The 72089-nt window shown below is 33.3% G+C and overlaps 1 protein-coding gene across 1 annotated transcript; it reads left to right on the forward strand.

The window, feature by feature from the left end:
* The first annotated feature begins 9374 nt into the window (after positions 1-9374).
* LOC139895488 (uncharacterized) lies at positions 9375-53842 on the forward strand. Its single transcript, XM_071878141.1, has 3 exons — positions 9375-9573; positions 53105-53368; positions 53466-53842. The coding sequence occupies exons 1-3, from the start codon at positions 9375-9377 to the stop codon at positions 53840-53842; spliced, it is 840 nt and encodes a 279-aa protein (XP_071734242.1).
* Positions 53843-72089: the final 18247 nt, after the last annotated feature.

Genomic DNA, 72089 nt, shown 5'->3' on the forward strand with positions numbered 1-72089 from the left:
TCTTTTTTTTTCTCGACCCACATTGTATTATATATATAATCAATTAGTATATAATCAAAAGAAAAAAAAACAGAAACCTATCTTCATTTAGTATACAATTCTAAGAGTTACTGGGTTTGTTGAAATATATTATTATCTTTTTTAGTTATGTTATGCTACCTAATAACATGTAATTACTTACAACGAAAACCTACCCTCTCCCAGCGAAGCGGAAGGCCTCCCGCTTGTTATGTTAAATTCAAAATAAACATTGATTGATTTAAATAGTGAATTCCGAATATTTGAAATTAAAGACTAAAAAGTTTTTTAGTTTTAAACTTTAAACTTTAACCTAATTCTTATTACTATATCTTAACATTAAGGACATATAATACATCTCAAGAATGCCTCTTAATCATAAATTTTAATGAGGAACAATTAATTAAACGTAGACATGAGGTGACACAACCCGATGAGACGAAGAGCCGGAGAGGGAGTATGAGGATAGAAAAAACTACTTTCACAACCAATTCATAGAGGAGAATTTGAGAGAAATCACACAAATGAAGGCTAGTTTAGGAATAGAGATTCGTATATTGGTAACTATAGGACTAATTTCTTGTAGTTAGGTGGAAATCGTTTGAACTATAGGACTAATTTCTTGCGGTTATGTGGAAATCGTTTGATCTCTTTCATCTTCTTCATGTTATCGGAAAGCTGGAATGTAACAGATATGTGGAGGTTATTAAAGCAACATGGGATGGTTCGAGACAATTACATGGTAAGAAAAAGACTAAGGTGTTATTTGTTTTTTAAGATGTTTTTGTTTGAAGATCCACGGACCACGTCTGTAAAGAAGATGTGGCCTGAAGTCTGTATGTTGAATATTAAAGAATGTTTGTTTTTATGTCTGTAAAATAACTTAATCGTGTCTGCAGTGATTAGAATCACATTTCTAAGTCTGCGAGGCTGCGAATAAGACATCATTTTATCTTATGTCTTCAGAAAAATAAATAGCCTGTAATAAAAAAGTTTGCGGGCGAGCAGACATAGAACATAATAAGATCTTCAGACCGAAAAATATACGACACCTAAGAAATGGGAATCACTTTGCATTTGTGTGATTTGGAGAGGTAAAAGACGTTGAAAAGTTATACTAATATCTTCTTATGATTAATGTTAAGGTATGTGATCCTCGCACACCACTTTTTGATCTATCAACACTTTTGTTTCATAAATTCACAGTTATATCTGTGATGACCCGGAAATTTCCGACCAAATTTAAACTTAATTTTTATATGATTTCGACACGATAAGCAAAGTCTGTTAAGTTGAAATTCAAAAATTTGGAACTGTGTTCATGTAACCTTCGACTTTTCCGGACAATTCACGAACCACTATTTGTAAATAAGATATGTATAGAAATATATGTATATATTTGAGATTGATATTTACATATATATAAATGTTTCCAACATGTTAAGAAATCAAACTTGTTAAGACTTGATTAATTGAAACGGATTTTATGTAAACGTTAGACCACCCAGTTTGTCTGAAGATTCACGAACGTTAAAACTTGTAAAAACGACATGATGATATATATATGAACATATGTATATATTTAACATGATACAATGATAAATAAGTATCTCATTAAGTATATTAACAATGGGTTATATACATAAAATGAGACTACTAAATTAAGGAATTCGAAACAAGATATATATGTAACGGTTATCGACGTAATAACGTCTTAATTAACATAAATACATATGTATTGTATTAAGATATATTAATACATTACGTTTAACATGATAAAATGATAATTAAGTATATCATTAAGTGTATTAACAATGAACTATATACATAAAACGAGACTACTAACTTAAGGGTTTCGAAACAATATATATATGTAACGATTAACGACTAAATAACGACTTAATTAAAATGTATATATATGTAATGTATTAAGAAGTATTAATACACATTTGAAAGACTTAAAGACATATATCAAAATACTTATACTTAACAAAGATAGTTATAATCGTATTCCCATTCGTTTTCATCAAGAATTCTACTCGTATTCATACGGTATTTTCACCCGTATAATACCCAGCTTCTAGATGTATATACTATTGGTATATACACTCAAAGGATCAGCTCTTAGCAGCCCTCAATTAGTCAACAAACATATGAAACCAACCATTAGACAACTAGTATGACTTATGAGCAAGAAAACAAAACAAGAACTCCTTTAACCCCACTCACCACTCACCACTCACCATTCACTTCATTTTCATTGCTAATTTTCTTTCTAATTCTCTCTCAAAACACACACACACCCTCAAGAATGAAATTTCCAGTAAACTAATCATCATTTTCATCAAAAACTACTTTAAGAATCAAGCTATAATTATCATAGGAAGAACACTTCAAAAACACTTCGAAAATCCTTTCAAGTTTGCAAGATTACTTTCAATCTTTCTAGTCCATTCCAAGTAATCATCTAAGATCAAGAAACCCTTGTTATTTACATTAGGTTATCATTCTAAATCAAGGTAATATTCATATTCAAGCTTTGATCCAATTTCTATAAATATAACTATCTTTAATCAAGTAGTAATCTTACTTGAACTTGTTTTCATTCCATGATTCTACTTCAAGAACTTCCAAGCCATCAAAGATCCTTTGAAGCTCAAGATTAATTCTTGTCATTTACAGTAGGTTTATCTACTAAACCTGAGATAGTAACGATGTTCATAGCCTTGTTCGATTCTTACATATATAACTATCTTATTCGAAGAATAAAACTTGTAATCACTAGAACATAGTTTAGTTAATTCTAAACTTGTTCGCAAACAAACTTAATCCTTCTAACTTGACTTTTAAAAACAACTAAATACATGTGTTATATCTATATGATATGCTAACTTAAGGATTTAAAACTAGAAAATACGAAGAACACCGTAAAACTGAACATACGCCGTCGTAGTGAAACTGGGGGCTGTTTCGGGTTGGATAATTAAAAACTATCTTAAAATTTGAATTTAAAGTTGGTTTTCTGAGAAAATGTTATTTCATATAAACATAATAATATATCTAAAAATGGTGGTTAAACTCAAAGTAGAAACATGTTTTTTTTTCAAAATGGTCATCAAGGTATCGTTCTTTCGACAGATATGACTACTCTTTATAAATAGACTTGTTGTAATGACCCATATTTTTCCATGATTATATATATTTGAGAATGATATTTATATATATAAATGTTTCCAACATGTTAAGCAATCAAACTTGTTAAGACTTGATTAATTGAAACGGATTTGATGTAAACGTTTGACCACCCAGTTGTCCGACGATTCACGAACGTTAAAACTTATAAAAACCGACATGATATATATATATATATATATATATATATATATATATATATATATATATATATATATATATATGGACATATATATATATATAATTAACATGATATTATGATAAGTAAGTATCTCATTAAGTATATTAACAATGGGTTATATACATAAAATGAGACTACTAAATTAAGGAATTTGAAACAAGATATATATGTAACGATCATCGATGTAATAACGTCTTAATATATATATATATATATATATATATATATATATATATATATATATATATATATATATATATATATATATATATATATATATATATATATTTAATTAAGATATATTAATACACTATGTTATCATAATAGAATGATAATTTAGTATCTCATTAAGTATATTAACAAAGGATTAATTACATTAAACGAGATCGTTAACTTAAAGGCTTCAAAACAACACATACATGTAACGACTAACGATGATTTAACGACTTAATTAAAATGTATATATATGTATTGTTTTAAAATATATTAATACACTTTTGAAAGACTTCAAGACATATATCAAAATACTTATACTTAACAAAGATGGTTGTATTTGTATTCTCATTCATTTTCATCAAGAATTCTACTCGTATTCATTCGGAATTTGTACCCGTATAATACTCAGCTTCTAGATGTATTTACTATTGGTAAATACCAATAAAAATCTGCTCCTTAGCAGCCCTAAATGATTAAGAAACATGTGGGAGCCAACCATTTAACATCTAGTATGACTAATGAGCTAGAAACAAACTTAAGAATCTTTTTTTTTCTTTATAACAAGTAATCCCGTTTTTATGATTACACCCCATTTCTACATTCCATTTTCTCATACTTACACTCCAAATTCTCTCTCAAAATACTCCTAACATCATACTTGATCATCTCCAAGCATTTTTCCCATCTTTTAGCTTAAATTACAAGCTTTAATCATCATAAAAACAACCATTCAAGAACACTTCAAGAAATCTTTCAAACTTGCAAGATTACTTCCAAGCTTTCAAATCCATTCCAAGTAATCATCCAAGATCAAGAAACTTTTGTTAATCTCAGTAGGTTTTCATTCTAAATCAAAGGTAAGAATCATATTCAAGCTTTGGTTCAATTTCTATAAACATAACTATCTTAATTCAAGTAGTAATCTTACTTGAACTTGTTTTCGTGTCATGATTCTACTTCAAGAACTTTCAAGCTATCCAAGATCCTTCGAAGCTCAAGTTTATTTCTCATCATTTCTAGTAGGTTTACCTACTATACTTGAGGTAGTAATGATGTTCATAACATCGTTCGATTCATACTTATATAATCATCTTATTTGAAGAAAATAACTTGTAATCACTTGAACATAGTTTAGTTAATTCTAAACTTGTTCGCAAACAAAGTTAATCCTTCTAACTTGACTTTTAAAAATAACTTAACACATGTTTTATATCTATATGATATGCTAATTTAATGAGTTAAAACTTGGAACCACGAAGAACACCGTAAAACTGGATATACGCCGTCATAGTAAAACCGGGGGATGTTTCGGGTTGGATAATTAAAAAAAAAAACTATCTTAGACTTTGATTTAAAGATTTGTATTTTGGGAAAATAATATTTCATATAAACATGATAAAATATCCAAAAAATTGTGGTTAAGCTCAAAGTAGAAGTATGTTTTTCAAAATGGTCATCAAGATGTCGTTCTTTCGATGGAAATGACTACCTCTTTCAAATATGGACTTGTAACCTGTAACTCCGACTATAAATCACTACTTTTTCAGCTTAGTTCTAAATACTACAGTTCGTTACGAAACCATAGCAATTTAAATCACTCAAAACCGATTTATAACGAAGAAGATATGGGCAAAACAAGATTTGTTAGAAATCACCAAAATAGCTACGGGATTATTTTGCAAAAATCTATACTAACCATGTCCTAGCTAACTTTTCTTGTATTATACATGTATTTATACATATTTCCTTGTACTATACTAGTCTTGGTTAATCGTAAGACACATGTACACAATACGTCGAGATAACTTCAAAGACAACAGTTTGTACAGTGGGTCGTGATTAAACCTTAGACAATATATATACAATACGTCAGATAAATCGAAAGACACATGTACACAACACGTCGAGATAACTTCAAAGACAATAGTTGTACAATGGGTTGTGATTGAGTCTTAGACAATATATTTACAATACGTCTTGATTATTCCAGGGTGATGTATTGAACTATATATATGGACTACTAACGTTGGACTGCTAACATTGGACTACTAACGTTGGACTGCTAACTTGACAACTTAAATCATCAACACGTAAATAAAAATATGATTTGAATATATTTATCATACTTTGATATATATCTATATATTTGTTATAGGTTCGTGAATCGATCAGTGGCCAAGTCTGATTTTCAACGAATTGAAAATCTGTGCAAGTGAGTTATAGTCCCATTTTTACTATCTAATATTTTTGGGATGAGAATACATGCAGCTTTGTAAATGTTTTACAAAATAGACATAAGTACTTGAAACTATATTCTATGGTTGGATTACGAATACCGAATATCGCCCCTTGTTAGCTTGGTAGCCTAAGAATTAGGGAAATGGCCCCTAATTGACGCGAATCCTAAAGATAGATCTATGGACCTTGACACGTCCCATTCGGGTTACGAATGCTTTAGTACTTCGATTGATATATACTGATTGCGACGGCCGGTATATAGCATGCAGATTGTGAAATTCCTGTATGCGGGGGATATTCTATATGCATCTTGTTAGTTCGGTTACCAGGTGTTCACCATATGAATGATTTTTATGCAGATTGCGAAATGCCTGTATAATGTTTATGAAAATGAAATCTTGTGGTCTATTATTACGATTTACGATATAGGTTAAACCTATAACTCACCAACATTTTTGTTGACATTTTAAGCATGTTTATTCTCAGGTGATTATTGAAAGGCTTCCGCTGTTGCATGCTATTTAAAGAAGAGATTTGGAGTCAGCATGCTTGTATGATAATGTTTAAAAATTGCATTCGAATGTCTAAGATTGTAATATATTGTAATGGTTGTGTAAAAACTTGGTATTTTTAGATTATCGATGATTGATAATCTATGTTATGACTTTCAAACCTTTATCAATAAAATAAAGGTTATGGTTTTTTTTAAAAAGAATGCAGGCTTTGAAAAACGTCTCATATAGAGGTCAAAACCTCGCAATGAAACCAATTAATATGAAACGTTTATAATCGATATGAACGGGGCATTTCACTTGTAACCTGTAACTCCGACTATAAACCACCACTTTTTCAGTTTAGTTCTATAAATTAGAGTTCATTACAAAACCATAGCAATTTGATTCACTCAAAACCGATTTGTAACGAAGAAGTTATGGGCAAAACAATATTAGTTAAAAATGGCTAAAATGACTACGGGATTGTTTTTATAAAATCTATACTAACCATATCCTAGCTAACTTTTTCTGTATTATACATGTATTTATACATGTCTTGACTATTTTCCTTGTACTATACTAGTCTTGGTTAATCCCGAGACAATATACAATACGTCGGATAAATCGTAAGACACATGTACACAATACGTCGAGATTACTTTAAAGATAATAGTTGTACAATGGGTCGTGATTGAGTCTTAGATAATACATATACAATACGTCAGATAAATCATAAGACATATGTTGGAAACTATATATGCTTAACATGTAAATATTATGTGATATATTAATTTTTTAACATACTTGCTATTGTGTGTTAGATGACTTCATCCGATCACGCTAGGCTATCAAATGACTTCGATTACAGTAGTCATTCAAGTGACTCAGATATTGAGTCAAAATCTTCAACCAATGTACCAAAGTTAAAAATGGTCGATGGTGTCTCAGCTGAGGAAGAAAAATACTGGGAAGACTCCCAATTCCCTGAGGAACCGGAAGAGAATCCCGATGAGGATTCCGACGAAGTGATAGAAATTACATCGGCTCAGTTTGATAAAAAGAAAAAGGGGAAATCTCCATCTATCAAGATAGAGAAACCGGATCCCAAGTCCGATGGACCATTAGTTATCAGAAATAACCCTGACCGTTCTTATCGTAAACACCCGTATCACTTAAACTTTGATTTTCGACCTGGAACATCTCAGAGACTAGGTCCTTCCGAAAAGGGTGTGAAAATGACTGCTCGTATTAGGGGCGGAATGGGTATTGGTAAGAAATTAGCTGAACGAACTAAGTCAGAAGAGGAAGAAACAAGTGAGTCTGATTGAAGAGTTCGTAGTAATGAGTTTTACCATGCCTTGTAATATATGTATGATAACGTGCTTGTGCTTTTATGCTATATGTAAAAATTTATTGTAATGTTATGTTATTTCCATTATCAGACTTAAGTATAATTTTTGTCTCTTTTACAGTTTATAACGAAATACAAAATGGACGTTAGGGATAGACAACCGAATATTTTAGAAGACCTACCACAGGAAATCGTTGTTGAAATCTTGTCTAGAGTGGGTCAAGATTCATCTACTCAATTGTTTATGACGAAGTTAGTTTGCTGGGCATTTGAAAGGCATTCCGAGCATGCCTTGGTTTATAGAAGGCTTTCCTTCAATAGGTGGTGTATCTCACACTGGGGACACCCTAAATTGGCCCATATTTTCTTTATGGCTATGTATTCTGGAAACCCTAATGCAATTTTTCACTACGGGTTGAGGGCATATTTTGACTCTAATTATCCCAATATAGGACTTTGTTCATTAGAGAAGGCTTCAAACATGGAACTTAAAGAAGCATGCTACGCTTATGGGTTAATTATGTTTGCCTCTCGTGAAACTGAGAAAAAGAACATCGGGTTACAACTTCTTAATAGAACATTCCCACTGGTAACGGATGTAGTAGTTGAGGTGAGAAATAAGGTTTTTGACTTGTTACGGCGCTGTTGGATATTACGTAACCCCCGTCCTTTTGACGATGTTACAACATGCTGCTCTACCAAAGACCACAACGGTTATTTTCCACTTGACCAGGGATGGGAAATAGTATTGGTTAAACCAGAGTGCATGACTTGTTTTTGATCCTATGAATTACGTGTTTTTATTGAACGATTTGAGTTTAACTAGAATTGTCTTAACAGCTGCCTTGTATTATAATTATCGTGTGCTATATTTCATGTTGTATGTAAAATAGCAGTATTGTACGATTGTAAATTATTGTACCAAAGATTTCAATATGAAGTATTATTGTAATTAGTTTTTCATGATAGAATTGTAGTAGTTGAATCGTATATTAGCTATTAAGTATGAACTTTAACGGGTAGGTATTACCCGAATTATAATTATAAAACGCTAATATGAAGAAAAGGCTTTTATAAATAAGTTCATAGTATGCTACGAAATACTATTAACTACTTCTGATATTCTATATGATTAACTTAACTCTTTTGGCTATCTTTGAAGGAAATGGCACCGACTACCAGACAAACCGTGAATATGAACGAGGAAGAATTCCGTACCCTTCTTGCGACGAGCATAGCCGCAGTACATGCTACATTACACAACAATCCCTCAGGGTCCAGTGGTGGGATTAACTCTACAGGGAACCTTGTAGGATGCTCCTACAAGGCTTTTATTACTTGTAACCCTCTTGAGTTCGATGGAACCGAAGGACCAGTCGGACTAAAACGGTGGACCGAGAAGGTCGAGTCTATATTTGCTATAAGCAAATGTACTGAAGAGGATAAGGTGAAATACGCCACGCATACTTTCACAGCTATTGCGCTAACATGGCGCAACACCTATCTCGAGCAGGTGGGACAAGATACTGCTTATGCACTACCATCAGCAGCGTTCAAACACATGATGAATGAGCAGTACCGTCCCAGGAATGAGGTCAACAAGCTCAAGACAGAGCTTAGAGAACTTCGAGCACAAGGAAACGATATCACCACATATGAGCGACGATTCACAGAATTGTCTCTAATGTGTCCTGGTATGTTTGAGGACGAGGACGAACAGATCGACGCGTTTGTGAAAGGGCTACCAGTTAGAATTCAGGAAAATGTAAGTGCATCCGCACCTACATCAATGCAGAAAGCGAGTCAAATGGCTCACAAACTCATGGGCCAAATTGAGGGAAGAAATAAAGAGTTGGCAACCGGGGAGGCCAAAATAAAAGAAGGCAAGAGGAAGTGGGAAGAAACCAGTGACAAGGGTCACCAGTACAACAACAATAATAATCACAACCTCAATCGCACCATATATCGCAATAATAATCGCAACAATAATCGTAACCCCAACAACAACAACAACTACAACAACCATCTCAACAACAATAACTACAACAACAGTCTCAACAACAACAACAACTACAATAACCGTCCCAACAACAATAACAATCGCAACAACAACAATAACAACAATGACGATAAGAGGCAGAAAATTCAGTGCCAAATGTGTGAAGGGTACCATCCGACTACTTAATGTTTGACATCATGCACCAAGTGTATAGAAAGGGTCATGGTGCGACGAAGTGTGAAGTCTACGGACCAGTAGTTAAAGGAACAAATATTGCCGACATTACTTGTTTTGGATGCGGGAAGAAGGGCCATTACAAAAGTGCGTGCCCAAACCAAAGGAATAATAATGGGCAGGGCCGAGGAAGAGTCTTCAACATTAACGCGGCAGAAGCGCAGGAAGACCCGGAGCTTGTTACGGGTACGTTCCTTATTGATGAAAAACCTGCTTATGTTTTATTTGATTCGGGTGCGGATAGAAGCTATATGAGTAGAGATTTTTGTGACAAATTAAACTGTACATTAATGCCGTTGGATAATAAGTGTTTACTTGAAATAGCTAACGGTAAACTAGTTAAAGCCGATAAAATATGCCGGAATCGAAAAATTAAACTGGTTGGCGAAACGTTTAAAATTAATTTGATACCAGTAGAATTGGGGAGTTTTGATGTAATAATCGGCATGGACTGGATGATCAAGGAGAAAGCAGAGATCGTTTGTTACAAGAATGCGATTCGTATTCTGCGCGAGAAGGGAAAACACTTAATGGTGTACGGAGAAAAGGGTAACGCGAAGTTAAATCTTATTAGTAGCTTGAAGGCGCAAAAGCTAATAAGAAAAGGTTGCTATGCAATTTTAGCGCACGTCGAGAAAGTCAAACCCAAAGAAAAGAACATCAATGATGTTCCCGTCGCAAAGGAATTTCTCGATGTATTTCTAAAAGAATTACCGGGACTACCGCCACACCGATCCGTCAAATTTCAAGTAGATCTTGTACCAGGAGCTGCACCGATAGCTCGTGCTCCTTACCGACTTGCACCTAGTGAAATGAAAGAACTACAAAGCCAATTACAAGAGCTTTTGGAGCATGGTTTCATTCGACCAAGCACATCACCGTGGGGAGCTCCTGTTTTGTTTGTCAAGAAGAAGGATGGTACGTTCAGGTTATGTATTGACTACCGAGAGTTGAACAAGCTTACCATCAAAAACCGTTATCCACTACCGAGAATCGACGACTTATTTGACCAACTGCAAGGTTCGTCGGTTTATTCGAAGATTGATTTACGTTCCGATTATCATCAAATGCGGGTGAAGGAGGAGGATATTCCAAAGACTGCTTTCAGAACGCGTTACGGTCATTATGAGTTTATGGTTATGCCATTTGGATTGACTAATGCACCAGCTGTGTTTATGGACCTCATGAACCGGGTGTGTGGGCCATATTGTGATGACCCGTCCAAATCCCTTTAGACGTAGTACATCATTCATCGATTTCATTGCGAGGTATTGATCTCTATATGATACGTTTTGTAAACATTGCATTCTTTTGAAAGACACACCATAAATGAATATATAAAATCCAAAGTTTTTGAAATCTGATGATTTCTACGTATAGACAATCACCGTAAATAATAGTTTACAATAATACATTCATTGATAATACAGTCAAAATAAGATACATGGTGATGATTTTGTGAATGCAAAGTTTTCTCGAATAAAGCATGTATGACTCCATGCACATAGCTTGTATAACTTATAAGCAAATAGCGGAAGACTTCTAGGGACCTGAGAATAAACATGCTTTAAACTGTCAACACAAAGGTTGGTGAGATATAGGTTTTAAAGTCAGCATAAGATATAATAATAGACCACAAGATTTCATATTATAAACGTTTCTGCAAAGATATTCTATACGTTTGTTGAGCGCCCAGTAACTATACTTAACAGATGTTTTTCGTGCATATTCCCTTTCAAAAGTTATCTCTACACCGTAACAAGTGTAGTAAAACGAAGTACTAAACACCCGTTATGAACTAGTGCTAACTAGCCCGAGTGGGGTTGTCAAACCCAATAGATCTATCAATAGGATTCGCGCTTACATGTTAACCACATGTAACAAATAGTTACCAGACTATTAGGGATATATACAAAGGTACAACTCAACATAGAATATATATTTACGTACTTGTGTCTATTTCGAAAAACAAAAGCTGCATGTATTCTCATCCTAAAATATTTGTAGAGTTTAAAAATGGGACTATATACTCACTGTCGTAAAAGTATAGTTTTAACAAGTTTCCAACTTATTAAAATATAGCCGACGTTCTTGGATTCACGAACCTATAACAATAATAACGATTCAGATAATAATACATGTGAACAAAATTAATATAGCAAGTTCATAGAATACTTATATAATAATTTTTTTTTAACATTTTATGTTAGTAGTCCATTGTTAGTTGTCCTTTGTAGTAGTCCATTGTTAGTTGTCCTTTGTAGTAGTCCATTGTTAGTAGTCCAAAATAGTCCGAAAAGTCCAAAATAGTCCGAAAAGTCCAACAGTCCAATAATCGGTATATATATATATATATAATCTTAGAATTACCCCACGGCATATTGAGTACATATTGTCTTGCATCAATCCAGAGACGTGTTGACTTAGGATTTATCAAAACGTATTGTATACGTATTGTCATGGAACGTACCAAGATTATTATATATATACAATCTCGAAATCAACCAAGATTATAATATTTTGTTATACTAATGATAACATGTCCAAATATATATAGGATATAGGAAAAATTAGCAAGGATATGGTTAATATAGTTTTTAAGGTGTTCTTCATATGTACAAGTTATAAGTTCTTATAATATCTTAATATAACATCATAATACATATAAATAAGTGTTATTAGAGTTAAGTTAGAAAGATTAGATTAGTTTTTCAAACAAGTTTAGAATCATCCAAACTATGTTCTAGTTGTTATTAGTTATGATCTCTTATATAGATAGCTATAAACATATGAATTGAACAAGAGTGTTGGTAAGGCTAATACCTTGATTTAAGAAAGAGAACTTGCTGAATATGAAGAGAATTTCTTGAGGTTAAAAGGCTTCTTGAAGGAGTGCTTAAAGAAGATCAACTTAAAAGCAAAACTTGAATTAAAGGAGGTGTTCTTGATTACTACTTCTATGGTGTTTATGGATTATTTTTGTAACTAGTTTTTGTTGTAGATGATGAAGACTTATTAGAACTTGAAGAGAGGATATTAGAGAGTGTTTTTAGAGAGAAAGAGTAGAATGAATGTAAATGTGTATAAAAAAAATATACCATGTAAGGTCTTTATATACTAGTTGTAATTTGTTGTTTTGTGAAAAATATCTAGTATAAGTTAAAAACCATTAGGTCATGCATGACATAATACATCAATAATTGTAGATTTTTATTCGTATATACCAATAGTAAATACTTCTAGAAGCTGTGTATAATACACGTATAAATACCGTATAAATACGTAATTGTAGATTTCTATTGGTATATACCAATAGTAAATACTTCTAGAAGCTGCGTATAATACGCGTATAAATACCGTATAAATACGAGTAGAATTCTTAAGAAAAATGAACAAAAATACGAATATAGCTATCCCTTATCTGTATTTGTATATTATAAAGTGTATTCAATACTTTTAAGGATGTATTTATACTCATAATACATTGTATGTAAATACATTTTAACATAAGTTAATTACGTTGTTTAAAAAGTAACATATATATTGTTCGAAAACTCTTTAAATTAGTGGTATGAAAATGTATATATAATACATTGTTAATATACTTAATGAGATATTTAATTATCATATTTTCAAGTTAAATATATATATATATATATATATATATATATATATATATATATATATATATATATATATATATATATATATATATATATATATATATATATATATAATTAATACAAGTTTTGACGTTCGTGAATCGTAGGAATAAAAGGGTGATCAAAAGATTGTGTAAAACTCTTTCCGGAAGTTCAAGACTTAAAAAAATTCATTGCTTATCAAGTAGGAATTATTAAATCATGTAGATAGTATAATCAAGTATTCAAAAAAATCCGTGTCGTCACAGTACCTACCCGTTAAAGAAATTTCGTCCCGAAATTTGACAGAGGTCGTCATGGTTGACCACAAGAATATTTTCATGAAGAATATGAGTTGAAATTTTGAGTTTTATCACCATCGAGTAATATAAATAAAATAATTCGATTACGCGAAGAGTATGAGTGAAGCTATCGTAAAAGAGAGAAATAAAGATTCGTCTTAACTTTGGATGTAGTCATGGTTGATTTTCGGATTTCAAGGAATGTAAAGAAAATCTTCGCAATCTATAAAAGATCTGATTCTTCGGTAATTAAGGAAATTAGGATCCTCTTTGATTAAATGCGGTGACCTGTCTTGATTTCTATGTCTGATATTTCGCTATAAATTAACCTCTTCTGTTCCATTATTTTTCACCATTCTCATACTTTCTTCCTCAATTCATACTTCCAAAAGATTTTGAAAATGCTAAATCTAATTTTGATCCTTGATATTTTCCTGGTTATCATATCTGTCATTCTTCTTTTTCATCTGCCACCGGAGGAATATGTTTACTTCTACTATTACCTTGGGGTTATAGTGTTTTTAATTCTCCCGTGTCTTTATATTGCTATACGTATTGATATACATGGTTTGTAATTTCTGTGTTGCCATCTAGCTTTATATCTTCCCTTATATTTAGGAGTTTCATGCTTTTATTTCTTTCCCGACTTTAAGTAAGCGATTAAGACGTTTCGGATTCGTAGTTTAAACCTTTGAATTTCTAATGAATATGACTAATGTTCCAAGAAAGAAGTTGTAATAGCACAATCTGATTTATTAAATTATCAGAAGTCACGGGAAAAGATAGAACTATCAAGAAAATATTTTCTTGATATGTTTAGAGCTTAAGTAGAATGAAAGAGTCGTGTAGCATGGTATATGATGTGTGTAAGATCTGTGAATCATCACGTTCCATTAGAAATTTAGCATGACTTACTGTAATATAACCACGTTGGCCAGGCGCCACTATATTATACTAACTCATGCTTCAATTTCCAAACACTTTCCCAGAAATCATTCATAATTTAAACTCGAAGGTTTTTGAAGTTTAGAAACTAAAACAGTTTCTTTTAATGTAATACAGATAGCGCGAAATAAATAATTCCGGACAAGAATAGTTATGAAGATATCTTCAGAAATATCGAAGATATTTATAATGAAGATATGATGATATTTTGAAATTTCTAAAATTGAAGGTTGATGAAGAAAATTTTCTGTAAGGATTTAGAATAAGTAAAGAGCAAGGTATTCGCTAAAGATTTTATCAAATACAGAATCATCTGGAATCTTTGAATACAGGTTTAGTCCTTATGATTTGTCCACAGCCTCCTTCATGGTTTGCTCAATCCATTTTTCGGTACCAAAATTTTCTATTGAGCATTTCCAACACTCTATTCTTTATCACCAAACTTTTAATTGTTAAGGTCCTTTATAGTTTTTGCTGCTTCACCAGTTTTTTTAAAACTCAGAGAACTAATTCGCAGGTTGAGGCGCTTTTCAGAATTTGAAGTTCGTAAGTCCAGGAAATAGACGTTGTATGTATATATATATCTGTTGACGTAGAAACGCTGCGAAATTCGAGAATAATAACTGATGCTTCCCAGTATTTGGTATGGCAATTATAGTTACAAGATGCAGGTGAGTACACGATAGGGTTTCAATGTATAAATATAGTGATTTTTTGGAGAGACTTACGCCAAAAATATTGAAGTTACTGGTACGTTTACTGTTAATATGGTGGGGTATAAAAGGTTCCCCGATAACAATGACAGAAAGGGCAACCGTATATATCTAGGCTAATCCGAATGAAAAGTTGAAGTTGACTTGTTGGTAGTGTGATATTACTGGATGCTTGGAAGAAGAATAGCAAAATTATTTCTAGTGATAACAATGTCGAGGATCTAGCAGAGATAAGTGTTAAACTTTTACTTAGGTTCCGGGAGTTTTCCAGGTGCATGATGATGTGTATAAATCTTTCTTTCCGTAGATAACGTGTGATCGGTTCATTCTCTCAATTGTTCATTAATTGAAGTGTTTTCAAGAATCATGAAGGGTTTGAACGCAGGTTGTAATTGTCAATATACATATTGTAATGGCCCGTCCAAATCCATATGGACGAATACAATAACATTTGGTCCCATTGCGAGGTTTTGACCTCTATATGATACGTTTTACAAACATTGCATTCGTTTTTAAAAGACAACTTTCATTACAACGATAGTTGACAAATATGCATACCATTTCACAATATAATCAGACTATAAATGACTTAATCTGTCATTTAATTTAATATAATCTTGTTGAACTCAACGAATCGAATGCAACATCTTTTGAATGAATGACTCCAAGTAATATCTTTAAATTGGGCAAATGCACAGCGGAAGATTTCTTTCATACCTGAGAATAAACATGATTAAAAGTGTCAACCAAAAGGTTGGTGAGTTCATTAGTTTATCATAAATATTCATTTCTAACAATTTAATAGACCACAAGATTTTCGTTTTCATTTTCATTTCCATAATCATTATACAGGCATTTCGCAATCTGCATAAAGATAAAATCATTCATATGGTGAACACTTGGTAACCGAACTAACATGATGCATATAGAATATCCCCCGCATACAGGCATTTCGCAATCTGCATGCTATATACCGGCCGTCGCAATCAGTATATATCAATCGAAGTACTAAAGCATTCGTAACCCGAATGGGACGTGTTAAGGTCCATAGATCTATCTTTAGGATTCGCGTTAATTAGGGGCCATTTCCCTAATTCTTAGGCTACCAAGCTAAAAAGGGGCGATATTCAGTGTTTATAATCCAACAATAGAATATAGTTTAAGTACTTGTGTCCATTTCGTAAAACAGTTTATAAAACAACGCATGTATTCTCAGCCCAAAAATATATAAAAAGGGAATAATGAAACTCACTTTCACAAATTTTCAATTCGTAAAAAAATCAGAATTAGCCACGGATCGATTCACGAACCTATAACAAATATATACATATATATCAAAATATGATAAATATATTCAAATGATTTAAGTTTTCAAGTTAGCAGTCCAACGTTAGTAGTCCAATGTTAGCAGTCCAACGTTAGTAGTCCATATATATAGTTCAATACATCACCCTGGAATAATCAAGACGTATTGTAAATATAATGTCTAAGACTCAATCACAACCCATTGTACAACTATTGTCTTTGAAGTTATCTCGACGTGTTGTGTACATGTGTCTTACGATTTATCTGACGTATTGTAAATATATTGTCTAAGACTCAATCACAACCCATTGTACAACTATTGTCTTTGAAGTTATCTCGACGTGTTGTGTACATGTGTCTTACGATTTATCTGACGTATTGTAAATATATTGTCTAAGACTCAATCACAACCCATTGTACAACTATTTTCTTTGAAGTTATCTCGACGTGTTGTGTACATGTGTCTTACAATTTATCTGACGTATTGTATATATATCGTCTAAGGTTTAATCACGACCCACTGTACAAACTATTGTCTTTGAAGTTATCTCGACGTATTGTGTACATGTGTCTTACGATTAACCAAGACTAGTATAGTACAAGGAAATATGTATAAATACATGTATAATACAAGAAAAGTTAGCTAGTACATGGTTAGTATAGATTTTTACAAAATAATCCCTTAGCTATTTTGGTGATTTCTAACCAATCTTGTTTTGCCCATATCTTCTTCGTTATAAATCGGTTTGAGTGATTCAAATTGATATGGTTTCATAACGAACTGTAGTATTTATAACTAAACTTAAAAAGTAGTGGTTTATAGTCAAAGTTACAGGATACGAGTCCATATTTGAAAGAGGCAGTCGTTTCCGTCGAAAGAACGACATCTTGATGACCATTTTGAAAAACATACTTCTACTTTGAGTTTAACCATAATTTTTGGATATGTTATCATGTTTATATGAAATATTATTTTCCCAAAATAAAAATCTTTAAATCAAAGTCTAAGATAGTTTTTTTTTAATTATCCAACCCGAAACAGGCCCCGGCTGAAAGTCCTTGAAGTATTCTTGATTTAGAATCATGGATGGCTTAAAAGTCCTTGAAGTAGAATCATGACACGAAAACAAGTTCAAGTAAGATTATCACTCTAATTAAGATAGATATAGTTATAGGAATTGAATCAAAGTTTGTATTTGAGTATTACCTTGATTTAGAATGATATCTTACTGTAAACAATAAGGATTTCTTGAGGTTGGATGATCACTTTACAAGATTGAAAGTGAGCTAGTAAACTTGGAAGTATTCTTGATTTTATGAAACTAGAACTTGTAGAATTTATGAAGAACACTTAGAACTTGAAGATGGAACTTGAGAGAGATCAATTAGATGAAGAAAATTGAAGAATGAAAGTGTTTGTAGGTGTTTTTGGTCGTTGGTATATGGATTAGATATAAATGATGTGTAATTTTGTTTTTATGCAAATAATTCATGAATGATTTATAATATTTTTGTAATTTTGTGTAATCATTCATGCTAGTTGCCAAATGATGGTTCCCACATGTTTAATGACTCACATGGGCTGCTAAGGAGCTGATGATTGAGTGTATATACCAATAGTATATACATCTAGAAGCGGTGTATTGTACGAGTACGAATACGGGTGCATACGAGTAAAATTGTTGATGAAAATGAACGAGAATGTAATTGTAAGCATTTTTGTTAAGTATAAGTATTTTGATATATGTTCTTAATACTTTCAAAAGTGTATTAATACATATTAATACAATACATATATATACATTTTAATTAAGTCGTCATTTCGTCGTTAATCGTTACATGTATATATTGTTTCGAAACCCTTAAGTTAGTAGTCTCGTTTTATGTATATCGTTCATTGTTAATACACTTAATGATATACTTAATTATAATTATATCATGTTAAACATAATGTATTAATATATCTTAATACAATACATATGTATTTATTTTAATTAAGACGTTATTACGTCGATAACCGTTACATATATATCTTGTTTCAAATTCCTTAATTTAGTAGTCTCATTTTATGTATATAACCCATTGTTAATATACTTAATGAGATACTTACTTATCATAATACCATGTTAAATATATATACATATATGTCCATATATATATATATATCATCATGTCATTTTTACAAGATTTAACGTTCGTGAATCGTCGGACAAACTGGGTGGTCAAACGTTTATGTAAAATCCGTTTCAATTAATCAAGTCTTAACAAGTTTGATTGCTTAACATGTTGGAAACATTTAATCATGTAAATATCATTCTCAAATATATACATATATTTATATACATATCTTATTTACAAATAGTGGTTCGTGAATCGTCCGAAAAAGTCGAAGGTTACATGAACACGGTTCCAAATTTTTGAATTTCAACTTTATCGTGTCGGAAACATTAATTCATTTAAAGATTAAGTTTAAATTTGGTTGGAAATTTCCGGGTCGTCACAGTACCTACCCGTTAAAGAAATTTCGTCCCGAAATTTAGTTAAGGAAAGTTTGATAATGGAAGTAAGATTATTCTTGTATCAAGAACTATAACTTGAATTCTTATCATGAATTCGATCGTTCATATAATCATTATCAAGGAGATAGATTAATGGAGTATTTTGAATACCTTGAATGAGTCGAGTTCCGTTTATGAATAGCACGAGTTCAATAAATATAGAGTTTTTTTTTTCATCTTTGCAAAAAATATGGATAGAACAATTCGATTACGCGAAGAGTATGAATGAAGCTATCGTAAAAGATGGAATTGAGGAAATAAAGTTTCGTCTTAATTTTTGACGTAGTCACAGTTGATTTCTGGATTTCAAGGAATGTAAAGAAAATCTTCGAAATCTATAAAAGATTTGATTTTTCGGGATTTAACGAAATTAGGATCCTCTTTATTTAAATGAGATAATCTACCTCGATTGCTCTGTCTGTTATATCCACTATAAATTGACCTCTTCCGACTCATTATTATCACCATCCCTACTTTCTTCATCAATTCATACATCCTAAAGATTTTGAAAAATGCTCAATCCAGTTCTGGTTCTTGACCTAATATTGACGTTCGCCACCATTATCCTTCTTTTCCAGCTCCCTCCAGAGGAATCTGTTTATTTCTATTATGCTCTAGGGATTGTTGTATTTATCATTCTCCCGTGTCTTTATATTGCTATACGCATTGATATACACGGTTTGTAATTTCTGATTTGTTATCGGGCTTTATATTTTCCTTTATATTTCAGAGCTCCATGCTTTTGTTTTCTCTTCTCAACTTTAAGTAAAGCGATCAAGACATCTCGATTTTGTAGGTACGATATTTCGAATGAACATAACTAATGTTTTTAAGCAGAAAGGAATTATAATAGCATGATTTAATTTGGTAAATTACCGGTATCACGGAAAAGATAGAACTATCAAGAAAATATGTTCTTGATATTTTTAGAGGTTAAATAGAATGAAAGAATCGTGTAACATGGCACATGATGAGAATATAATCTGTGAATCATCATGTTCCATTAGAAACTCCGCATGACTTACTGTAATACAACCACGTTGATCAGGCATCATTATATTATACTAACTCATGCTTCGATTCCCAACACTACTTCAAAAACATTCATAATCTAAACTCGAAGTTTATAGAAATTTAGAAACTAAAACAGTTTCCTTTAAGATGTAACACAGATAGCACGAAGAGATAAGTAATTTCGGACAAGAATATTTATGAAAATATCCTCAGAAATATCGAGGATATTTATGATGATATTTTTGGAATTTCTAAGATCGAAGGTTGATGAGGAAAATTCTTCCGCAAGTATATAGAATAAGTAAGGAGCAAGATATTCGCTAAAGATTTCATCGGATACAGAATCATCTGGATTCTTTATGTACAAGTTTAGTCCTTATGATTTGTTCACTGTCTCCTTCATAGTTTTGCTTAATCCGCTTTCTAGTATCAATTTTCTGTTGAGCGTTTCCAACACTCTATTCTTTATCGTCAAACTTTTGACTGTTAAGGTCGTTTACAGTTTTTGCTGCTTCTTCAGCATTTTCAAAACTCAAAGAACTAATTCGCAGGTTGGGGTGCTTTTCAGAATTCCAGAATTGGAGTACGTAAGTCCAGGAGATAGACGTCATATGTAGGTATATAACAGTTGACGTAGAAACGTTGCGAAATTTGAAATAATGATTGATGCTTCCCGGTATGTGGTATGACAGTTATCGTTACAAGATGTTGATGAGTATATGATGGATTTCAATGAATAATGATAGTGATATTTCGGAGTGATTTAAGTTGCAAAGTAACGGAGTCGCTGGTACGTTTACTGCTAATATGGTGGACCATAAAAGGTTCCCTGGTAACAATGATAGAAAGGCAATCGTATATATATCATGGTTTAATTAAGGTTTCTCCAAATGAAATGTCGAAGTTGTCTTGATGAAGGTGTGACAAAATTGGATACTTGAAAAGGAATTGCAAAGTTATTTTCAGTAATAATAATGCCGAAGGATTTATCACGGATACGTGTTAAAGTCTTACTTAGGTTTAGAGAGCTTTCCAGGTGTCTGACTATAAGTATAACTCTTTCTTTCTGTCGATAATGTGTGGTTGGTTCATCTTCTCGATTGATCAGTAGTTGGGGTATTTTCAAGAATCATAAAGGGTTTGAACGCAGGTTGTAATCGTCAATATGCATATGATGTTCAAGATGAAATCATTCAGGATTTTGAATGAATATATTTATGAGTTTTATGAATAAGAGTGATGTTCAGGCACAGTTTTGAATTCAAAGTATGGTTTTGAAAGATGTAAGGATCTAAGAGTGATGCTATCTGTTATATCTTGACTTGGATTCTGATCTGTCAAAAATCAGAATATGTAATTGAATCTGAATGAAAATGGTTGTTCTGATTTCTATGGAAGAATATATATCGTTGTGAAAGTAGTGAGTATAGATAATGAATATCGAATAATTGAAGAGTGTACAATGTAACATATTAATTGTGAACTTAAATATTTCTCGGTGGAAGATGTTGGTGTTCGTGGAATTCTTGTGAATTTCGCAAGGTACAAATGATATTTTCTAGAAGGTTTCAGGTACATCTGAAATGAAAGCGTAAAATCAAATCTAATTGAATAATACACTTGGTTTATTAGGGGACAGAATTCTTTGAGGTGATGCAGAGATTTAGGTTGTTAGCGAAGGATGTATATCATGTCATTTTAGTAATGTGAATTAATAGAGTAGTATTTACCCTTCAAAATTCACACGTAACAGCTTAGTATGAAAAGATATAATATGGTTTCAAAATTCATATATATATATAATATATATATGAACTCTTTGGAAATAATGAGTTAATATTTCATAACTCGATAGTATAATATTCTTATTGGTGATTGATGTGTTGATATCTGCGGTGGTTATGGAACTTGTGGATCTTGTGGTACTGCCGGTGTTGCTGATGATGGTGAGACTGCTGGTGATACAGGTGCTGTTGATGGGGGTACTGGTGATGCCGGTGGTGTTGCTGGTGCTTGTAAGTTGTGCATCATATTCTCCAGATTGATTACTCGATCACGAAGTTCGTTGACTTCTTTTATTACTCCGGGATGATGGGCGGTCGGAATGAGCGGATGAATAAGGTTTAGAATAGTAGATATGACGTAATCGTTGCGAGCTATTCTGGAAATGAGGGTGAAGATGGTGTTTCGGACAGGTTCGCCGGTAAGTGCTTCAGGTTCTTCGCCAAGAGGGAAATTTGGTGGATGGAAGGGATCGCCTTCTTCTTGTCTCCACTGATTAAGTCGACTACGAACCCATCCCCAATTCATCCAGAATTGGTGATGGCTGATTGGTTGATCCATTCTGGTTACACTGCTTTCAGAGCTCAGGTAGAAATCCATATCGGAATAGCTGTCAGATTCTGAGGAACTCGAACTAGTTGCAGGATTCAACTTGCACGGTTAGATAAAGGATTTTTGGTATGAAATGATTTTTAAATATCGGATGATATTCTATTTGCATAGAATACCTATATAGAGTACAAAGAATTCCGCAAATTACGGAGGAATTTTCGGAAGCTGTCAGACAAAGTTTACAGTAACAGATACGCTAAGATATGAATTTTGTCTATACGCTAATTATGCAATCAATGCAGTAAGACGTGTCTAGACTAAGAATGCTAAGCAGGTAATTCCCGACAAGAGATGATAAGCAAAACTTTTGACATGCAGACACGGTCGAAGTCCAGACTCATTAATGCATCATAAAAACTTATCAGTTAGACACACTAATGCAAGACCTGGTTCGCTAAGACCAACGCTCTGATACCAACTGTAATGGCCCGTCCAAATCTATATGGACGAATACAATAACATTTGGTCCCATTGCGAGGTTTTGACCTCTATATGATACGTTTTACAAACATTGCATTCGTTTTTAAAAGACAACTTTCATTACAACGATAGTTGACAAATATGCATACCATTTCACAATATAATCAGACTATAAATGACTTAATCTGTCATTTACTTTAATATAATCTTGTTGAACTCAACGACTCGAATGCAACATCTTTTAAATGAATGACTCCAAGTAATATCTTTAAATTGGGCAAATGCACAGCGGAAGATTTCTTTCATACCTGAGAATAAACATGATTAAAAGTGTCAACCAAAAGGTTGGTGAGTTCATTAGTTTATCATAAATATTTATTTCTAACAATTTAATAGACCACAAGATTTTCGTTTTCATTTTCATTTCCATAATCATTATACAGGCATTTCGCAATCTGTATAAAGATAAAATCATTCATATGGTGAACACTTGGTAACCGAACTAACATGATGCATATAGAATATCCCCCGCATACAGGCATTTCACAATCTGCATGCTATATACCGGCCGTCGCAATCAGTATATATCAATCGAAGTACTAAAGCATTCGTAACCCGAATGGGACGTGTCAAGGTCCATAGATCTATCTTTAGGATTCGCGTCAATTAGGGGCCATTTCCCTAATTCTTAGGCTACCAAGCTAAAAGGGGTGATATTCGGTGTTCATAATCCAACCATAGAATATAGTTTAAGTACTTGTGTCCATTTTGTAAAACAGTTTATAAAACAGCGCATGCATTCTCAGCCCAAAAATATATAAAAAGGGAATAATGAAACTCACTTTCACAAATTTTCAATTCGTAAAAAAATCAGACTTAGCCACGGATCGATTCACGAACCTATAACAAATATATACATATATATCAAAGTATGATAAATATATTCAAATCATATTTTTATTTACGTGTTGATGATTTAAGTTGTCAAGTTAGCAGTCCAACGTTAGTAGTCCAATGTTAGCAGTCCAACGTTAGTAGTCCATATATATAGTTCAATACATCACCCAGGAATAATCAAGACGTATTGTAAATATAATGTCTAAGACTCAATCACAACCCATTGTACAACTATTGTCTTTGAAGTTATCTCGACATGTTGTGTACATGTGTCTTAGAATTTATCTGACGTATTGTAAATATATTGTCTAAGACTCAATCACAACCCATTGTACAACTATTGTCTTTGAAGTTATCTCGAAGTGTTGTGTACATGTGTCTTACGATTTATCTGACGTATTGTAAATATATTGTCTAAGACTCAATCACAACCCATTGTACAACTATTGTCTTTGAAGTTATCTCGACGTGTTGTGTACATGTGTCTTACGATTTATCTGACGTATTGTATATTTATTGTCTAAGGTTTAATCACGACCCACTGTACAAACTGTTGTCTTTGAAGTTATCTCGATGTATTGTGTACATGTGTCTTACGATTAACCAAGAGTAGTATAGTATAAGGAAATATGTATAAATACATGTATAATACAAGAAAAGTTAGCTAGTACATGGTTAGTATAGATTTTTGCAAAATAATCCCGTAGCTATTTTGGTGATTTCTAACCAATCTTGTTTTGCCCATATCTTCTTCGTTATAAATCGGTTTTGAGTGATTCAAATTGCTATGGTTTCATAACGAACTGTAGTATTTTGAACTAAACTTAAAAAGTAGTGGTTTATAGTCGAAGTTACAGGTTACAAGTTCATATTTGAAAGAGGCAGTCGTTTCCGTCGAAAGAACGACATCTTGATGACCATTTTGAAAAACATACTTCTACTTTGAGTTTAACTATAATTTTTGGATATGTTATCATGTTTATATGAAATATTATTTTCCCAAAATACAAATCTTTAAATCAAAGTCTAAGATAGTTTTTTTTAAGTATCCAACCCGAAACAGCCTCCGGTTTTACTACGACGGCGTATGTCCGGTTTTACGGTGTTCTTCGTGTTTCCAAGTTTTAAATCCTTATGTTAGCATATCATATAGATATAAAACATGTGTTTAGTTGTTTTTAAAAGTCAAGTTAGAAGGATTAACTTTGTTTGCGAACAAGTTTAGATAATGATTATTGAGTATAGATAATGATTATTGAATAATTGAAGAATGTACAGTGTAACATATTAATTGTGAACTTAAATATTTCTCTGGTATTACCTACCCGTTGAAATATTCTCATCATTAATAGTTTGTACAAAAGAATTTTTGATATAGAACGATATGTAGAACGATGATAATGCTGGAGGTACAGATTGTGATGTTGAGGCGTGTGATGTTAAGGCTTGGGTTGTTGGTGCTGATGCCAGCTGTGTCTGTGATGCCTGTAAGTTGTGCATCATATTCTCCAAAGCCGCTACTCAAACACGAAGCTCGTTGACTTCTTCTATCACTCCAGAATGATTGGCGGTTGGTACGAGCGGATGAATAAGGTTTAGAATAGTAGATATTACGTAATCATTGCGAGCTATCCTGGCAATGAGAGTGAAAATGGTGTTTCGAACTGGTTCGCCGGTAAGTGCTTCAGGTTCTTCGCTAAGAGGGAAATTTGGTGGATGGAAGGGATCGCCTTCTTCTTGTCTCCATTGATTTAGTCGACTACGAACCCATCCCCAATTCATCCAGAATTGATGATGGCTAATTGGTTGATCCATTCCGGTTACACTGCTTTCGGAGCTCAGGTAGAAATCCATATCGGAATAGCTGTCAGAATCTGAGGAACTCGAACTAGTAGCGAAATTCATTTTACACGGTTAGATAAGGGATTTTTGATATGAAAAGATTTTCGGATATCGGATGATATTCTAATTACATAGAATTCCTATATATAGTACAAGGGATTCCGCAGATTACGGTGGAACTTTTGGAAGCTGTCAGGCAAAGTTTACAATAACAGATACGCTAAGAAATGAATTTGTCTATATACTATCTATGCAATCAATGCAGTAAGACGTGTCTAGACTAAGAATGATAGGCAGGTAATTTTCGACAAGAAATGATAAGCAAAACTCTTGACATGCAGACACGGTCGAAGTCCAGACTCACTAATGCATCTTAACAACTATCAGTTAGACACACTAATGCAAGACCTGGTTCGCTAAGACCAACGCTCTGATACCAACTGTGATGACCCGTCCAAATCCCTTTAGACGTAGTACATCATTCATCGATTTCATTGCGAGGTATTGATCTCTATATGATAAGTTTTGTAAACATTGCATTCTTTTGAAAGACACACCATAAATGAATATATAAAATCCAAAGTTTTTGAAATCTGATGATTTCTACGTATAGACAATCACCGTAAATAATAGTTTACAATAATACATTCATTGACAATACAGTCAAAATAAGATACATGGTAATGATTTTGTGAATGCAAAGTTTTCTCGAATAAAGCATGTATGACTCCATACACATAGCTTGTATAACTTATAAGCAAATAGCGGAAGACTTCTAGGGACCTGAGAATAAACATGCTTTAAACTGTCAACACAAAGGTTGGTGAGATATAGGTTTTAAAGTCAGCATAAGATATAATAATAGACCACAAGATTTCATGTTATAAACATTTCTGCAAAGATATTCTATACGTTTATTGAGCGCCCAGTAACTATACTTAACAGATGTTTTCCGTGCATATTCCCTTTTAAAAGTTATCTCTACACCGTACCAAGTGTAGTAAAATGAAGTACTAAACACCCGTTATGAACTAGTGCTAACTAGCCCGATGTGGGGTTGTCAAACCCAATAGATCTATCAATAGGATTCGTGCTTACATGTTAACCACATGTAACAAATAGTTACCAGACTATTAGGGATATATACAAAGCTACAATTCAACATAGAATATATATTTATGTACTTGTGTCTATTTCGAAAAACAAAAGCTGCATGTATTCTCATCCCAAAATATTTGTAGAGTTTAAAAATGGGACTATATACTCACTGTCGTAAAAGTATAGTTTTAACAAGTTTTCAACTTATTAAAATATAGCCGACGTCCTTGGATTCACGAACCTATAACAATAATAACGATTCAGATAATAATATATGTGAACAAAATTAATATAGCAAGTTCATAGAATACTTATATAATAATTTTTTTTAACATTTTATGTTAGTAGTCCATTGTTAGTTGTCCTTTGTTAGTAGTCCATTGTTAGTAGTCCAAAATTGTTCGAAAAGTCCAAAATAGTCCGAAAAGTCCAACAGTCCAATAATCGGTATATATATATAATCTTAGAATTACCCCACGGCGTATTGTGTACATATTGTCTTGCATCAATCCAGAGACGTGTTGACTTAGGATTTATCAAAACGTATTGTATACGTATTGTCATGGAACGTACCAAGATTATTATATATATACAATCTCGGAATCAACCAAGATTATAATATTTTGTTATACTAATGATAACATGTCCAAATATATATAGGATATAGGAAAAATTAGCAAGGATATGGTTAATATAGTTTTTAAGGTGTTCTTCATATGTACAAGTTATAAGTTCTTATAATATCTTAATATAACATCATAATACATATAAATAAGTGTTATTAGAGTTAAGTTAGAAAGATTAGATTAGTTTTTCAAACAAGTTTAGAATCATCCAAACTATGTTCTAGTTGTTATTAGTTATGATCTCTTATATAGATAGCTATAAACATATGAATTGAACAAGAGTTTTGGTAAGGCTAATACCTTGATTTAAGAAAGAGAACTTGCTGAATATGAAGAGAATTTCTTGAGCTTAAAAGGCTTCTTGAAAGAGTGCTTAAAGAAGATCAACTTAAAAGCAAAACTTGAATTAAAGGAGGTGTTCTTGATTACTACTTCTATGGTGTTTATGGATTATTTTTGTAACTAGTTTTTGTTGTAGATGATGAAGGCTTATTAGAACTTGAAGAGAGGATATTAGAGAGTGTTTTTAGAGAGAAAGAGTAGAATGAATGTAAATGTGTATAAAAAAATATACCATGTAAGGTCTTTATATACTAGTTCTAATTTGTTGTTTTGTGAAAAATATCTAGTATAAGTTAAAAACCATTAGGTCATGCATGACATAATATATCAATAATTGTAGATTTCTATTCGTATATACCAATAGTAAATACTTCTAGAAGCTGTGTATAATACGCGTATAAATACCGTACAAATACATAATTGTAGATTTCTATTGGTATATACCAATAGTAAATACTTCTAGAAGCTGCGTATAATACGCGTATAAATACCGTATAAATACCGTATAAATACGAGTAGAATTGTTAAGAAAAATGAACGAAAATACGAATATAGCTATCCCTTATCTGTATTTGTATATTATAAAGTGTATTCAATACTTTTAAGGAAGTATTTATACTCATAATACATTGTATGTAAATACATTTTAACATAAGTTAATTACGTTGTTTAAAAAGTAACATATATATTGTTCGAAAACTCATTAAATTAGTGGTATGAAAATATATATATATATAATACCTTGTTAATATACTTAATGAGATATTTAATTATCATATTTTCAAGTTATATATATATATATATATATATATATATATATATATATATATATATATATATATATATATATATATATATATATATATATATATATAATTAATACAAGTTATGACGTTCGTGAATCGTAGGAATAAAAGGGTGATCAAAAGATTGTGTAAAACTCTTTCCGGAAGTTCAAGACTTAATAAAATTCATTGCTTATCAAGTAGGAATTATTAAATCATGTAGATAGTATAATTAAGTATTCGGAAAAATCTGGGTCGTCACACATATCTTGACAAGTTTGTCATTGTTTTCATCGATGACATACTTATATACTCTAAGAATGATCAAGAGCACGGAGAACATTTGAGAATGGTGCTAGAATTGTTGAGGAAGGAAGAACTGTACGCTAAGTTTTATAAGTGTGCATTTTGGTTAAAAGAAGTTCAATTCCTCGGACACATAGTGAGCAAGGAAGGTATTCAGGTTGATCCGGCAAAGATTGAAACTGTTGAAAACTGGAAAACCCCGAAAACCCCAACGCACATATGCCAATTTTTAGGATTGGCTGGTTACTACAGAAGATTCATCCAAGATTTTCCCAAAGTAGCAAAACCCTTGACTGCATTAATGCATAAAGGGAAGAAATTTGAATGGAAGGATGAACAAGAGAAAGCTTTTCAATTGTTGAAGAAGAATTTAACTACGGCACCTATATTGTCATTGCCTGAAGGGAATGATGATTTTGTGATTTATTGTGACGCTTCAAGGCAAGGTCTTGGTTGTGTATTAATGCAACGAACGAAGGTAATTGCTTATGCATCTAGACAATTGAAGATTCACGAGCAGAATTACACGACCCACGATTTGGAATTAGGCGCTGTTGTTTTTCCATTGAAGATGTGGAGACATTACTTATATGGGGTCAAATTTACCATATATACCGACCACAAAAGTCTCCAACACATATTTGATCAGAAGCAACTGAACATGAGGCAACGTAGGTGGGTTGAACTGCTAAATGATTACGACTGTGAGATTCGTTATCATCCGGGGAAGGCGAATGTGGTAGCCGATGCTTTGAGTAGAAAGGAAAGAGAACCAATGCGGGTAAAAGCTATGAATATAATTATTCATACTAACCTTACTACTCGAATAAAAGAGGTGCAACAAGGAGTTTTGAAAGAAGGTAGTTTTGAAAAGGAAATACCCAAAGGATTGGATAAACAGCTTACTATTCGGGAAGGCGGAACCCGGTATTTAGCTGAAAGAATTTGGGTACCAAAGTTTGGGGATTCGAGAGAAATGGTACTTAAGGAAGCACATAAAACCAGATACTCAATACATCCCGGAGTGGGGAAGATGTACCAAGATCTCAAGAAACATTTTTGGTGGCCGGGTATGAAAGCCGATATTGCTACATACGTAGGAGAATGTTTGACTTGTTCTAAATTCAAAGCTGAGCATCAGAAACCATCAGGTCTACTTCAACAACCTGAAATCCCGAAATGGAAATGGGAAAACATTTCCATGGATTTCATTACTAAATTGCCAAGGACTGCAAGTGGTTATGATACTATTTGGGTAATATTCGATCGTCTTACCAAGTCAGCACACTTTCTACCATTGAGAGAATATGATAAAATGGAGAAATTGGCAAGACTATACATGAAGGAAGTCGTCTCCAGACATGGAATACCATTTTCTATTATCTCTGATCGGGATGGCAGATTTGTTTCAAGATTTTGGCAGACGTTACATCAAGCATTGGGAACTCGTCTAGACATGAGTACTGCCTATCACCCACAAACTGATGGGCAAAGTGAAAGGTCGATACAAACACTTGAAGACATGCTACGATCATGTGTTATTGATTTTGGAAATGGTTGGGATCGACATCTACCATTAGCAGAATTTTCCTATAACAATAGTTATCACTCGAGTATTGATGCGGCACCGTTCGAAGCAGTTTATGGTAGGAAGTGTAGGTCTCCGATTTGTTGGAGTGAGATGGGAGATAAACAAATTACAGGTCCGGAGATTATCCAGGAAACGACAGAGAAAATCATCTAGATTCAACAACGGTTGAAAACAGCAAGGAGTCGACAAAAGAGCTACGCCGATGTCAGAAGAAAACCTTTAGAATTTGAGGTTGGTGACATGGTCATGCTTAAGGTATCACCTTGGAAAGGTGTCATTCGTTTTGGCAAACGAGGGAAGCTAAACTCGAGATACATTGGACCATTCAAGATTATTGATCGTGTTGGGCCAGTAGCTTATCGACTTAAACTACCTTAGCAACTCACCAGTGTACATAACACCTTCCACGTCTCGAATTTGAAGAAATGCTTAGCTACAGAAGATCTCACTATTCCTTTAGACGAGATTAAGATTGACGAAAAACTACAGTTCATTGAAGAACCCGTCGAAATAATGGATCGTGAGGTTAAAGGACTCAAACAAAGCAAAATACCAATCGTTAAGGTTCGATGGAATGCTCGTAGAGGACCCGAGTTCACCTGGGAGCATGAAGATCAGATGAAGCAGAAGTATCCGCACTTATTTCCTGAAGATGCGTCAACACCTCCAACTGCTTAAAATTTCGGGACGAAATTTATTTAACGGGTAGGTACTGTAACGACCTGTATTTTTCCATGATTATATATATATATATATATATATATATATATATATATATTTGAGAATGATATTTGTATATATAAATGTTTCCAACATATTAATCAATCAAACGTGTTAAGACTTGATTAATTGAAACGGATTTGATGTAAACGTTTGATCATCGAGTTGTCCGACGATTCACGAACGTTAAAACTTGTAAAAACGACATGATAATATATATATGGACATATATATATATATATATATATATATATATATATATATATATATATATATATATATATATTATATATATATATAACATGATATTATGATAAGTAAGTATCTCATTAAGTATATTAACAATGGGTTATATACATAAAATGAGACTACTAAATTAAGGAATTTGAAACAAGATATATATGTAACGATCATCGATGTAATAACGTCTTAATATATATATATATATATATATATATATATATATAAATATATATATATATATATATATATATATATATATATATATTGTATTAAGATATATTAATACACTATGTTATCATAATAGTATGATAATTTAGTATCTCATTAAGTATATTAACAAAGGATTAATTACATTAAACGAGATCGTTAACTTAAAGGCTTCAAAACAACACATACATGTAATGACTAACGATGATTTAACGACTTAATTAAAATGTATATATATGTATTGTATTAAGATATATTAATACACTTTTGAAAGACTTCAAGACATATATCAAAATACTTATACTTAACAAAGATGGTTGTATTTGTGTTCTCATTCATTTTCATCAAGAATTCTACTCGTATTCATTCGGTATTTGTACCCGTATAATACCCAGCTTCTAGATGTATTTACTATTGGTATATACCAATAAAAATATGCTCCTTAGCAGCCCTAAATGATTAAGAAACATGTGGGAACCATCCATTTAACATTTAGTATGACTAATGAGCTAGAAACAAACTTAAGAATCTTTTTTTTTCTTTATAACAAGTAATCCTGTTTTTATGATTACACCCGATTTCTTCATTCCATTTTCTCATACTTACACTCCAAATTCTCTCTCAAAATACTCCTAACATCATACTTGATCATCTCCAAGCATTTTCCCCATCTTTTAGCTTCAATTACAAGCTTTAATCATCATAAAAACAACCATTCAAGAACACTTCAAGAAATCTTTCAAACTTGCAAGATTACTTCCAAGCTTTCAAATCCATTCCAAGTAATCATCCAAGATCAAGAAACTTTTGTTAATCTCAGTAGGTTTTCATTCTAAATCAAAGGTAAGAATCATATTCAAGCTTTGGTTCAATTTCTATAAACATAACTATCTTAATTCAAGTAGTAATCTTACTTGAACTTGTTTTCGTGTCATGATTCTACTTCAAAAACTTTCAAGCCATCCAAGATCCTTCCAAGCTCAAGTTTATTTCTCATCATTTCCAGTAGGTTTACCTACTATACTTGAGGTAGTAATGATGTTCATAACATCGTTCGATTCATACTTATATAATCATCTTATTTGAAGAAAATAACTTGTAATCACTAGAACATAGTTTAGTTAATTCTAAACTTGTTCGCAAACAAAGTTAATCCTTCTAACTTGACTTTTAAAAATAACTTAACACATGTTTTATATCTATATTATATGCTAATTTAATGAGTTAAAACTTGGAAACACGAAGAACACCGTAAAACCGGACATACGCCGTCGTAGTAAAACCGGGAGCTGTTTCGGGTTGGATAATTAAAAAAAAAACTATCTTAGACTTTGATTTAAAGATTTATATTTTGGGAAAATAATATTTCATATAAAGATGATAACATATCCAAAAATTATGGTTAAACTCAAACTAGAAATATGTTTTTCAAAATGGTTATCAAGATGTCTTTCTTTCAACGGAAATGACTGCTTCTTTCAAATATGGACTTGTAACCTGTAACTCCGACTATAAACCACTACTTTTTCAGTTTAGTTCTAAATACTACAGTTTTTTATGAAACCATAGTAATTTGAATCACTCAAAACCGATTTATAACGAAGAAGATATGGGCAAAACAAGATTGGTTAGAAATCACCAAAATAGCTACGTGATTATTTTGCAAAAATCTATACTAACCATGTTTTAGCTAACTTTTCTTGCATTATACATGTATTTATACATATTTTCTTGTACTATACTAGTCTTGGTTAATCATAAGACACATGTACACAATACGTCGAGATAACTTCAAAGATAACAGTTTGTACAGTGGGTCGTGATTAAACCTTAGACAATATATATATATATATATATATATATATATATATATATATATATATATATATATATATATATATATATATATATATATATATATATATATATATATAACACGTCAGATAAATCGTAAGACACATGTACACAACACGTCAAGATAACTTCAAAGACAATAGTTGTACAGTGGGTTGTGATTGAGTCTTAGACAATATATTTACAATACGTCAGATAAATCGTAAGACACATGTACACAACACGTCGAGATTACTTCAAAGACAATAGTTGTACAATGGGTTGTGATTGAGTCTTAGACATTATATTTACAATACGTCTTGATTATTCTAGGGTGATATATTGAACTATATATATGGACTACTAACGTTGGACTGCTAACATTGGACTACTAACGTTGGACTGCTAACTTGACAACTTAAATCATCAACACGTAAATAAAAATATGATTTGAATATATTTATCATACTTTGATATATATGTATATATTTGTTATAGGTTCGTGAATCGATCCGTGGCCAAGTCTAATTTTCAACGAATTGAAAATCTGTGCAAGTGAGTTATAGTCCCATTTTTACTATCTAATATTTTTGGGATGAGAATACATGCAGCTTTGTAAATGTTTTACAAAATAGACACAAGTACTTGAAACTATATTCTATGGTTGAATTACGAATACCGAATATCGCCCCTTGTTGGCTTGGTAGCCTAAGAATTAGGGAAATGGCCTATAATTGACGCGAATCCTAAAGATAGATCTATGGACCTTGACACGTCCCATTCGGGTTATGAATGCTTTAGTACTTCGATTGATATATACTGATTGCGACGGCCGGTATATAGCATGCAGATTGCAAAATGCCTGTATGCGGAGGATATTCTATATGCATCTTGTTAGTTTGGTTACCAGGTGTTCACCATATGAATGGTTTTTATGCAGATTGCGAAATGCCTGTATAATGTTTATAAAAATGGAATCTTGTGGTCTATTATTACGATTTATGATATAGGTTAAACCTATAACTCACCAACATTTTTGTTGACATTTTAAACATGTTTATTCTCAGGTGATTATTGAAAGGCTTCCGCTGTTGCATGCTATTTAAAGAAGAGATTTGGATTCAGCATGCTTGTATGATAATATTTAAAAACTGCATTCGGATGTCTAAGATTGTAATATATTGTAATGGTTGTGTAAAAACTTGGTATTTTTAGATTATCGATGATTGATAATCTATGTTATGTCTTTTAAACCTTTATCGATAAAATAAAGGTTATGGTTTGTTTTTAAAAAGAATGCAGGCTTTGAAAAACGTCTCATATAGAGGTCAAAACCTCGCAATGAAACCAATTAATATGAAACGTTTATAATCGATATGAACGGGGCATTTCAGTTGGTATCAGAGCGTTGGTCTTAGAGAACCAGAAAATTTACATTAGTGTGTCTAACCGAGTTTGTTAGGATGCATTAGTGAGTCTGGACTTCGACCGTGTCTGTTTTAAAAATGATTGCTTAACATTTTTGTTGGAAACTATATATGCTTAACATGTAAATATTATGTGATATATTAATTTCTTAACATACTTGCTATTATGTATTAGATGACTTCATCCGATCACGCTAGGCTATTAAATGACTCCGATTACAGTAGTCATTCAAGCGACTCAGATATTGAGTCAAAATCTTCAACCATTGTACCAAAGTTAAAAATGGTCGATGGTGTCTCAGCTGAGGAAGAAAAATACTGGGAAGACTCCCAATTCCCTGAGGAACCGGAAGAGAATCCCGATGAGGATTCCGACGAAGTGATAGAAATTACATCGGCTCAGTTTGATAAAAAGAAAAAGGGGAAATCTCCATCTATCAAGATAGAGAAACCCGATCCCAAGTCCGATGGACCATTAGTTATCAGAAATAACCCTGACCGTTCTTATCGTAAACACCCGTATCACTTAAACTTTGATTTTCGACCTGGAACATCTCAGAGACTAGGTCCTTCGGAAAAGGGTGTGAAAATGACTGCTCGTATTAGGGGCGGAATGGGTATTGGTAAGAAATTAGCTGAACGAACTAAGTCAGAAGAGGAAGAAACAAGTGAGTCTGATTGAAGAGTTTGTAGTAATGAGTTTTACCATGCCTTGTAATATATGTATGATAACGTGCTTGTGATTTTATGCTATATGTAAAAATTTCTTGTAATTTCTTGTTATTTCCATTATCAGACTTAAGTATAATTTTTGTCTCTTTTACAGTTTATAACGAAATACAAAATGGACGTTAGGGATAGACAACCGAATATTTTAGAAGACCTACCATAGGAAATGGTTGTTGAAATCTTGTCTAGATTGGGTTAAGATTCACCGGCTCAATTGTTTATGACGAAGTTAGTTTGCAGGGCATTTGAAAGGCATTCCGAGCATGCCTTGGTTTATAGAAGGCTTTCCTTCAATAGGTGGTGTATCTCACACTGGGGACACCCTAAGTTGGCCCATATTTTCTTTATGGCTATGTATTCTGGAAACCCTAATGCAATTTTCCGCTACGGGTTGAGGGCTTATTTTGACTCTAATTATCCCAATATAGGACTTCGTTCATTAGAGAAGGCTTCAAACATGCAACTTAAAGAAGCATGCTACGTTTATGGGTTAATTATGTTTGCCTCTCGTGAAACTGAGAAAAAGAACATCGGGTTACAAATTCTTAATAGAACATTCCCACTGGTAACGGATGTAGTAGTTGAGGTGAGAAATAAGGTTTTTGACTTGTTACGGCGCTGTTGGATATTACGTAACCCCCGTCCTTTTGACGACGTTACAACATGCTGCTCTACCAAAGACCACAACGGTTATTTTCTACTTGACCAGGGATGGGAAATAGTATTGGTTAAACCAGAGTGCATGACTTGTTTTTGGTCCTATGAATTACGTGTTTTTATTGAACGATTTGAGTTTAACTAGAATTGTCTTAACAGCTGCCTTGTATTATAATTATCATGTGCTATATTTCATGTTGTATGTAAAATAGCAGTATTGTATGATTGTAAAATATTGTACCAAAGATTTAAATATGATGTATTATTGTAATTAGTTTTTCATGATAGAATTGTAGTAGCTGAATTGTATATTAGCTATTAAGTATGAACTTTAACGGGTAGGTATTACCCGAATTATAATTATAAAACGCTAATATGAAGAAAAGGCTTTTATAAATAAGTTCATATTATGCTACGAAATACTATTAACTACTCCTGATATTCTATATGATTAACTTAACTCTTTTGGCTATGTTTGAAGGAAATGGCACCGACTACCAGACAAACCATGAATATGAACCAGGAAAAATTCCGTACCCTTCTTGCGACAAGCATAGCCGCAGTACAGGCTACATTACGCAACAATCCCTCCGGGTCCAGCGGTGGGACTAACTCTACAGGGAACCTTGTAGGATGCTCCTACAAGGCTTTCACTGCTTGTAACCCTCTTGAGTTCGATGGAACTGAAGGACCAGTCAGACTAAAACGGTGGACCGAGAAGGTTGAGTCTGTATTTGCTATAAGCAAATGTACTGAAGAGGATAAGGTGAAATACGCCACGCATACTTTCACAGGTATTGCGTTAACATGGTGGAACACCTATCTTGAGTAGGTGGGATAAGATACTGCTTATGCACTACCATGGGCAGCGTTCAAACACATGATGAATGAGCAGTACCGTTCCAGGAATGAGGTCAACAAGCTCAAGATAGAGCTTAGAGAACTTTGAGCGCAAGGAAACAATATCACCACATATGAGCGACGATTCACAGAATTGTCTCTAATGTGTCCTGGTATGTTTGAGGACGAGGAAGAACAGATCGACGCGTTTGTGAAAGGGCTACCAGTTAGAATTCAAGAAAATGTAAGTGCATCCGCACCTACATCAATGTAGAAAGTGAGTCAAATGGCTCACAAACTCATGGGCCAGATTGAGGGAAGAAATAAAGAGTTGGCAACCGGGGAGGCCAAAATAAAAGAAGGCAAGAGGAAGTGGGAAGAAACCAGTGACAAGGGTCACCTGTACAACAACAATAATAATCACAACCTCAATCGCACCATATATCGCAATAACAATCGCAACAACAATCGTAACCCCAACAACAACAACTACAACAACCGTCTCAATAACAACAATTACAACAACCGTCTCAACAACAATAACAATTACAACAACCATCCCAACAACAATAACAATCGCAACAACAACAATAACAACAATGAGGACAAGAGGCAGAAAATTCCGTGCCAAAGGTGTGAAGGGTACCATCCGACTACTTACTGTTCAGCATCATGTACCAAGTGTAATAGAAAGGGTCATGGTGTGACGAAGTGTGAAGTCTACAGACCAGTGGTTAAAGGAACAAATATTGCCTACAGTACTTGTTTCGGATGCGGGAAGAAGGGCCATTACAAAAGTGCGTGCCCAAACCAGGGGAATAATAATGGGCAGGGCCGAGGAAGAGTCTTCAACATTAATGCGGCTGAAGCGCAGGAAGACCCAAAGCTTATTTCAGGTACGTTTCTTATTGATGAAAAACCTCTTATGTTTTATTTGATTCGGGTGCGGATAGAAGCTATATGAGTAGAGATTTTTGTGCCAAATTAAACTGTCCATTAACGCCATTGGATAATAAGTGTTTACTTGAATTAGCTAACGGTAAACTAGTTAAAGCCGATAAAATATGCCGGAACTGAAAAATTAAACTGGTTGGCGAAACGTTTAAAATTAATTTGATAAAAGTAGAATTGGGGAGTTTTGATGTAATAATTGGCATGGACTGGATGATCAAGGAGAAAGCAGAGATTGTTTGTTATAAGAATGCGATTCGCATTCTGTGCGAGAAGGGAAAACCCTTAATGGTGTACGGAGAAAAGGGTAACGCGAAGTTAAATCTTATTAGTAGCTTGAAGGCGCAAAAGCTAATAAGAAAAGAATGCTATGCAATTTTAGAGCACGTCGAGAAAGTCAAACCCAAAGAAAAGAACATCAATAATGTTCTCGTCGCAAAGGAATTTCCCGATGTATTTCCAAAAGAATTACCGGGACTACCGCCACACCGATCCATCAAATTTCAAGTAGATCTTGTACCAGGAGCTGCACCGATAGCTCGTGCTTCTTACCGACTTGCACCTAGTGAAATGAAAGAATTACAAAGCCAATTACAAGAGCTTTTGGAGCGTGGTTTCATTCGACCAAGCACATCTCCGTGGGGAGCTCCTGTTTTATTTGTCAAGAAGAAGGATGGTACGTTCAGGTTATGTATTGACTACCGAGAGTTGAACAAGCTTACCATCAAAAACCGTTATCCATTACCGAGAATCGATGACTTATTTGACCAACTGCAAGGTTCGTCAGTTTATTCGAAGATTGATTTACGTTCTGGTTATCATCAAATGGGAGTGAAGGAGGAGGATATTCCAAAGACTGCTTTCAGAACGCGTTACGGTCATTATGAGTTTATGGTTATGCCGTTTGGATTGAGTAATGCACCAGCTGTATTTATGGACCTCATGAACCGGGTGTGTGTGCCATATCTTGACAAGTTTGTCATTGTTTTCATCGATGACATACTTATATACTCTAAGAATGATCAAGAGCACGGAGAACATTTGAGAATGGTGCTAGAATTGTTGAGGAAGAAAGAACTGTACGCTAAGTTTTCTAAGTGTGCATTTTGGTTGAAAGAAGTTCAATTCCTTGAACACATAGTGAGCAAGGAAGGTATTCAGGTTGATCCGGCAAAGATTGAAACTGTTGAAAACTGGGAAACCCCAAAAACCCTAACACACATACGCCAATTTTTAGGATTGGCTGGTTACTACAGAAGATTTATCCAAGATTTTTCCAAAGTAGCAAAACCCTTGACTGCATTAACGCATAAAGGGAAGAAATTTGAATGGAAGGATGAACAAGAGAAAGCGTTTCAATTGTTGAAGAAGAAGTTAACTATGGCACCTATATTGTCATTGCCTGAAGAGAATGATGATTTTGTGATTTATTGTGATGCTTCATGGCAAGGTCTTGGTTGTGTATTAATGCAACGAACGAAGGTAATTGTTTATGCGTCTAGACAATTGAAGATTCACGAGCAGAATTACATGACTCACGATTTGGAATTAGGAGCTGTTGTTTTTGCATTGAAGATGTGGAGACATTACTTATATGGGGTCAAATGTACCATATATACCGACCACAAAAGTCTCCAACACATATTTGATCAGAAGCAACTGAACATGAGGCAACGTAGGTGGGTTGAACTGCTAAATGATTACGACTGTGAGATTCGTTATCACACGGGGAAGGTGAATGTGGTAGCCGATGCTTTGAGTAGAAAGGAAAGAGAACCAATGCGGGTAAAAGCTATGAATATAATTATTCATACTAACCTTACTACTCGAATAAAAGAGGCGCAACAGGGAGTTTTGAAAAAAGGTAGTTTTGAAAAGGAAATACCCAAAGGATTGGATAAACAGCTTACTATTCGAGAGGACGGAACCCGGTATTTGGCTGAAAGAATTTGAGTACCAAAGTTTGGGGATTCGAGAGAAATGGTACTTAGGGAAGCACATAAAACCAGATACTCAATACATCCCAGAGCGGGAAAAATGTACCAAGATCTCAAGAAACATTTTTGGTGGCCGGGTATGAAAGCCGATATTGCTACATACGTAGGAGATTGTTTGACTTGTTCTAAAGTCAAAGCTGAGCATCAGAAACCATCAGGTCTACTTCAACAACCTGAAATCCCGGAATGGAAATGGGAAAACATTACCATGGATTTCATTACTAAATTGCCAAGGACTGCAAGTGGTTATGATACTATTTGGGTGATAGTCGATCGTCTTACCAAGTCAGCACACTTTCTACCAATGAGAGAAGATGATAAAATGGAGAAATTGGAATGACTATACTTGAAGGAAGTCATCTCCAGACATGGAATACCAATTTCTATTATCTCTGATCGGGATGGCAGATTTGTTTCAAGATTTTGGCAGACGTTACATCAAGCATTGGGAACTCGTCTAGATATGAGTACTGCCTATCACCCACAACCTGATGGGCAAAGTGAAAGGATGATACAGACACTTGAAGACATGCTACGAGCATGTGTTATTGATTTTGTAAATGGTTGGGATCGACATCTACCATTAGCAGAATTTTCCTATAACAACAGTTATCACTTGAGTATTGATGCAGCACCATTCGAAGCACTTTATGGTAGGAAGTGCAGGTCTCCAATTTCTTAGAGCGAGGTGGGAGATAAACAAATTACGGGTCCAGAGATTATCCAGGAAACGACCGAGAAAATCATCCAGATTCAACAACGGTTGAAAACAGCCAGGAGTCGACAAAAGAGCTACGCCGATGTCAGAAGAAAACCTTTAGAATTTGAGATTGGTGACATGGTCATGCTTAAGGTATCACCTTGGAAAGGTGTCATTCGTTTTGGCAAACGAGGGAAGCTAAACCCGAGATACATTGGACCATTCAAGGTTATTGATCGTGTTGGGCCAGTAGCTTATCGACTTGAACTACCTCAGCAACTCGCCAGTGTACATAACACCTTCCACGTCTCGAATTTGAAGAAGTGTTTAGCTAAAGAAGATCTCACTATTCCTTTAGACGAGATTAAGATCGACGAAAAACTTCAGTTAGTCGAAGAACCTATCGAAATAATGGATCGTGAGATTAAAGGACTTAAGCAAAGCAAAATACCGATCGTTAAAGTTCGATGGAATGCTCGTAGAGGACCCGAGTTTACATGGGAGTGAGAAGATCAGATGAAGCAGAAATACCCGCACCTATTTCCAGAAGATGCGTCAACACCTGCAACTACTTAAAACTTCGGGACGAAATTTATTTAACGGGTAAGTACTGTAACGACCCTAACTTTTCCATAAATATATTATATGTGACTAATATTTACATGACTAAATGTTTCCAACATGTTAAGCAATCAAACTTGTTAAGACTTGATTAATTGAAACGGATTTTACATAAACGTTTGACCACCCAGTTGTCCGACGATTCACGAACGTTAAAACTTGTAAAAACGACATGATGATATATATATGGACATATATATATATATATATATATATATATTTAACATGATATTATGATAAGTAAGTATCTCATTAAGTATATTAACAATGGGTTATATACATAAAATGAGACTACTAAATTAAGGAATTTGAAACAAGATATATATGTAACGATCATCGATGTAATAACGTCTTAATATATATATATATATATATATATATATATATATATATATATATATATATATATATATATATATATATATATATATATATTGTATTAAGATATATCAATACACTATGTTATCATAATAGTATGATAATTTAGTATCTCATTAAGTATATTAACAAAGGATTAATTACATTAAACGAGATCGTTAACTTAAAGGCTTCAAAACAACACATACATGTAACGACTAACGATGATTTAACGACTTAATTAAAATGTATATATATCTATTGTATTAAGATATATTAATACACTTTTGAAAGACTTCAAGACATATATCAAAATACTTATACTTAACAAAGATAGTTGTATTTGTATTCTCATTCATTTTCATCAAGAATTCCACTCGTATTCATTCGGTATTTGTACCCGTATAATACCCAGCTTCTATATATATTTACTATTGGTATATACCAATAAAAATCTGTTCCTTAGCATCCCTAAATGATTAAGAAATATGTGGGAGCCAACCATTTAACATCTAGTATGACTAATGAGCTAGAAACAAACTTAAGAATCTTTTTTTTTTCTTTATAACAAGTAATCCTGTTTTTATGATTACACCCGATTTCTTCATTCCATTTTCTCATACTTACACTCCAAATTCTCTCTCAAAATACTCCTAACATCATACTTGATCATCTCCAAGCATTTTTCCCATATTTTAGCTTCAATTACAAGCTTTAATCATCATAAAAACAACCATTCAAGAACACTTCAAGAAATCTTTCAAACTTGCAAGATTACTTCCAAGCTTTCAAATCCATTCCAAGTAATCATCCAAGATCAAGAAACTTTTGTTAATCTCAGTAGGTTTTCATTCTAAATCAAAGGTAAGAATCATATTCAAGCTTTGGTTCAATTTCTATAAACATAACTATCTTAATTCAAGTAGTAATCTTACTTGAACTTGTTTTCGTGTCATGATTCTACTTCAAGAACTTTCAAGCCATCCAAGATCCTTCCAAGCTCAAATTTAATTCTCATCATTTCTAGTAGGTTTACCTACTATACTTGAGGTATTAATGATGTTCATAACATCGTTCAATTCATACTTATATAATCATTTTATTTGAAGAAAATAACTTGTAATCACTAGAACATAGTTTAGTTAATTCTAAACTTGTTCGCAAACAAAGTTAATCCTTCTAACTTGACTTTTAAAAATAACTTAACAAATGTTTTATATCTATATGATATGCTAATTTAATGAGTTAAAACTTGGAAACACGAAGAACACCGTAAAACCGGACATACGCCGTCGTAGTAAAACCGGGGGCTGTTTCGGGTTGGATAAATAAAATAAAAACTATCTTAGACTTTGATTTAAAGATTTATATTTTGGGAAAATAATATTTCATATAAACATGATAACATATCCAAAAATTATGGTTAAACTCAAAGTAGAAATATGTTTTTCAAAATGGTCATCAAGATGTCGTTCCTTCGACGGAAATGACTGCTTCTTTCAAATATGGACTTGTAACCTGTAACTCCTACTATAAACCACTACTTTTTCAGTTTAGTTCTAAATACTACAGTTTATTACGAAACCATAGCAATTTGAATCACTCAAAACCGATTTATAACGAAGAAGATATGGGCAAAACAAGATTGGTTAGAAATCACCAAAATAGCTACGGGATTATTTTGCAAAAATCTATACTAACCATGTCCTAGCTAACTTTTCTTGTATTATACATGTATTTATACATATTTCCTTGTACTATACTAGTCTTGGTTAATCGTAAGACACATGTACACAATACGTCAAGATAACTTCAAAGACAACAGTTTGTACAGTGGGTCGTGATTAAACCTTAGACAATATATATATAATACGTCAGATAAATCGTACACAACACGTCGAGATAACTTCAAAGACAATAGTTGTACAATGGGTTGTGATTGAGTCTTAGACAATATATTTACAATACGTCAGATAAATCGTAAGACACATGTACACAACACGTCGAGATTACTTCAAAGACAATAGTTGTACAATGGGTTGTGATTGAGTCTTAGACATTATATTTACAATACGTCTTGATTATTCCAGGGTGATATATTGAACTATATATATGGACTACTAACGTTGGACTGCTAACGTTGGACTACTAACGTTGGACTGCTAACTTGACAACTTAAATCATCAACACGTAAATAAAAATTTGATTTGAATATATTTATCATACTTTGATATATATGTATATATTTGTTATAGGTTCGTGAATCGATCCGTGGCCAAGTCTAATTTTCAACGAATTGAAAATCTGTGCAAGTGAGTTATAGTCCCATTTTTACTATCTAATATTTTTGGGATGAGAATACATGCAGCTTTGTAAATGTTTTACAAAATAGACACAAGTACTTGAAACTATATTCTATGGTTGAATTACAAATACCGAATATCGCCCCTTGTTAGCTTGGTAGCCTAAGAATTAGGGAAATGGCCTCTAATTTACGTGAATCCTAAAGATAGATCTATGGACCTTGACACGTCCCATTCGGGTTACGAATGCTTTAGTACTTCGATTGATATATACTGATTGCGACGGCCGGTATATAGCATGCAAATTGCGAAATGCCTGTATGCGGGGGATATTCTATATGCATCTTGTTAGTTCGGTTACCAGGTGTTCACCATATGAATGATTTTTATGCAAATTGCGAAATTCCTGTATAATGTTTATAAAAATGAAATCTTGTGGTCTATTATTACGATTTATGATATAGGTTAAACCTATAACTCACCAACATTTTTGTTGACATTTTAAGCATGTTTATTCTCAGGTGATTATTGAAAGGCTTTCGCTGTTGCATGCTATTTAAAGAAGAGATTTGGAGTCAGCATGCTTGTATGATAATGTTTAAAAACTGCATTCGGATGTCTAAGATTGTAATATATTGTAATGGTTGTGTAAAAACTTGGTATTTTTAGATTATCGATGATTGATAATCTATGTTACGCCTTTTAAACCTTTATCGATAAAATAAAGGTTATGGTTTGTTTTTAAAAAGAATGCAGGCTTTGAAAAATGTCTCATATAGAGGTCAAAACCTCGCAATGAAACCAATTAATATGAAACGTTTATAATCGATATGAACGGGGCATTTCATTATATACATAAAATGAGACTACTAAATTAAGGAATTTGAAACAAGATATATATGTAACGATCATCGATGTAATAACGTCTTAATATATATATATATATATATATATATATATATATATATATATATATATATATATATATATATATTGTATTAAGATATATTAATACAATATGTTATCATAATAGTATGATAATTTAGTATCTCATTAAGTATATTAACAAAGGATTAATTACATTAAAAGAGATCGTTAACTTAAAGGCTTCAAAACAACACATACATGTAACGACTAACGATGATTTAACGACTTAATTAAAATATATATATATATGTATTGTATTAAGATATATTATTCACTTTTGAAAGACTTCAAGACATATATCAAAATACTTATACTTAACAAAGATAGTTATATTTGTATTCTCATTCATTTTAATCAAGAATTCTACTCGTATTCATTCGGTATTTGTACCCGTATAATACTCAGCTTCTAGATGTATTTGCTATTGGTAAATGCCAATAAAAATCTGCTCCTTAGCAGCCCTAAATGATTAAGAAACATGTGGGAGCCAACCATTTAACATCTAGTATGACTAATGAGCTAGAAACAAACTTAAGAATCTTTTTTTTTTTATAACAAGTAATCTCGTTTTTATGATTACACCCCATTTCTTCATTCCATTTTCTCATACTTACACACCAAATTCTCTCTCAAAATACTCCTAACATCATACTTGACCATCTCCAAGCATTTTTCCCATCTTTTAGCTTCAATTACAAGCTTTAATCATCATAAAAACAACCATTCAAGAACACCTCAAGAAATCTTTCAAACTTGCAAGATTACTTCCAAGCTTTCAAATCCATTCCAAGTAATCATCCAAGATCAAGAAACTTTTGTTAATCTCAGTAGGTTTTCATTCTAAATCAAAGGTAAGAATCATATTCAAGCTTTGGTTCAATTTCTATAAACATAACTATCTTAATTCAAGTAGTAATCTTACTTGAACTTGTTTTCGTATCATGATTCTACTTCAAGAACTTTCAAGCCATCCAAGATCCTTCGAAGCTCAAGTTTATTTCTCATCATTACCAGTAGGTTTACCTACTATACTTGAGGTAGTAATTATGTTCATAACATCGTTCGATTCATACTTATATAATCATCTTATTTGAAGAAAATAACTTGTAATCACTTGAACATAGTTTAGTTAATTCTAAACTTGTTCGCAAACAAAGTTAATCCTTCTAACTTGACTTTTAAAAATAACTTAACACATGTTTTATATCTATATGATATGCTAATTTAATGAGTTAAAACTTGGAACCACGAAGAACACCGTAAAACTGGATATACGCCGTCATTGTAAAACCGGGGGATGTTTCGGGTTGGATAATTAAAAAAAAAAACTATCTTAGACTTTGATTTAAAAATTTGTATTTTGGGAAAATAATATTTCATATATACATGATAACATATCCAAAAATTATGGTTAAGCTCAAAGTAGAAGTATGTTTTTAAAATGGTCATCAAGATGTCGTTCTTTCGACGGAAATGACTACCTCTTTCAAATATGGACTTGTAACCTATAACTCCGACTATAAACCACTACTTTTTCAGTTTAGTTCTAAATACTACAGTTCGTTACAAAACCATAGCAATTTGAATCACTCAAAACCGATTTATAACGAAGAAGATATGGGCAAAACAAGATTTGTTAGAAATCACCAAAATAGCTACGGGATTATTTTGCAAAAATCTATACTAACCATGTCCTAGCTAACTTTTCTTGTATTATACATGTATTTATACATATTTCCTTGTACTATACTAGTCTTGGTTAATCGTAAGACACATGTACACAATACGTCGAGATAACTTCAAAGACAACAGTTTGTACAGTGGGTCGTGATTAAACCTTAGACAATATATATACAATACGTCAGATAAATCGTAAGACACATGTACACAACACGTCGAGATAACTTCAAAGACAATAGTTGTACAATGGGTTGTGATTGAGTCTTAGACAATAAATTTACAATACGTCTTGATTATTCCAGGGAGATGTATTGAACTATATATATGGACTACTAACGTTGGACTGCTAACATTGGACTACTAACGTTGGACTGCTAACTTGACAACTTAAATCATCAACACGTAAATAAAAATATGATTTGAATATATTTATCATACTTTGATATATATGTATATATTTGTTATAGGTTCGTGAATCGATCCGTGGCCAAGTCTGATTTTCAACGAATTGAAAATCTGTGCAAGTGAGTTATAGTCCCATTTTTACTATCTAATATTTTTGGGATGAGAATACATGCAGCTTTGTAAATGTTTTACAAAGTAGACACAAGTACTTGAAACTATATTCTATGGTTGGATTACGAATACCGAATATCGCCCCTTGTTAGCTTGGTAGCCTAAGAATTAGGGAAATGGCCCCTAATTGACGCGAATCCTAAAGATAGATCTATGGACCTTGACACGTCCCATTCGGGTTACGAATGCTTTACTACTTCTATTGATATATACTGATTGTGACGGCCGTTATATAGCATGTAGATTGTGAAATGCCTGTATGCGGGGGATATTCTATATGCATCTTGTTAGTTCGGTTACCAGGTGTTCACCATATGAATGATTTTTATGCAGATTGCGAAATGCCTGTATAATGTTTATGAAAATGAAATCTTGTGGTCTATTATTACGATTTACGATATAGGTTAAACCTATAACTCACCAACATTTTTGTTAACATTTTAAGCATGTTTATTCTCAGGTGATTATTGAAAGGCTTCCGCTGTTGCATGCTATTTAAAGAAGAGATTTGGAGTCAGCATGCTTGTATGATAATGTTTAAAAACTGCATTCGAATGTCTAAGATTGTAATATATTGTAATGGTTGTGTAAAAACTTGGTATTTTTAGATTATCGATGATTGATAATCTATGTTATGTCTTTTAAACCTTTATCAATAAAATAAAGGTTATGAGTTGTTTTTAAAAAGAATGCAGGCTTTGAAAAACGTCTCATATAGAGGTCAAAACCTCGCAATGAAACCAATTAATATGAAATATTTATAATCGATATGAACGGGGCATTTCACTTGTAACCTGTAACTCCGACTATAAACCACCACTTTTTCAGTTTAGTTCTATAACTTAGAGTTCATTACAAAACCATAACAATTTGATTCAATCAAAACCGATTTGTAACGAAGAAGTTATGGGCAAAACAATATTAGTTAAAAATGGCTAAAATGACTACGGGATTGTTTTTATAAAATCTATACTAACCATATCCTAGCTAACTTTTTCTGTATTATACATGTATTTATACATGTCTTGACTATTTTCCTTGTACTATACTAGTCTTGGTTAATCCCGAGACAATATACAATACGTCGGATAAATCGTAAGACACATGTACACAATACGTCGAGATTACTTCAAAGACAATAGTTGTACAATGGGTCGTGATTGAGTCTTAGATAATACATATACAATACGTCAGATAAATCGTAAGACACATGTACACAATACGTCGAGATTACTTCAAAGACAATAGTTGTATAATGGGTCATGATTGAGTCTTAGACAATACGTCTTGATTATTCCAGGGTGATATATGGACTACTAACATTGGACTACTAACATTGGACTACTAACATTGGACTACTAACGTTGGACTGCTAACTTGACAACTTAAATCATCAACACGTAAATAAAAATATGATGTGAATATATTTCTATCATACTTTGATATATGTATATAATTATTATAGGTTCGTGAATCGATCCGTGGCTAAGTCTGATTTTCGACGAATTGAAAATCTGTGAAAGTGAGTTTCATTACTCCCTTTTTACATATATTTTTGGGCTGAGAATACACGCAATGTTTTATAAACTGTTTTACGAAATAGACACAAGTACATACTTAATTCTACACTGAGTTTAAACTGAAAATCCCTTAGCTTTGGTAACTAGTAACTGCCGGTTATAAGAACTGGTGGGCGCGAGTAGTTGTATATGGATCCATAGGGCTTGACATCCCCGTCCGTTTCAGGTATAGAGACCCTAGCCTGAACTATAAAGCGAAAGTATGCTATTTGAGTTTAGTACATGTTGGTTTGCGTGTATTGTACATGTTGGTTGCATGTATATTAAAACAGGGGTACTTATCATATATACGTTAAGTTTAGTTACCAGGGTGCTCAATTTAGTAGAATATTTTGATAAACGATTTGTTTGAAACAACTGAAATCTTGTGGTCCACCTTTATATACAGATTATGCGCAATATTAAAACTATGAACTCACCAACCTTTGTGTTGACACTTTTAGCATGTTTATTCTCAGGTCCCTAGAAGTCTTCCGCTATTTGCTTATACGATATACAAGTTATGTGCATGGAGTCATACATGCTTTATTCGAGAAAACTTTGCATTTACAAAATCATCACCATGTATCTTATTTTGACTGCATTGTCAACGGATGTATTATTGTAAACTATTATTTACGGTGATTGTCTATATGTAGAAATCATCAGATGTCAAAAACCTTGAATTTAGATATTCATTTATGGTGTGCCTTTTCTAAAGAATGCAATGTTTATAAAACGTATCATGTAGAGGTCAGTACCTCGCAATAAAACCAAATGTTATTGTATTCGTCCATATGGATTTGGACGGGCCATTACAATATCCCTAAATTAATTTAGAGAGTTAAACTTATATTATTATTCTAAGTATAATTAAGTGTATAATAGTAAATTAAGTATAGATGGATCAAAAAGTGATGTGCGAGGTTCACATCCCGTATGTTAATGGAACACAACTAATTATATTCAAAGCTCATGATAGACCATAAAGTGTGTTCCCATAAACCGTTACGGACCTGAATCAAAAACACCGAAGTGGACTCCTTTTGTGATTGCAGTCGATATAGTGAAGTGGTAAAAGATCCAACTGAAGACTTACGATCGATTTTATTAACTGGTAAGGAAAAGAGTAAAAAGGAGATACTGAGTTCTTAGAAGATAAGAATTGTGGAAGCCAATAGTGATTCTAAACACAACAACAACAACAAAACCCAATACCACATGAGTGAGTGGTGTATGAGGAATGTGAGATGTAGACAATCATTCCCCTATCCGAGAATAAAAACAAGTCATTTCTCCACCCAGAGAGAACATTCTCAAAAGTAGAGAAAGTCATCCCTCTCTGTATTCGACGGATAAAGAGATTGCTTCCGAGTGGACCTCCGGCCAATAAATTGAAATTTTTTTTAAAAAAAATAGTAAAATAAAATTAAAAATAAAATTGAGACGCCATGAAAATGGTAGAATCAAATTTCCATGAGTTTTAAATACTGTCTGGAATTCAATTTAGGCTCTAAACGGCAATCAAGACGCCAATAAATCGACGCTTGCTGTTGACTCAAAAAATAGAACCGACAAAGGATGTTATTCTAAAAAAGATTATAAATATGTGAAGTTAAAAACATGGAGCTTACTAATCATATTAAGGAACTATGTGAAGTGAAAGAGGCTTAAGTGATTGTTCCATTAGTACCTATGTGGTTTGGAGATTATGTGCATATTAAAATCGGAGATGTCCATAGACCAAAGTGCAGCTATCCCTTTATTTATAATATTTCATTATGATTGTTTAGTTTAGGCAACGAGAAAAACGAAAATTTATGATTGTGTTGAAGGCAAATTCAATTTTTACACATCAGTGATGAATTAATGAAAAATTATCTTACAAGATAATGTTTAGCAGAATTAAACTGAATGTATTACGTTTCTTAAAATTATATGCAACGGTCCTAAATTCGGTTCATTGCTTAAAGAGTAACATACAATTCGTAGCCCTGGCTCATTCGTCCCGTCTTTCCAGTCATAATATGTATATTATAAATTGTGATTAAATGTTTCAAGCGTTTATTTTGGTCAAATGACAACAATTCACTATCCAGAATCTAACCAAAACTATAGGCCTGGAGAAAAGCATATTATGATTCATTTTGCATACAAAATCTCAGGTACCAAAGGCTCTTCAAGTAAAAGCCAAACTTAAGTAGTTCAATAAGAGCGGTTTAACTTACAACGTTTCTTGCAACAATTGTTTTTATAATAAATGAGGATATATCCGGTATTCAGGTTGTTCATTTGTTTAGCAGGCTATATGTTATAGGCTTAGAGCTAAAGTTTTGTTTCAGCAAAACAGGCACCTAAATGTTAGTAAGTATTAATCTCAAGCAAAAAGTAACTCCGGGCTACCAAGTAATGAAGATAAGATGGTTAGGCTGCAGAGTGTAAATTTAGTTTCAAGCTCATTGTTCAACTTGGTCAAGCTCATTGTTCAACTTGGTCCAGGAACCAAGAACATTAGTGAATGTCAAACAACAAATTAGCATGACATAGTCATGCTAATTTGTTGTTTGACAAAACAAGATTAAACACCTTAACTCATAATGACCAGACTCTCCGTATCATTGACACCAACATAGTGAGAAAGATAACCATCATGAACTAACTCAATATGGAGGAACAATGAATCCTCAGATAATCTCTATAGCCTAAGATACTTCAATAGGTAATCCGTAGAAGAGTCAATTATGGTTCAAAATTATAGTATTATTTTGAAAATAACCTAATTTCTGATGGGCTTTTTTCCTTTGACTATTACGACACAAATGGGATTATTCATTAGTTAATGTTTTGAGATTCCATTTCCACCAGTGGCGAACCAAAACGTAGCAGTCATAACATCCACCTGACACTCAATGGCATGACAATAAAGAGTGATAAAAAGGGACAATTCTGAAGCTAGTCATCAATGAATACTTTATGCAATGTCTATGATTACACTTGCTTATATAATCATTTGTTTCTCAAGCCTTCTAATTATGTTCATGAATATCTTACTTAAAGGTTTCTAAGCATTTCATTATATGGTCATATGGACTGTTGATATTTATTTGCCATCAAATGACAAAAATAATTAAAGAAACACTAATAGAGTTCCAATCCAAAAAAAATTGATATCAGTAGCTCACTCATTACTATTTCCATCTTTCAATATTTCTTTGTACTTTACAATTTGTCATGGTATCAAAATCAAAATCTTATTACAAACTCTTGTTGGATGGTCAATATGTGCCAGCATATAAAATATTATCCCGGGTCTAAGGGTGGCAATCCGGGTTGGATTTGCGGGTTGAAACTACTTAACCAGAACCAAACCCAGATATATAAAAGGTCTGTGTATTTCAAGTAGTGCCGGACTTTGGGTGGGGCTGAGGGTGCAACCGCACCCGGGCAACATAATCTAAGGGGCATCATACTATTAGTCCACTTTTATATTGACTAGGTTCATTAGTTCAACATTTTAGCCCATTTATGTAATACATTTGTTTTACAAAAAATTAAAAAAGGCCCACTAGTCCATATCTGATAAATTAAAAAGGCCCACTAGTCCATTCCATATATGATATAATTGGGAAATTGGGAATGGAAGATAAAAAAATAAATACGGAGTGAAAACTGAATCGTCAAATACGGAGTAAAAATTAATTTGTCAAACAGAGAAATACTCGATCATCGGCATCCAAACCGTCTTCTTCTCTTCTTTCCTCATCAATTCGCCAGATTCCCAATTCCCAAATCAAATCGAAAATCATTCTGCAACAATTATATTGAGTAATCGACAATCAACTCAACAATCAACAATCAGTCGGCTATCACGATCATTCAATTCGGTTGTAATTTTTTCTTCTGGTTCGGTGGTTTACTGGTTTTACAAGTCTACCTGCTCCGCTGCTTGGCTACTCAAGGTCACGACTAACTGCTACAACAAGCCAACAACTCAGCAGGTTCAGTTGCAACTACTTTTTCTTGTTCAATTTTATTTTGGTTTATTAGTTTTCTGTAATTAATCTTTAATTAAAAGATTATTGTTATAGGGAAACTGGATTTGATAAAGCTATTATTGAAGCTAAAAAAATTGCGGAAACTATTGATGTTGAACTTGAATTTCCTGTTAAACGTGTTTCATGTAGAAAAAAACAATTTGATGAGATTCCAAATACCGAAAGAGAACAACAATCGGCTAAAGAAAAGTTTAAAACTGATTACTTTCTTGTTTTAGTTGATATGGCTCTTTCACAATTAAAGACTAGATTTGAACAAATGAAACAATTTGAAACTATTTTTGGTTCTATGTTTGATGCATCAAAGTTATATTATTTAGATGATGACCTCTTGAAAAAAAAGTTGTTTCGATCTTGAAACTGCTTTGACATATGAAAAAGATTCGGATATTGATGGAGATGACTTGTTTAGGGAATTACAATCTTTGCAGAAAATGTTGCCGAAAGTAGCATATGAGGGAGCAAGGCCGTGGACGTCACTTGAGATTTTGGAGTTTACAAAGAAGATGGATATTTTTTCAAATGTTTTACTTGCATACAAGATTTTACTTACCGTCCCGGTCACCGTAGCATCTGCAGAACAGAGTTTTTCAAAGTTGAAATTGTTGAAGAATTATTTACGAAGTACAATGACTCAAGAACGATTAAACGGGTTAACAATTATAAATATTGAAAATAGATTTCTATCAAATGTAGATTATGATAAATTGATTGAAGTTTTTGCATCAAAAAATGCACGTAGACATCATTTTAGGTGATTTGTAGTTCCAAACATGTGTATTTGAATTGTACTTGATAAATAAAAATCGGCGTGGGGATGAGCCGCCTATCTTGAGTAGGTTCCAAACTCCTAAATATTTGTGTTGTGCTATTAATATATTTCGAGAGGGGGGGGGGGGGGGGGGTAGGGGGCATATTTATGAAATGTTCGCCCCGGGCATCCAAATTCTCAGGACCGGCCCTGATTTCAACCGTACTTAAAATTTGTTAAACTAAACTCGAACCAAGTAATCCATTTAATGTTCAGGTCAAACAAGTTTTTCGGGTCTAGTGAGTTTTATGGGTCAACCTTTTTTTTAATAATAGCTCAGCACTAGTAAACATAAAAACGCACATAAAATCCAAAAAATTGTTATACACATGTTACGTAAATATAACTTTATTACCAATATATTTAATTTAACTAGCAAACAATAGCATGTTGGTGGGTTTTAGATTCGTGGGTCAAAAACCTGTTCCGTGTCAGTTTTGTATTGAGTTTTAGCTTGTATCGGAAGTTGACATCCCTACCCGGGTCGGTGGATTGACCTGTTTACCCAAACATGAGCTGAGAACTTAAACGGGATGGTAGTCTTAGAATTTTGATCCTAACATGTTGATATTGTGTTAAATTTGGAGCTGTGTTACCAAATTACTAGCAGATCAAAGAAAAATATCTTATCAGATTTTGAATGCTTGTAAGATATAATTATTAATGCTTTTGTCTGTTCAATTACAATTCTACCGTGAGACTATATAATTAGCGTGTTGGTTTTGGGTATGTGTTATTAGGATGCAAATGTAACCCATAATCTGATTATTACTACCACAGTTTGTGTATAATCAATAGTCAAGGCTCATTCATAGGCTTCACGCTTTTCTGTTTGGTCTTTGATAAATATAGGAATATATGAGTGCCTCATCCCGCCTTTTCTGTCCTAAAATTAAAAACATAATAAATAATAAAAAAATCATGTTAAATTGTTTGTATCTGCTTAGTGGCTGGAAGTTGTAGGACCATATCCACTTACTGAAATCTGGAAGAAGAAAAGTTTATAAAAACTACTCCTACAAAGTTGGTTCAAAAGCTAGCTAGAAATATATTGTGGATCCAATGAAAGTTGATATATTTTCAGATGACACCAAATAACAGTCCAGAATTTAAACAAAACTGTAGGCCTGGAGAAAAGCATAGTATACTTTCTGTTGCATACACAACCGTAGGTACCAAAGGTTCCTCGAGTAAAAGCCAATCTTCATAAATTCAGTAAGACACGGTTAACCTATATCGTCTCTTGCAGCAATTGTTATAACTAAACTTAGCAAGTACTGATCTCAACCCAATAGTAATGTCAACTTGATGGATGCCAACTATAGTGCATGAATGGGGCAGACTCCTAAAAGACTATTCGGGGGGCCCTATAGCCTAACTATAAAGATATTCTATTTAGTCAAGCTTGATTATCACAGCAGTAACAATGACAATATTGACAGGACATTGTCACATCAGTAACAATGCTACAATGAAAGTTGATATATTGTGTAAGGATTGTTCTATCACATCGTCATTGAAACACATGCAAAGCATGTGATGTAATTTAACGATTTTTGTAACAACCATCTGTTGTAAGGATTGTCCATGTAAGATTGACAAACCATGAGAACTAAACCCTAGTATGAAAAAAGGTTTAAGGAATTTGGTAATTTTGGTTATTTCTCAAACTGTAAGCTTGAAGAAAAGCATGGTATGATTTCTATTGAATACAAAATTCCAGATATCAAAGGTTCCTCATGTAAAAGCCAATCTTCTCTAATTTAGTAAGAGACATTTAACATACATCGTTTATTGCAACAATTGCTTCTTCGAATCCATGAAAGTTATAACAATAATACAAAGGCAATCTTAATAATTCTGCTGAAAGTATTATTCTGTTTAAAATACTAATAAGCATATGTATATGTATTGTATTGAGGTTGTTCATTTAGTTAGCAGGTAATAAGTTATAGCTAAACTTTTGTTTTAGCAAACAAATACCTAAATGTTAGTAAGTAATTATCTCAAGCCAATAGTAACTCTGGACTACCAGGTACTTACTGCATATGAGATGCTGAATTCTAAATTCATTCAACCAGCACAAGTTAAGCCAATAATGACATTTGTTGCAACCAAAGACATTAGCAAAGTAACGTTTTAGATTACTTACAATCACCCAGCACAAGTTACTGCAAGAAATTCGCCAAAAAAATATACTAGATTTTTAAAGCAATTAAAAGGTCGATCACTAAAGAACAAGCAAAGTGCATACACAACAATAACCTTCCATCTCAACTATCACAACATCACATTGTGCAGATCTTGTTCAATTAACTTAGAAATATATATAGAAGATGAGTGAGTGACAAACAAGTTAGAATTACAATGCAAAGACATAGCAAGATGAAACTCCTTAACTCACAGTGACCAGATTCAAAGACTTTGATAGGTCCTATATGGTGTATGTACTGCTTACTGACTGATCTGTTAATGCCAGTGGAGATCATTTATTGGTGCGTGATGATGATGGTATCTATTTTACTTTCAGACACTGGCTAGTTTAAAGCTATTTCATGAAAAAGAAGACTAATTTAAGCAAAAGTTGATAAATTAGTTATAATAATAATAATTCTACACATTATAGCAGTAATCAACAATTATAAGAAATTAGTTCCCCAATGATCAAATATCTGAAAATCCTGTCTTGCAAATACATACAAATCAGACAGCAAAAACTATCTACTAGACTGTAAACAACATAATTTTGCGTAATGGTTGCAAAAATATAAATTTGAATATCATTAAACATGAACAGCAGCATAAAAATCAAAGTACCTTGAAACATGTCAATTATCTTAGGAGGCGGCGGTGGCAACATCACCAACATCATCTTTGTCGTCATCAACGTTGTCATCATCATCGTTGTCGTCATCATCATCATCGTCGTTATCGTCATCGTCATCGTCATCATTATCTTCATCATCATCATTATCTTCATCATCATCATCCTTGTCGTCATTAATGAGGATACTATTCGGATGATCAATCAGAAGTAACGTTTCAGTGAGGGAGTTCACATCGGCTACCATTACACGATTACCATTTTCAAAAACCTCAAGATCTGTGAACCGTTTTGAGCATGGTCTGTAAACTTCAAGTCTGTCTCCTTCATATGGATCTGACCTTAACAATATAGGTTCCCCATTCTTTCTAAATCCTATTACTCTATCTAATGAACCCAATGGTGTCTTAAAAGTAAAATGTTTTTCATAAGAGTATGGAACACCATCCTTCATTATCCAGACATCACAAACTTGTTGCTCGCCCTCTTCATAAGTATCAATCACAGCAAGAGACTCCATTCGTGTAGAGAGATCCACAGTCCCATTTTTATGATTACACCCCATTTTTCCATTCCATTTTCTTATACTTACACTCCAAATTCTCTCTCAAAATACTCCTAACTTCATACTTGATCATCCCCAAGCATTTTCCTCATCTTTCAGCTTCAATTACAACCTATAATCATCATAAGAAAAGCAATCAAGAACACTTCAAGAAGATCATCCATTTCAAGTTCATACTTCCAAGATTTGAATCCTTTCCAAGAACTCTTTTAAGAACAAGCAATCCCTAATCATCTCAGCTAATTTATAAGTTTTAATCAAGGTAATAAACTTATTTAAACTTTGGTTCAATTCATATAATCATAACTATCTTAAATCAAGTAGTAATCTTACTTGAACTTTGTTTCATTCCATGATTCTACTTCAAGAGTTTCCAAGCTTTCAATAACATCATCAAGCTCAAGATCAAATCTTGATTTTTTCAGCAACTTTGTTCATTTGATTTAAGGTAGTAACCTTGATCATAATCTTGTTCGATTCATACTTATATAAATATAACTATCTTATTTGGAGTATATAACTTGTAATCACTAGAACATAGTTTAGTTAATTCTAAACTTGTTCGCAAATAAAGTTAATCCTTTTAACTTGACTTTAAAAACAACTTCACCCATGTATTATATCTATATGATATGCTAACTTAAGGATTTAAAACTGAAAAACACGAAGAACACCGTAAAACTAGACATACGCCGTCGTAGTAAAACCGGGGGCTATTTTGGGTTGGATAATTAAAAACTATCTTAAACTTTGAATTTAAAGTTTGTTTTATGGGGAAATAATATTTCATATGAACATGATAACATATTTAAAAATGACGGTTAAAATCAAAGTAGAAGTATGTTTTTCAAAATGGTCATCAAGGTGTCGTTCTTTCGACATATATGACTACCTCTTTATAAATAGACTTATAACCTGTAACTCCGACTATAAAGAACTATTTTTCAGTTTAGTTTTAGAAAATAGAGTTCATTAAAAAATCATAGCAATTTGATTCACTCAAAACCGATTTGTAACGAAGAAGTTATGGGCAAAACAATATTGGTTAGAAATGGCTAAAATGACTACGGGATTGTTTTTACAAAATCTATACTAACCATATCCTAGCTAACTTTTTATGTATTATATATGTATTTAAACATGTTATGACTATTTCCTTGTAATATACTAGTCTTGGTTAAGTCCGAGACAATATAATATAATCTTGATTAATTAAGACAATAGTTATACAATACGTCAGATAAATCGAAAGACACCATGTACACAATACGTCTAGATTAATTCTAAGACAATAGTTGTACTTTGGGTCATGATTGAGTCTTGTACAATACGTATACAATACGTCTTGATTATTCCAGGGTGATATATTGGACTTTATATATATGGACTACTTGTAGTGACCCGAACTTTTCCATGTTTATATATATTAATTGAGATTGAAATTTACATGATTAAATGTTTCCAACATGTTAAGCAATCAAACTTGTTAAGACTTGATTAATTGAAATATGTTTCATATAGACAATTGACCACCCAAGTTGACCGGTGATTCACGAACGTTAAAACTTGTAAAAACTATATGATGACATATATATGGATATATATATAGTTAACATGATACTATGATAAGTAAACATATCATTAAGTATATTAACAATGAACTACATATGTAAAAACAAGACTACTAACTTAATGATTTTTAAACGAGACATATATGTAACGATTATCGTTGTAAAGACATTTAATGTATATATATCATATTAAGAGATATTCATACATGATAATATCATGATAATATAATAATTTAAAATCTCATTTGATATTATAAACATTGGGTTAACAATATTTAACAAGATCGTTAACCTAAAGGTTTCAAAACAACACTTACATGTAACGACTAACGATGACTTAACGACTCAGTTAAAATGTATATACATGTAGTGTTTTAATATGTATTTATACACTTTTGAAAGACTTCAATACACTTATCAAAATACTTCTACTTAACAAAAATGCTTACAATTACATCCTCGTTCAGTTTCATCAACAATTCTACTCGTATGCACCCGTATTCGTACTCGTACAATACACAGCTTTTAGATGTATGTACTATTGGTATATACACTCCAATGATCAGCTCTTAGCAGCCCATGTGAGTCACCTAACACATGTGGGAACCATCATTTGGCAACTAGCATGAAATATCTCATAAAATTACAAAAATATGAGTAATCATTCATGACTTATTTACATGAAAACAAAATTACATATCCTTTATATCTAATCCATACACCAACGACTAAAAACACCTACAAACACTTTCATTCTTCAATTTTCTTCATCTAATTGATCTCTCTCAAGTTCTATCTTCAAGTTCTAAGTGTTCTTCATATATTCTACAAGTTCTAGTTACATAAAATCAAGAATACTTTCAAGTTTGCTAGCTCACTTCCAATCTTGTAAGGTGATCATCCAACCTCAAGAAATCTTTGTTTCTTACAGTAGGTTATCATTCTAATACAAGGTAATAATCATATTCAAACTTTGGTTCAATTTCTATAACTATAACAATCTTATTTCAAGTGATGATCTTACTTGAACTTGTTTTCGTGTCATGATTCTGCTTCAAGAACTTCGAGCCATCCAAGGATCCGTTGAAGCTAGATCCATTTTTCACTTTTCCAGTAGATTTATCCAAGGAACTTAAGGTAGTAATGATGTTCATAACATCATTCAATTCATACATATAAAGCTATCTTATTCGAAGGTTTAAACTTGTAATCACTAGAACATAGTTTAGTTAATTCTAAACTTGTTCGCAAAAAAAAGTTAATCCTTCTAACTTGACTTTTAAAATCAACTAAACACATGTTCTATATCTATATGATATGCTAACTTAATGATTTAAAACCTGGAGACACGAAAAACACCGTAAAACCGGATTTACGCCGTCGTAGTAACACCGCGGGCTGTTTTGGGTTAGTTAATTAAAAACTATGATAAACTTTGATTTAAAAGTTGTTATTCTGGGAAAATGATTTTTATTATGAACATGAAACTATATCCAAAAATTATGGTTAAACTCAAAGTGGAAGTATGTTTTCTAAAATGGTCATCTAGACGTCGTTCTTTCGACTGAAATGACTACCTTTACAAAAACGACTTTTAACTTATTTTTCTGACTATAAACCTATACTTTTTCTGTTTAGATTCATAAAATAGAGTTCAATATGAAACCATAGCAATTTGATTCACTCAAAACGGATTTAAAATGAAGAAGTTATGGGTAAAACAAGATTGGATAATTTTTCTCATTTTAGCTACGTGAAAATTTGTAACAAATCTATTCCAACCATAACTTTATCAACTTGTATTGTATATTATGTAATCTTGAGATACCATAGACACGTATACAATGTTTCGACCTATCATGTCGACACATCTATATATATTTCGGAACAACCATAGACACTCTATATGTGAATGTTGGAGTTAGCTATACAGGGTTGAGGTTGATTCCAAAATATATATAGTTTGAGTTGTGATCAATACTGAGATACGTATACACTGGGTCGTGGATTGATTCAAGATAATATTTATCGATTTATTTCTGTACATCTAACTGTGGACAACTAGTTGTAGGTTACTAACGAGGACAGCTGACTTAATAAACTTAAAACATCAAAATATATTAAAAGTGTTGTAAATATATTTTGAACATACTTTGATATATATGTATATATTCTTATAGGTTCGTGAATCAACCAGTGGCCAAGTCTTACTTCCCGATGAAGTAAAAATCTGTGAAAGTGAGTTATAGTCCCACTTTTAAAATCTAATATTTTTGGGATGAGAATACATGCAGGTTTTATAAATGATTTACAAAATAGACACAAGTACGTGAAACTACATTCTATGGTTGAATTATCGAAATCGAATATGCCCCTTTTTATTAAGTCTGGTAATCTAAGAATTAGGGAAAAGACACCCTAATTGACGCGAATCCTAAAGATAGATCTATTGGGCCCAACAAGCCCTATCCAAAGTACCGGATGCTTTAGTACTTCGAAATTTATATCATATCCGAAGGGTGTCCCGGAATGATGGGGATATTCTTATATATGCATCTTGTTAATGTCGGTTACCAGGTGTTCACCATATGAATGATTTTTATCTCTATGTATGGGATGTGTATTGAAATATGAAAATCTTGTGGTCTATTATTATGATTTGATATATATAGGTTAAACCTATAACTCACCAACATTTTTGTTGACGTTTTAAGCATGTTTATTCTCAGGTGATTATTAAGAGCTTCCGCTGTCGCATACTTAAATAAGGACGAGATTTGGAGTCCATGCTTGTATGATATTGTGTAAAAACTGCATTCAAGAAACTTATTTTGTTGTAACATATTTGTATTGTAAACCATTATGTAATGGTCGTGTGTAAACAGGATATTTTAGATTATCATTATTTGATATCTACGTAAAGCTTTTTAAACCTTTATTGATGAAATAAAGGTTATGGTTTGTTTTAAAATGAATGCAGTCTTTGAAAAACGTCTCATATAGAGGTCAAAACCTCGCAACGAAATCAATTAATATGGAACGTTTTTAATCAATAAGAACGGGACATTTCAGTTGGTATCAGAGCGTTGGTCTTAGAGAACCAGAATTTTGCATTAGTGTGTCTTATCGAGTTTGTTAGGATGCATTAGTGAGTCTGGACTTCGACCGTGTTTACTTGAAAAATGATTGCTTAACAAATTTTGTTGGAAACTATATATTTTTAACATGTGAATATTATGTGATATATTAATCTCTTAACGCGTTTGATATTATGTGATAGATGTCTACCTCTAGAACAAGTCCCATTGACTCACCTAATAATAATGAAGAGTCAAATGTAAATTGGAATGATTCGTGGACTGATTCACAAGTTCCCGAAGAGGAACCGGAAGAAGAGTCGGAACCGGAAGAAGAGTCGGAACCAGAAGAAGAATCGGAACCAGAAGAAGAATCGGAACCGGATGAAGAAATAGAACCGGTGGGGGAAATAATAAAACGGTTAAGTAAAAGAAAATCCTCAACCAACCGACCAAGGTTAATTATGGTCAATGGTGTTTCCGCTAAGGAAGCAAAATATTGGGAGGATTACCAATTCTCCGATGAATCGGATTCTGACGAGAATTCCGACGATGTTATAGAAATTACCCCAACTGAATTTAAAAAGGCAAAAGAAAATAATAAGGGAAAGGGCATAAAAATAGAGAAATCTAATTCCAACCCCGATGAACTTTATATGTATCGTCAACCCCCGAAGTCCTTAAGTTGTAACAATGACCCGGGAACCTCTAAACCACCAGGTTTTTCTAAACCAATGTGGAAAATTACGGCTCGTATTAGGGGAACATCATATATCCCTAGAAACTTGACAAAACGAACCAAAACCGAAGAAGAAGAAACATGCGAGTCGGAATAAGATAGTTGTATTCGTGTGGTGTAATATATGTAATATAGTGTGCTTATGCTTTATGATATATGTAAAAATTGCTTGTATTAATAAGTATTTTTTTTATGAATCTAACTCTTGTCTATTTTACAGTATAAAAACACAAAATGGATAGACAACCCAATATTTTAAGAGACCTACCCGGAGACATGATTGATGAAATCTTGTCTAGAGTCGGTCAGAATTCTTCGGCACAACTATTTAAGGCGAGATCAGTTTGTAAGACATTCGAAGAACGTTCCAAGAATGCCTTGGTTTATAAAAGGCTTTCGTTCGAAAGATGGGGGATATCACATTGGGAAATCCATAAGTTACGATGTGTTTACTTTGACGCATATATTGCGGGGAACCCAAATGCTATTTTACGCAATGGGTTAAGAAATTATTTTGACTCAATATATCCGAATATTGGACTTCGTGATTTAGAAAAAGCGGCTAACATGCAACATAAAGAAGCATGTTATGCTTACGGATTAGTAATGTTCGCTTCTCACCAAAGTGAGAACAAGAACATCGGGCTACAACTATTAAACAAAACATTCCCACAAGTGACGGATTCGGTAATTGGGGTAAGAAATGAGGTTTTTAGATTGTTACGGGACTGTTGGACATTACGTAACCCTCGTCCCTTTGACGACGTTACAACACGCTGTCTTATCAACGGCCATAACGGTTATGTTCCACAAGACCAAGGATGGGAAGTAATCCTAGTAAAACCAGAATGCATGACTTGTTTCTGGACATATGAATTACGTGTCTTTATTGCCTTTGCTGAACGACTTGTGTACTAGCTAAAATTATCTTCACAACCATCTTGTATCAAATTTATTGTGTGCTATATTTCATGCTATATGTAAAATAAGCGGTATTGTAAGTTTGTAAAATATTGTGTAAAAGTTTGAACGCGAAATATTATTATAATCAGTTTTTCATATAGAATTGTAGTAGTTGAATTGTATATTAGCTACTAAGTATGAACTTAACGGGTAGGTACTACCCGAATTTAAACTTATAAAACGCTAATATGAAGAAAAAGCTTTTATAAATGAGTTCATATTATGCTACGAAATACTATTAACTACTCTTAATATTCTGTATGATTAACTTGTTCCATTTGACTATTTTGAAGGAAATGGCACCGACTACTCGACACACAGTGAATATGAATGAAGAGGAATTCCGTACTTTTCTAGCTTCAAACATAGCCGCAGTACAGGCTGCGCTACATACCAACAATAACCTTGGATCTAGCAGTACAGGAAATCGTGTAGGATGCACCTACAAAGAATTCACTGCCTGCAAACCTTTGGAATTTGATGGAACTAAAGGACCGATCGGATTGAAACGGTGGACCGAGAAGGTCGAATCGGTGTTTGCCATAAGTAAGTGTACTGAAGAGGACAAAGTGAAGTACGCTACGCATACCTTCACAGGTTCTGCGTTAACATGGTGCAATACCTATCTAGAGCAAGTGGGACAAGACGATGCGTACGCACTACCGTGGTCAGCATTCAAGCACTTGATGAACGAGAGGTACCGTCCCAGAACCGAGGTCAATAAGCTCAAGACAGAACTTAGAGGGTTACGAACCCAAGGATTTGATATTACCACGTACGAAAGACGATTCACAGAATTGTGCCTATTATGTCCGGGAGCATTCGAAGATGAGGAAGAGAAGATCGACGCGTTTGTGAAAGGATTACCGGAAAGAATCCAAGAAGATATAAGTTCACACGAGCCCGCCTCCATACAACAGGCATGTAGAATGGCTCACAAACTAGTGAACCAGATTGAAGAAAGAATTAAAGAACAGACTGCTGAAGAGGCCAATGTGAAGCAAGTCAAAAGAAAGTGGGAGGAAAACGGTGATAAGAATCACCAATACAACAACAACAGCAATTACAACAATAATCGCAACAATTATCCCAACAATCGCAACATCAATCGCAACTACAACAAACGAACCAACAACAACAACAACAACAACAACAACAACAACAACAACAACAACAACAACAACAACAACAACAACAACAACAACAACAGCAACTACAACAATCATCCCAACAACAATAATAACCGCAACAACAACAACAATCAGAAGCAACTATGCCAAAGGTGTGAAAAGTATCACTCGGGGTTCTGCACCAAATTTTGCAACAAGTGTAAAAGAAATGGTCATAGCGCGGTGAAGTGTGAGGTCTACGGACCAGGGGTTAAAAGAACGAAAGGAACAAATGGTGTCGGAACGAGTAATGGCGGAGCACGTAGTGTTGGAGCAAGTTATGCCAATGTAGTTTGTTATAAATGTGGAAAACCGGGCCACATTATTAGAAATTGCCCGAACCAGGAGAACACGAATGGACAAGGCCGTGGAAGAGTTTTCAATATTAATGCGGCAGAGGCATAGGAAGACCCGGAGCTTGTTACGGGTACGTTTCTTATTGACAATAAATCTGCTTACGTTTTATTTGATTCGGGTGCGGATAGAAGCTATATGAGTAGAGATTTTTGTGCTAAATTAAGTTGTCCATTGACGCCTTTGGATAGTAAATTTTTACTCGAATTAGCAAATGGTAAATTAATTTCAGCAGATAATATATGTCGGAATCGAGAAATTAAACTGGTTAGCGAAACATTTAAGATTGACTTGATACCAGTAGAGTTAGGGAGTTTTGATGTGATAATCGGTATGGACTGGTTGAAAGAAGTGAAAGCAGAGATCGTTTGTTACAAAAATGCAATTCGCATTATACGAGAAAAAGGAAAACCCTTAATGGTGTACGGAGAAAAGGGCAACACGAAGCTACATCTTATTAGTAATTTGAAGGCACAAAAACTAATAAGAAAAGGTTGCTATGCTGTTCTAGCACACGTCGAGAAAGTACAAACTGAAGAAAAGAGCATCAATGATGTTCCCGTCGCAAAAGAATTTCCTGATGTATTTCCGAAAGAATTACCGGGATTACCCCCACATCGATCCGTTGAATTTCAAATAGATCTTGTACCAGGAGCTGCACCAATAGCTCGTGCTCCTTACAGACTCGCACCCAGCGAGATGAAAGAACTGCAAAGCCAATTACAAGAACTTTTAGAGCGTGGTTTCATTCGACCAAGCACATCACCGTGGGGAGCTCCTGTTTTGTTTGTCAAGAAGAAAGATGGTACATTCAGGTTGTGTATCGACTACCGAGAGTTGAACAAACTTACCATCAAGAACCGCTACCCACTACCGAGAATCGACGACTTATTTGATCAACTACAAGGCTCGTCTGTTTATTCAAAGATTGACTTACGTTCCGGGTATCATCAAATGCGGGTGAAAGAAGATGATATTCCAAAGACTGCTTTCAGAACACGTTACGGTCATTACGAGTTTATGGTCATGCCGTTTGGTTTAACTAATGCACCAGCTGTGTTCATGGACCTTATGAACCGAGTGTGTGGACCATACTTTGACAAGTTTGTCATTGTTTTCATTGATGACATACTTATTTACTCAAAGAATGACCAAGAACACGGTGAACATTTGAGAAAGGTGTTAGAAGTATTGAGGAAGGAAGAATTGTACGCTAAGTTTTCAAAGTGTGCATTTTGGTTGGAAGAAGTTCAATTCCTCGGTCACATAGTGAACAAAGAAGGTATTAAGGTGGATCCAGCAAAGATAGAAACTGTTGAAAAGTGGGAAACCCCGAAAACTCCGAAACACATACGCCAGTTTTTAGGACTAGCTGGTTACTACAGAAGGTTCATCCAAGACTTTTCCAAAATAGCAAAACCCTTGACTGCATTAACGCATAAAGGGAAGAAATTTGAATGGAATGATGAACAAGAGAAAGCGTTTCAGTTATTGAAGAAAAAGCTAACTACGGCACCTATATTATCATTGCCTGAAGGGAATGATGATTTTGTGATTTATTGTGACGCATCAAAGCAAGGTCTCGGTTGTGTATTAATGCAACGAACGAAGGTGATTGCTTATGCGTCTAGACAATTGAAGATTCATGAACAAAATTATACGACGCATGATTTGGAATTAGGCGCAGTTGTTTTTGCATTAAAGACTTGGAGGCACTACTTATATGGGGTCAAAAGTATTATATATACCGACCACAAAAGTCTTCAACACATATTTAATCAGAAACAACTGAATATGAGGCAGCGTAGGTGGATTGAATTGTTGAATGATTACGACTTTGAGATTCGTTACCACCCGGGGAAGGCAAATGTGGTAGCCGATGCCTTGAGCAGGAAGGACAGAGAACCCATTCGAGTAAAATCTATGAATATAATGATTCATAATAACCTTACTACTCAAATAAAGGAGGCGCAACAAGGAGTTTTAAAAGAGGGACATTTAAAGGATGAATACCCAAAGGATCGGAGAAGCATCTTAATATTCGGGAAGACGGAACCCGGTATAGGGCTGAAAGGATTTGGGTACCAAAATTTGGAGATATGAGAGAAATGGTACTTAGAGAAGCTCATAAAACCAGATACTCAATACATCCTGGAACGGGGAAGATGTACAAGGATCTCAAGAAACATTTTTGGTGGCCGGGTATGAAAGCCGATGTTGCTAAATACGTAGGAGAATGTTTGACATGTTCTAAGGTCAAAGCTGAGCATCAGAAACCATCAGGTCTACTTCAACAACCCGAAATCCTGGAATGGAAATGGGAAAACATTACCATGGATTTCATCACTAAATTGCCAAGGACTGCAAGTGGTTTTGATACTATTTGGGTAATAGTTGATCGTCTCACCAAATCAGCACACTTCCTGCCAATAAGAGAAGATGACAAGATGGAGAAGTTAGCACGACTGTATTTGAAGGAAGTCGTCTCCAGACATGGAATACCAATCTCTATTATCTCTGATAGGGATGGCAGATTTATTTCAAGATTCTGGCAGACATTACAGCAAGCATTAGGAACTCGTCTAGACATGAGTACTGCCTATCATCCACAAACTGATGGGCAGAGCGAAAGGACGATACAAACGCTTGAAGACATGCTACGAGCATGTGTTATTGATTTCGGAAACAGTTGGGATCGACATCTACCGTTAGCAGAATTTTTCTACAACAACAACTACCATTCAAGCATTGAGATTGCGCCATTTGAAGCACTTTATAGTAGAAAGTGCAGGTCTCCGATTTGTTAGAGTGAAGTGGGGGATAGACAGATTACGGGTCCGGAGATTATACAAGAAACTACCGAGAAGATCATCCAAATTCAACAACGGTTGAAAACCGCCCAAAGTCGACAAAAGAGCTACGCTGACATTAAAAGAAAAGATATAGAATTTGAAATTGGAGAGATGGTCATGCTTAAAGTTGCACCTTGGAAAGGCGTTGTTCGATTTGGTAAACGAGGGAAATTAAATCCAAGGTATATTGGACCATTCAAGATTATTGATCGTGTCGGACCAGTAGCTTACCGACTTGAGTTACCTCAACAACTCGCGGTTGTACATAACACTTTCCACGTCTCGAATTTGAAGAAATTTTTTGCTAAAGAAGATCTCACTATTCCGTTAGATGAAATCCAAATCAACGAAAAACTTCAATTCATCGAAGAACCCGTCGAAATAATGGATCGTGAGGTTAAAAGACTTAAGCAAAACAAGATACCAATTGTTAAGGTTCGAATGAATGCTCGTAGAGGACCCGAGTTCACCTGGGAGCGTGAAGATCAGATGAAGAAGAAATACCCGCATCTATTTCTAGAAGATTCGTCAACACCTTCAACTGTTTAAAATTTCGGGACGAAATTTATTTAACGGGTAGGTACTGTAGTGACCCGAACTTTTCCATGTTTATATATATTAATTGAGATTGAAATTTACATGATTAAATGTTTCCAACATGTTAAGCAATCAAACTTGTTAAGACTTTATTAATTGAAATATGTTTCATATAGACAATTGACCACCCAAGTTGACCGGTGATTCACGAACGTTAAAACTTGTAAAAACTATATGATGACATATATATGGATATATATATATTTAACATGATACTATGATAAGTAAACATATCATTAAGTATATTAACAATGAACTACATATGTAAAAACAAGACTACTAACTTAATGATTTTTAAACGAGACATATATGTAACGATTATCGTTGTAAAGACATTTAATGTATATATATCATATTAAGAGATATTCATACATGATAATATCATGATAATATAATAATTTAAAATCTCATTTGATATTATAAACATTGGGTTAACAACATTTAACAAGATCGTTAACCTAAAGGTTTCAAAACAACACTTACATGTAACGACTAACGATGACTTAACGACTCAGTTAAAATGTATATACATGTAGTGTTTTAATATGTATTTATACACTTTTGAAAGACTTCAATACACTTATCAAAATACTTCTACTTAACAAAAATGCTTACAATTACATCCTCGTTCAGTTTCATCAACAATTCTACTCGTATGCACCCGTATTCGTACTCGTACAATACACAGCTTTTAGATGTATGTACTATTGGTATATACACTCCAATGATCAGCTCTTAGCAGCCCATGTGAGTCACCTAACACATGTGGGAACCATCATTTGGCAACTAGCATGAAATATCTCATAAAATTACAAAAATATGAGTAATCATTCATGACTTATTTACATGAAAACAAAATTACATATCCTTTATATCTAATCCATACACCAACGACTAAAAACACCTACAAACACTTTCATTCTTCAATTTTATTCATCTAATTAATCTCTCTCAAGTTCTATCTTCAAGTTCTAAGTGTTCTTCATATATTCTACAAGTTCTAGTTACATAAAATCAAGAATACTTTCAAGTTTGCTAGCTCACTTCCAATCTTGTAAGGTGATCATCCAACCTCAAGAAATCTTTGTTTCTTACAGTAGGTTATCATTCTAATACAAGGTAATAATCATATTCAAACTTTGGTTCAATTTCTATAACTATAACAATCTTATTTCAAGTGATGATCTTACTTGAACTTATTTTCGTGTCATGATTCTGCTTCAAGAACTTCGAGCCATCCAAGGATCCGTTGAAGCTAGATCCATTTTTCACTTTTCCAGTAGGTTTATCCAAGGAACTTAAGGTAGTAATGATGTTCATAACATCATTCAATTCATACATATAAAGCTATCTTATTCGAAGGTTTAAACTTGTAATCACTAGAACATAGTTTAGTTAATTCTAAACTTGTTCGCAAACAAAAGTTAATCCTTCTAACTTGACTTTTAAAATCAACTAAACACATGTTCTATATCTATATGATATGCTAACTTAATGATTTAAAACCTGGAGACACGAAAAACACCGTAAAACCGGATTTACGCCGTCGTAGTAACACCGCGGGCTGTTTTGGGTTAGTTAATTAAAAACTATGATAAACTTTGATTTAAAAGTTGTTATTCTGAGAAAATGATTTTTATTATGAACATGAAACTATATCCAAAAATTATGGTTAAACTCAAAGTGGAAGTATGTTTTCTAAAATGGTCATCTAGACGTCGTTCTTTCGACTGAAATGACTACCTTTACAAAAATGACTTGTAACTTATTTTTCTGACTATAAACCTATACTTTTTCTGTTTAGATTCATAAAATAGAGTTCAATATGAAACCATAGCAATTTGATTCACTCAAAACGGATTTAAAATGAAGAAGTTATGGGTAAAACAAGATTGGATAATTTTTCTCATTTTAGCTACGTGAAAATTTGTAACAAATCTATTCCAACCATAACTTTATCAACTTGTATTATATATTATGTAATCTTGAGATACCATAGACACGTATACAATGTTTCGACCTATCATGTCGACACATCTATATATATTTCGGAACAACCATAGACACTCTATATGTGAATGTTGGAGTTAGCTATACAGGGTTGAGGTTGATTCCAAAATATATATAGTTTGAGTTGTGATCAATACTGAGATACGTATACACTGGGTCGTGGATTGATTCAAGATAATATTTATCGATTTATTTCTGTACATCTAACTGTGGACAACTAGTTGTAGGTTACTAACGAGGACAGCTGACTTAATAAACTTAAAACATCAAAATATATTAAAAGTGTTGTAAATATATTTTGAACATACTTTGATATATATGTATATATTCTTATAGGTTCGTGAATCAACCAGTGGCCAAGTCTTACTTCCCGACGAAGTAAAAATCTGTGAAAGTGAGTTATAGTCCCACTTTTAAAATCTAATATTTTTGGGATGAGAATACATGCAGGTTTTATAAATGATTTACAAAGTAGACACAAGTACGTGAAACTACATTCTATGGTTGAATTATCGAAATCGAATATGCCCCTTTTTATTAAGTCTGGTAATCTAAGAATTAGGGAACAGACACCCTAATTGACGCGAATCCTAAAGATAGATCTATTGGGCCCAACAAGCCTCATCCAAAGTACCGGATGCTTTAGTACTTCAAAATTTATATCATATCCGAAGGGTGTCCCGGAATGATGGGGATATTCTTATATATGCATCTTGTTAATGTCGGTTACCAGGTGTTCACCATATGAATGATTTTTATCTCTATGTATGGGATGTGTATTGAAATATGAAAATCTTGTGGTCTATTATTATGATTTGATATATATAGGTTAAACCTATAACTCACCAACATTTTTGTTGACGTTTTAAGCATGTTTATTCTCAGGTGATTATTAAGAGCTTCCGCTGTCGCATACTTAAATAAGGACGAGATTTGGAGTCCATGCTTGTATGATATTGTGTAAAAACTGCATTCAAGAAATTTATTTTGTTGTAACATATTTGTATTGTAAACCATTATGTAATGGTCGTGTGTAAACAGGATATTTTAGATTATCATTATTTGATAATCTACGTAAAGCTTTTTAAACCTTTATTGATGAAATAAAGGTTATGGTTTGTTTTAAAATGAATGCAGTCTTTGAAAAACGTCTCATATAGAGGTCAAAACCTCGCAACGAAATCAATTAATATGGAACGTTTTTAATCAATAAGAACGGGACATTTCAGTTGGTATCAGAGCGTTGGTCTTAGAGAACCAGAATTTTGCATTAGTGTGTCTTATCGAGTTTGTTAGGATGCATTAGTGAGTCTGGACTTCGACCGTGTTTACTTGAAAAATGATTGCTTAACAAATTTTATTGGAAACTATATATTTTTAACATGTGAATATTATGTGATATATTAATCTCTTAACGCGTTTGATATTATGTGATAGATGTCTACCTCTAGAACAAGTCCCATTGACTCACCT

The sequence above is a fragment of the Rutidosis leptorrhynchoides genome, chromosome 1, assembly GCF_046630445.1.
Source record: "Rutidosis leptorrhynchoides isolate AG116_Rl617_1_P2 chromosome 1, CSIRO_AGI_Rlap_v1, whole genome shotgun sequence".
Taxonomy (NCBI): Eukaryota; Viridiplantae; Streptophyta; class Magnoliopsida; order Asterales; family Asteraceae; genus Rutidosis; species Rutidosis leptorrhynchoides.

Excerpts from the sequence above, each read along its gene's own strand:
- LOC139895488 (XM_071878141.1), top strand. The coding sequence starts at position 9,375 with ATGTGTCCTGGTATGTTTGAGGACGAGGACGAACAGATCGACGCGTTT. Across the intron at positions 9,574-53,104 it reads GGAGGCCAAAATAAAAGAAG|ATTATTGTTATAGGGAAACT; the intron begins GCAAGAGGAAGT and ends TTTAATTAAAAG. Across the intron at positions 53,369-53,465 it reads ACAATTTGAAACTATTTTTG|ATTCGGATATTGATGGAGAT; the intron begins GTTCTATGTTTG and ends CATATGAAAAAG.